Source organism: Myxine glutinosa, chromosome 1 (genome assembly GCF_964187855.1).
Source record: "Myxine glutinosa chromosome 1, kmMyxGlut1.1, whole genome shotgun sequence".
NCBI lineage: Eukaryota > Metazoa > Chordata > Myxini > Myxiniformes > Myxinidae > Myxine > Myxine glutinosa.
Window position 1 is genome coordinate 412,356,871 of NC_136261.1, and position 72,089 is coordinate 412,428,959.

The 72,089-nt window shown below is 45.7% G+C and overlaps 1 protein-coding gene across 1 annotated transcript; it reads left to right on the forward strand.

Moving 5' to 3' along the window:
• The first annotated feature begins 5,688 nt into the window (after positions 1-5,688).
• Positions 5,689-57,143, forward strand: LOC137417787 (uncharacterized). The gene is made up of 4 exons (XM_078770509.1): positions 5,689-5,795; positions 12,669-13,101; positions 54,656-54,796; positions 54,931-57,143. Exons 2-4 carry the CDS (start codon positions 12,681-12,683, stop codon positions 56,565-56,567), a joined length of 2,199 nt encoding a protein of 732 aa, XP_078626635.1. The 5' UTR covers positions 5,689-5,795; positions 12,669-12,680; the 3' UTR covers positions 56,568-57,143.
• The last annotated feature ends 14,946 nt before the right edge of the window (positions 57,144-72,089 follow it).

A 72,089-nucleotide genomic window follows, 5' to 3' on the forward strand; every position in this document is an offset into this window, starting at 1 on the left:
TTTGGCCGATGTTGACCTTTTCGCCGATGTTGACGTCAAAAATAATTGGTGGTGGCTGAATTCATTGTCCTGAAATGCAAATCTTCTTTAAATTTCAAGTGAATCGGATGAAAATTGAGGATTTTTACAAATCTGCCAAAATTGTTGACCTTTGGCCTATCCTGAACTTTTGACCTCAAAATCAATAGGTTTGTTTTTCCTTGTCGCCAACTCTATGATTTGGTGAGGTTTCGTAAATATCGGTGGTTTGTGCAAAGGTTTTGTGCCCAGGGCCCCAAAAAATGTTAATCTGCCTCTGCTTGACCCACTCACATACACACCCGCTCACTCACTGTGACTCACTCACTCAATATGACACACTCACTTACTCAACGACTCATACTTACTCACTCACCAACTCACACTCACTCACTCACAGACTCACTGACTGACTCACTCATTGACTCACTCACTCACGGACTCACTCTCTGACTGTCTCACTTACACCCACTCACTTACTGACTCACTCACTGACACGCACTCACATACACACTCACTGACTCACACCGACTCACTCAACTCAATGACTGACTCACTCAGACAATGCATTCACTGTCTGCCTCACTGACTCACTCATTATTTGTCTCACTTACACCCACTCACTCCCTCAATTCACTGACTCACTCAGTGACAACACACTGACAAACACAAACACACACACACACACACGCACACACCTCGATCGATACGATTACCTGACTATGGACCAGGTGAGCGAGAAACGTGTTTGTTACCTGTTAAAAAGTCAGACAAGTTTTCGGAATCCTTTTTAACATAACAGGAATGTAAATAAAATGTGCGGAGTGACACATTTATTTTATATCAATAAATTATAAAAACAAACCGGGGAATATCAATTAATTATTGTTTTGTAGCGTGGTGCTACGCACGCAACTTGTTTGCCAAAGAAGGTAAGCCACAACGCGTAGGGTCAAAAGAGTCTTTATTGTGAAGCTCAAACTGTAGCACTGACTTGCTCGGGGCTGCGAGCCCCGTGTATATCCCGAGGCCACGCCTACCCCTCGGGCGTGGCCGACACCCTCTTGGTGCGCGGAATGATGTCACTGCACCAGCGAGCCATCGTGTCCGCCACACGCGCCCCCTCCCCAGAATTTCCGCGCACCTGAAGGGTCAGTTTGCGGGGCAAACGGATGACCCGGCCGAAGCGCCCTCTGGCGGCTGGCGGCATCTGGGATGCCGGGATGCCGTCTGGGATGCCACTGGCGGCATCTGGGATGGGTGCAGGACAGGGTGGTGGCGTGCCGGCGGGGCTGGGCGGTGCCGGGGTCCGCCCGCCGGGGGGCGGCCCCGACGCGGGGGCCGAGCCACTGGTGGGGGGTGCTCCACGTCGAGGTGGGCCGGCTTGAGGCGGTCCACGGAAACGCTGTCAGGAGTACCGCCGATGTCCAGGGTGAATTGTTTCGCCCCGGTCTCCAGCACGCGGAAGGGCCCGTCGTAAGGGGGCCGCAGCGGTGTCCGGTGGGCGTCGTGGCGGACGAACACGTACTCCGACGTGCGAAGTTCCGGGGCGACGTGCGTTGGCGGGCACCCGTGGTGCGCCATCGGCACCGGGGCGAACCTCTGGGCGGTCTCCTGCAGTGCAGAGCACTGCTGCGCCGAGGACCATGGTGCCGTGGAGTCGGGGAGGAACTCGCCCGGCACCCGCAGCGGTTGTCCGAAGACCAACTCCGCCACGGATGTGCGCAGGTCGTCCTTGGGTGCCGTCCTGAGGCCCAGCAGGACCCAGCGGAGCCTGTCGACGCAGCCGCCGTCGCGGAGGGTGGCCCGGAGCGCGGCCTTTAAGGAGTGATGGAAGCGCTCGCACAGGCCGTTGGCCTGGGGGCGGTAGGTCGTGGTGCGGTGCAGCTGGACGCCGAGCCCCCGCGCGACCGCCCCCAGAGCTCCGAGGTGAACTGGGGGCCGCGGTCGGATGAGATGTCCGAGGGGGCGCCGAACCGGGCAACCCAGGTGGCGATGAACGCCTGCGCGACGTCCGCTGCCATCGTCGCCGACAAAGGCACGGCCTCCGGCCACCGGGTGGTGCGGTCCACCATGGTGAGGACGTGGGTGAAACCCCGCGAGGGGGGCAGAGGTCCCACCAAGTCCACTTGAACGTGGTCGAACCGACGTTCGGGCACAGTAAACGGGGCCAACGGGGCCTGGGTGTGGCGGTGCACCTTCGCGCGCTGGCACGCGAGGCACGTCCTGGTCCAATCACGGACGGTCCTCCGGAGGCCATGCCAGACGAACTTGTCGGCGACCAGCCTCTGGGAGGCCTTCGTGCCCGGGTGGGACAGGCCGTGGATGGCGTCAAAAACCCGGCTCTGCCAGCCGGACACGGCACGATGGGGCTAGGCTGGCCGAGGGAGACATCACATAAGAGGGCCGTGCCCACGCCGTCGAATGGCACCTCGGTGTCACGGAGGCCCGTGACAGTGGTCCGCAAGGCCTGGATGTCGGGGTCGGCGGTCTGGTCCACCGCCATCCGGGCATAGTCGATCCCGAGGTGGACCGCGTGGGCGATGGACCGGGAAAGGCAATCCGCCACCGGGTTGTCCTTCCCCGCGACGTGCCGGATGTCCGTCATGTACTCGGACACGGCCTAGAGGTGACGCTGCTGCCGGGCCGACCACGGCTCGGCGAACTTGGCCATCGCGAAGACCAGGGGCTTGTGGTCGACGAAGGCCGTGAACAAACGGCCCTCGAGCAGATGGCGGAAATGCCGGACCGCCAGGTGAAGCCCGAGGAGCTCGCGGTCGAAGGAACTGTACCGCCGTTCGTGCGGGCGGAGCTGCCGGCTGAAAAACGCCAGTGGCTGCCAAGCTCCCTTCACCCATTGCTCGTGCACCACACCCACCGCATAGTCCGACGCGTCGGTGGTGAGCGCGATCGGTGCATCGGGCGTCGGGTGCGCGAGCATAGTGGCGTTGGCCAAGGCGAGCTTCGCACCCGCGAACGCCAAGTCCATTGGCTCGGACCAAGCAACGTCACCTTTGCCCGGCTTCCCCCGGAGGGCCTCGTGCAGGGGGCGCAGGAGCTGGGCGATGCGAGGCAGGAACCGGTGATAAAAGTTCACCATGCCCAGGAACTCCTGGAGCCCCTTGATCATGCGGGGGCACGGAAACCCCCTGACCACCTCCACCTTGGCCGGCAAGGGGATGGCCCCGTGCCTGGTGATGCGGTGCCCCTAAAAGTCGATTTCGGCGACGCCGAACCATCACTTGGCGGGGTTGATGATCAGGCCATGCTGGCCCAGGCGTTCGAAGAGCGTGCGGAGATGGCGGAGGTGCTCCTCACGGGACGCGCTTGCGACGAGGATGTCGTCCAGGTAGACGTAAACGAAATCCAAGTCGCGCAAGATGCTGTCCATCAGCCGCTGGAACGCCTGAGCCGCATTCTTCAACCCGAAGGGCATCCGCAGAAACTCGAAGAGGCCGAATCGTGTAATGACGGCCGTCTTCGGTATGTCCTCCGGCCTGATGGGGACATGGTGGTAGCCGCGGATGAGGTCCACCTTGGAAAAGAGGGACATTTTTGCCAACCGGGTGGAAAAGTCCTGGATGTGAGGGACAGGGTAGCGGTCGGGGGTGGTAGCATCGTTGAGGCGGCGGTAGTCCCTGCACGGCCGCCATCCCCCGCCGGGCTTCGGAACGATGTGCAGCAGCGATGCCCAAGCACTCTTGGAGCGCCGCACGATGCCCAGCCGCTCCAGCATAGCGAACTCTGCTTTCGCCACCGCGAGATTCGTCGGCTCGAGGCGGCGTGACCGGGCATAGACCGGTGGCCCGACGGTGGGGATGTGATGCTCCACCCCGTGCTTGACGGCCACCGCCTTGATCGTGGGCCGCGTGAGGGCCGGGAAACTGGCGAGGAGGCGGGTAAAGTCATCCGCTGCTGGAAGCGTACAAACCAAACTCGCCGGGACGGAACCGTTTAGCAAGCCGCTTGGTGAGCCGCTCGGTGAGCCGCTCAGTGAGCTGCTCATCGAGCTGCTCAGCAAACAAGCGAGCGAGCTAAAGGTTTCGGCCTGGACGAGCCTTCTATGCTTCACATCCACCAACAACCCATTTGCACATAGGAAGTCCGCACCGAGCAATGCCATGGGCACGCTGGTGGTTACGAACGACCATTGAAAGCGCTGCCTTCTGAACTGTAGGGAGAGGCAGCGCTTCCCGAATGTGCGTATGGGTGTACCGTTGGCTGCAAGCAACGCGGGCCCCAGCCCGCGGTTCGCTTGTCGGACGCGTGGGCTGGGATGATGCTTACCTGCGCTCCTGTGTCGCAGAGGAAGCGGTGCCCGGACAAGGTGTCCGTAATGAATAAGAGGCTGCCGGAATTGCCGACGCTCAGGGCCGCTACCGAGCGTCGGCTCGGTCATTTCCCGACTTGCCAAACGAGCACGGCGGGCAACACTTCTTAGCCTTGTGGCCGAACCTGGCGTGGAAACGGCACCAGGCTTGCGGCGGGAGCGGCGGAGGCCGCGGCTTTCGCCGCTGCAGTGGTGGTGGGCGGGGCATGGCGGCGGCCACGAGGTGTGCATGCGCATCAGCCTCCGGATCCGTGACGGCCGCACCGAAGCTCGCCCGCGTGTCACAAGCCACGAAAAACTTGTCGGCCTCGACGGCCCGAGCGCGGGGTTCCCCTATTTTGGAACCGGCCAACGCGAGGCGTACCTGTGCCGGTAGCTGGCGTAGAAAAAGCGCCCGGAATAAAAAATCCGGTGCTTTGTCACCCAGCAACGACAGCATGTAGTCCATCCATACCGATGGTCGTGTGTCGCCGAGTTCGGGAAGGTCCAGGAGGCGGTCCGCCCGTTCGAACTCCGTGAGGCCGAACGTGGCGATGAGGAGACGTTTGAGCGCCCTGTACTTGTGCTCCGCCGGTGGGTGCCGCAGGATGGACACGCCTTGGGCGGCCGTGCCGGGCCCGAGGGCGGCGATCACGTGATAGTAACGTGTCTCGTCCGCCATTATTCCTCGAAGCTGGAACTGTGCTTCGGCCTGCACGAACCATACCTCGACCGGCCTGTGCTTCCTGAGGAAGGGAGCTTTACCTGAGGGAACTTTACCGCGAGGGAGCTTTACCGCGACCGCGTTGCTGGACATGGCGCGTTCTGTGGTCAGCGACGGCTGAACCAAAAGGGGTCACCAGTGTAGCGTGGTGCTACGCACGGAACTTGTTTGCCAAAGAAGGTAAGCCACAACGCGTTGGGTCAAAAGAGTCTTTATTGTAAAGCTCAAACTGTAGCACTGACTTGCTCGGGGCTGCGAGCCCCATGTATATCCCGAGGCCACGCCTACCCCTCGGGCGTGGCCGACACCCTCTTGGTGCGCGGAATGATGTCACTTCGCCAGCGAGCCATCGTGTCCGCCACAGTTTCATAATTTGTACCTCAAATTGAATGTTACGTCACATAATGATTTTACATTGGTCATTTCACAGGGATTCACTGGATTATTAGATTCAATGAAAACTGTGTTATAATGCAAATATACAATGCAAGGAAGCAAGGAATCTTGATGCATCTGTACACGTCACGGGGTGTTGTTACGGGTGTTCACTTGTTGCATAACACACACACCGTAACACCTACACATTCACCGCCTTGTGGGTGATTATGGCATACAGTGGTGACGTACTTCCGGCGTCACTTCCGGTCAGGACATGGAACATGACTTGCTTGAACTGACATCGGCTCCGTGTCCTTTTCCACAAGCGGCTGAAACAGTGATCGGGTCGGATCTTCTGAGGAAAAGGTTTGTTCGGAGTTTCTCATTTTATTATTAATACTGAGCAAGATATTCTGTAAAACGATAATTTGAAGTGATTCTTCATAATATTAACAGAGAGATCGGCCGAACAATATGATTATACAGAGCAAGATATGACAAAGAGTTGTGGATGGATTATTGGGAAACTAGGGGGATGAGACGGGTAGGAGCGAAGAAGAAGAAGAAGAAGAAGACGTGACTGATTCGATTTAGGTTCAGGTCCGAATCCAGATCCGGTCTATCAGTGGATACAAAAGGTCACCTGTTTATCCTGGTGGAGGTTTGTGTGATATCGAGTGACTGTCTACTTCGTTACCTGTGAAACGAATCCTGGTGTTGGCTTCATGTTTAATGTGGCTGATTTAAGATGTTAGGGTCACGTCGTTCAAATAACACCAGGTGTGTTGACCAAGCGTGTCGTCCTTTTGAAGTCGGCAAAATGAGTACGTGGCTCCCGGGAACAGGGGGCACTGCATCAGCGGCGCGCGAAACTGGAAGTGGGTTGTTTTTGAGGTGAACATGTCTTTGGTCTTGGTGACAGAAATTATCAATTTTCAACAGATTCACTTGATGTGTGTTTAGATATATTCTTGTAAAAAATGCCAGGAGCATAGAAAAGGCCCCTTCATTTGTTATGTGGCAAACTATAGAAAAGGCTCCTTTACATGGGATGTGCCATGTGGCAAACAAGAGAAAAGGCCCCTTTGTATGGTATGTGGCAAACGATAGAGAAGGCCCCTCGACATGGTATGTGCCACGTGGCAAACTATAGAAAAGGCCCCTTTGTATTGTATGTGCCATGTTGCAAACTATAGGAAAGGCCCCTTTGTATGGCATGTGCCATGTGGCAAACTATAGAAAAGGCCCCTTTACATGGTATGTGTCAAACGACAGAAATGGCCCCTTTATATGGTATGGTGCAAACTATAGAAAAGGCCCCTCTATATGGTATGTGCCATGTGGCAAACTATAGAAAAGGCCCCTTTCTATGGTATGTGACAAACTAGGGAAAAGGCCCCTTTGTGTGGTATGTGCCATGTGGCAAACTATAGAAAAGGCCCCTTTATATGGTATGTGCCACGTAGCAAACTCTAGAAAGAGGCCCCTTTATATGGTATGTGGCAAACAACAGAAAAGGCCAATTTATATGGTATGTGCCATGTGGCAAACGACAGAAAAGGCCCCTTTATATGGTATGTGCCACGTGGCAAACTACAGAAAAGGTCCCTCGATATGGTATGTGCCATGGGGCAAACTATAGAAAAGGCCTCTTTGTATGGTACGTGCCATGTGGCAAAGTATAGAAATCCCCTTTATAGTATATGGTATGTGGCGAACGATAGAAAAGGCCCCTTAATAGGGTATGTGGCAAACTATAGAAAAGGCCCCTTTGTATGGTATGTGGCAAACCACAGAAAGGCCCCTTTATATGGTATGTGCCACGTTATATGTTATGCGCAATGTGGCAAACTATAGAAAGGCCCCTTAATATGGTACGTGCCATGTAGCAAACTATAGAAAAGCCCCTTTATATGGTACGTGCTGTGTGGAAAACTATAGAAAAGGCCCCTTTATATGGTATGTGGCAAACTATAGAAAAGGCCCCTTTATATGGTACGTGCCATGTGGCAAACTACAGAAAAGGCCCCTTTATATGGTATGTGGCAAACTATAGAAAATCCCTTTATATGGTCCGTGCTATGTGGAAAACTATAGAAAAGGCCCCTTTATATGGAATGTGGCAATCTATAGAAAAGGCCCCTTTATATGGTGTGTGCCACGTAGCAAACGACAGAAAAGGCCCCTTTATATGGTATGTGCAAACTATTGAAAAGGCCCCTTTATATGGTATGTGCCATGTGGCAAACTACAGAAAAGGCCCCTTTATATGGTATGTGTGTCCCATGTGGCAAACTATAGAAAATGTCCCTTTATATGGTATGTGTGACATGGCAAACTACAGAAAAGGCCCCTTTATATGGTATGTGCCATGTGGCAAACTATATAAAAGGCCCCTTTATATGGTATGCGCCATGTGGCAAACTTGAGAAAAGGCCTTTTTATATGGTATGCGCCATGTGGCAAACTATAGAAAAGGCCCCTTTTTTGGTATGCTCAATGTGGCAAACTACAGAAAAGGCCCCTTTATATGGTATGCGCAATGTGGCAAACTATAGAAAAGGCTCCTTTATATGGTATGTGCCATGTGGCAAACTAAATAAAATGCTCCTTTTTTGGTGTGTGCCATGTGGCACATGATAGAAAAGAAGGGATATTCTTGGGAAAAATGGCAATTATTCATACAGCTGCATGAAGAAGTAAATTTATTTTATTTGCTCGATGTAGGGCGCCCCTTCATATGAACATTCATAGAACGTTACTTGGTTCCTCCTAAGAACACAAGGGTAATCCAGCATGCACATGAGATTTTTGAATGTCCCTTATTTTGTATTTGGCCGAGAAAAATATATTTCTGTTCTCTGGCAACCAGAAGGCCTAGAGAGCTGCGGGTGGACTCGTTAGTTAGGCCTGGATCCTATCTCATCTATCATGAAGTTGTACGTGTCTGTGATAATGTGTTGGACTGGGAGAAGAGATCGTGGGAGACCATCGGCCTGTTAGTCCACTTGCGCTTGCGCAGTGTTGACGCGATCGATGCATTGGAATGTTTGACGGTATGGCGAGGCGGTCTCGAGAACGAAATGGCAGTCTATAATATGCTTGAAGAACTTAATGATTTTCAGAATAAATACATTTTAAAATAACTTATTAAGCTTGTGTTCATTATTTACAAAAAGGCCGACCTGTCCCATTGGCTATCTTTAATTTCTCTCTGGACAGCGCCACGGCAGATGAGGACCACATGGCCTGAGGACACAAAAAAACAACACCTTTATATGTGCAATCCAAGCTTTTCAAAAAAAGAAAAAAACGCATCGCCACATCAATTTAACAATTGAATTAAATACATGAATATTGTTTAACAAAAATCGCCTTCATCATACTCGTACTTTCAAGAACCATGGTATTGTCATGCAACTCCGATTAACATCAGAGTTGCGGATAGCCTAAACGGTCTTATTGGAGGCAACTACCCAAAAACGGATTCAGCTATGGCCGCGCGGGAGGAAGAAGGGAAATGGATGCTGCGGTGATAGCACTTAACTGCAGCACGCCGGCGTAACTCCGGTCCTGTGAGAGGAAATTAACTCAGGCGGCACAGGTTTGAATGGGGGATGCAAAATAATACAACGGTTTATTCAAATGAAAAAGGCAGGACAGGAAAATGCGCGCCGATAATAAAATAAGGTAGCTACATTGGGATCCCACACACAACAGATTTCAAACACGAGATGAGGGAGATGAATACGAAAATAAAAACGTCCGTTATGTAATTGGGTACGCGGAGCTCGGTCTTAGCTATCTTGTCGTCTTCAATTCCTGGCCTGGAAGAATACTCCGTCTGCCTCGCTCGGCCCGAGCCAACGCCCTCGCCGCTGCACCCGAGGTCCGTGCACCAAGCTCCAAAGCACCACGAGGTCCCACAGCAGGACAGCGAGCTCCACTCGGGCTACACCTCAGCCCAACTCGGGTCGGGGTCTCTGAACTGCGCTGCCAGGAATCCAACTGCTTGGGATCAACTACTGAACTGCGAAGTGCCAGGAATCCAACTGCTCTCGGTCAGATCTTCTCAACTGCACAATGGCCACTGTGCACACGAACTCTTGACTCAGATCTCACTCCTCACTCTGGTGCACACAAACTCTCGATCCAACTCTGAACTGAACTGCCAGCCAAGGTGTCCGGCGCTGATAATATCTCTGGCCGGTGACGTCAGCATTGGCGCACTGCTCTGCCAATCAGAGCCTCCACCGACTCGCCGGCTTGTCCAGGGGCATGCCCACTGCACCACTCTCACTCCCGTCCCCTCTTCCTTGGTCTCAGCATGTGCTATGCGAGGCGGGTAGGCCCCTCGGAGGTGCAAATGGTGGAGGCCATTATCGGCGGCGTTCTAGCCCGATTTCTTCCTGAGTCATGTCAGGGGGGAAGGGCGTCATTAATGTTGTTCTAAAGGTCATAACTTGTGTCTATGTGGTCTGTAGTGCTATAAAGGACAAAGGTTTGGTTAACAGCTGAGACATACAAGGGCTCTACTCATTAACCCCGACACTACCTAACACACGAGTCTCCTGATAGATTCACAGTTATACAACTTGACCGACAAATCGCCTAAACACACATAACTTATTACAGGTAGATTCCCTATCGCGACAGTCGAAGCATGTTACCTACTCAGATCTACTCTGCTCTACATATATCACTACACACATTCGTAACAGTATATATTGATATTTAGCATGAGAAGGCCTGGCATGTAAGAGGGACAGGATTGTGGTGAAGAAGACTCGATGCAGTACGAGGCCGATTGTCGCTGTGTTCTGTGTTTATCAATAGAACGTCCATCTTCTAAACTGTGACTCAACGTCGGCATGTTAAAGTGCACAAGGCCATACTGGTGATGGATGAGACTGCTTCAGTGCTCTACAATGAAGGCCATACTGGCGCTAAATTTCTGGATTTTTTCACGATCTTTTATATCATCATTTTATGAAAATTGAAGTATGTATTTGGACACTTAGTGAGGCCTCATATGGAGTATTGTTTGCGGTTTTGGTCAACACAAGTCTGGAAAGAAATAGGTGCTTTCGAGGGGGTTCAGCACAGGCCTACTCTAGATTGATTCCAGGCCGAGCTAGACTCAACTACAAGGACCGCCTGAAGGACACAGCTTTATAAGGAGGCGGTTATGATGGGATATGATAGATGTTTAAGATAATGAAGGGTACAGACAAAATAAGTGCAGAATAATTCTACAGCAGAGACAGTGACAGGACCAGGGACCAACAACAACAACAATAGGCATTTTAAGGTTATTTCCCTGCTGGAGAGGGGGTTAGCCTTGCGGTCCCCATGACAATCTTCTCCATTTTGCCCTATTTTCAGCATCTCCCCTTGTTAACCCCCTTGCCTGCATTTCTTCTTCCACCACCTTTAGCCAAGTCTTTCTCGGTCTTCCCCGTCCTCGACTTCCTTCTACATTAATTTCCATCACTCTTCTCTTCCAGTCACTTTCATCCTGCCTCAACACATGACCAAACCATCTCAACCTGTTTCTCTTCAGAGCATCCATCACAGGCTCTATTCCCATCATCTTTCGCAATTTGTCATTTGTCTTCCTCTCTCTCAACGATACTTCGCACATCCACCGAACCATTCGCATTTCCACCCTTTGCAGCCTTTGTTGCTGCTCTACATTCATTACCCATGTCTCGCTCCCATAAATCATGACACTTCTCACACATGCAGCATACACCTTTCCCTTCAGCTTCAACGACACTCCCCTCCTCGTCAGCACGCCACTCAGTGCTGACGATCAAGCTTCGATGTTGTATACAAAAAAAAAAATGATGTCAATGACAACATAACCAATGGATAAGTTTAAATTTGGATTTGATTGTGGTGAAGAAGACTCTGCTGATATGGATATGTCGTACGAAGCCGAATGACACTTTGTTCTGTGTTGATCAATAAAGCGAACATCTTCTAAACTGCGGCTCAACATCGGCTTGTTGCATTGTGCAAGGCCATACTGGTGATGGATGAGACTGCTTCAGTAGCGCTACACTTCTGGATTTTTTAAAACGATCTTTAATATCATTATTTTAATAAAATTGAAGTATGTACTTGAGCACTTAGTGAGGCCTCATCCAGAATATTGTTTCCATTTTTGGTCACCACAAGTCGGAAAGACATAGCTACGATCAAGAGGCTTCAGTACAGGCCTACTTGATTGATTCCGGGCCTAGCTAGACTCAACTAATTTAGGGTGCCTGAAGGAGACGGCTTTATACATTAGAAAGGAGGCAGTTATGATGGGATATGATAGATGTTTCAGATAATTAAGGGTATAGACGAACTAAGTGCAGAAAAATTATTCAGCAGAGACAGTGACAGGATCAGGGGCCATAGCCGAGTAAAGAAAAGAAGAGTTAATACGGTAGTAAGGTAAGAGTCTTTCACTGAGAGAGTAGTTAATGCATAAGATGGTTTCCGAGAAAGGCGGTGGCAAGAGAATCAATATATAAGTTTAAATTAGGATTAGATAGGTACCTGGAAGCATTAGAGATAGAAGAGTGTCGGGATATTAGCAAGACGTCTGTGACTTGCGCATGGATTGGGAGATTGGGTGCATCTGAGTGAAGTGAAGTGAAGTGAAGAGTGTCGTGCCTGTTTGGGGGTCTCGACAAGCGGTTATTGTTGATGTTGTGTGTTTGTCATCTAAGAACCGCCATCACCCAAATCTATCCCCCCCCCTCCCACCTCCCCCACCCACCTCTGAAAAAATAACACAAAAGATTGCTTTTTCTCTTTTTGTTATTTAAACAATGAAAATAATTTTGTTTCCTCATTTGTATTTGACTCGCTTGGGATATCCCTGGTCCTGCCACACGTCTCATCCACATTTCTCTCCTCATTCCCCAAATGAAATTGCATCGTTTTAGTGGATGAAATTTGGCTGGTGTTGATGTGGCGCAGCATAATGGGCTGAATGGTCTCCTCTAGTTTACTCTGGGTTTGTTTTTGTCTCTGTTTATAAAAACTCACATTCATTAGATGCTGATTGATAATAAATCTTTCAAAATGGGACACAGCGGGTGAACAAACTGGATGCAAACCCCGCATTTATTGGATAATAATTGATTGGATTGTCAATGGAAATAACTCAAAAACATTCCAGTAAAGAAAATAACATGTATAACTTTTCTGTGATTAACATAAGCATTGTATCCTTGGCAGGTCATCGGTGCAATGGAGAGCTTCTTGGAATGGCTCATGTCCCAAGGCCTGAGAGCAGAAACAGCCCAAGCAGTGATCGATAAGCTTGGAATTGAGAATCAGAAGGTTATTCGAGCTTGTACTGAGTCGGATCCATTGCGAATCGAGCTCCTTTCTCTCTCCAAAGAGAAATTTAAATTTGCAATGTATGCTGACTTCTGTAAATTTATTAATTCTTTTTCGAAGCCGCAAGATGTCCAGATTGCGGGTTCTTCTCTGTTGGGAAGTATTTTCGTCAACTTGGAGAATGTTATTTGGGAACTTTCCAGTTTCTGTGAAAAGATTTTCAGATCCCAAAATGTGCAGTTGGAAAATGTTCCTGGTTTCTCTGGAATCGGGTTCAGTGATGTCTGCAGCCTCCGCTCTCAGGATTATGGGTCAAGAGCCATGTCTGGTATGTGACTTTTTTAATACAACATCACACGTCAACAAATATCTTGATCTTCTACCATTGTTTTTTTTGTATTATTTTAACCTGTGTAATCTCTTTTAGTGCAGTTTTGTAATGTCTAATATTAATGGATTTTTGATGGAGATTACAAGGTAAATTTTAGCTCACCTGGAACATATTTCCGGGGAGCTTATTGGATGGCGCGTCGTCAGTCTGTCCGTAAGCACTTGCAGCTTCTTCTCCAAAACTGCTGATGGGATTGTGACCAAACTTGGGTAAAATTATATTTTGTGTGTTGGAACTCAATTTTATACACGGCATTAAAAATTTGGAGTTCAAGGAGGTGGGAGGGATGGTGGGTGGGGCCTGGTGAGCGGGCCTGATATCCTAAAATGGTTATTTGCTCTCTTATTTGAAACTGCATTGACTATTTTGAAAAACTTGACCAGAACCTTCATCACCCGTGATGTTCACAGTATTTTTTAAAATTGGGGTCTATTTGCCCCTATTTTTTTTGGGGGGGAGGGGGTGGGGGGAAATTGCATTAAATACCTCTGTGTTCCATGTTTAACGGTACATTTAAGTTATCTGCATGTAGGAAGTTATTTTCATGGAAGGGTTTTCCTTGTTTTACCACGCTTTCTGAAAAATATGAAGACGCTTCATCGTAGTCATATTGTAATTGGCTCTGTCCCTCCGTATGTCTGTCTGTCATGCTGTCTTCTCCTGAACGATTGTGTAAAAATTCATCTACTTGGTTGTTATGATCACATGGCAATAAGGTGTATTAGCAGTATCATTTTGACCCCGCCCCCTTGGTGCATTTGCAAAAATGGAATACCAAATGGTAGAATAGCAAAAAATGTAATTCGGGGCATATTTTTAAACATTTTTTTCATGTTACCTTGCATATGCAATCAGCATTGGGGGACACATGAAATATGAAAGGTATACATGAAAGATATTCTGAGGATATTGTGTGAGAATGATCTGACTGTTGTGGTGGAGTCTGGGCAGGAGATGCAGGAGTACTTGGTGAGTGAAAAGAGGCATTTGAGAAACATCGGCTGAAAATAAGCATGGAGAAGACCCAGGTGATGTGGGTTGGGCAGAAGAGAAAAGAAATGAATATCAGTTTGTAGGGGAAGGAGATCAGATAAGGAAATAGGTTTGAGTAAAACAGAGGCAGTGATGCGGGGGAGGATTTTGGTGGGTTCAAAAGTGTGGAGGAGGGTGCAGTGTGTAATGGCGGAGAGATTTTAATGACATGAAAGGGAAGGTTCTGATGTGATGTGTAACACCGGCCTACCTTTAGGGTCTGGAGACAGTGGCACTGACAGAGATACAATGACAGACTGCAGGTTTGCAAGAACAACTGAGTGAAGAGGACTGTGGGAGTGAAGAGGGTGGATAGAAGGAGAATGGAAGAACTGAGGGAGGAGATTGGTGTGCAGATGAGTTTGACCGGGACATTGGTGAAATGTCGGCTGAAATGGGCTTGACATTTGGTGCAGATGGGGGAAGAAAGAACGGCAAAGAAAGTAGATAGGTTGAGCAAATATGCGAGGTGGAAGAGAGGTAAACTGTGTTGAGGTGGGAGGATTGTGTGAAGAAAGATATCAGTAAAGTGGGGGTGGTTGGAGGGTGGAGAGAGTTGGCTGAGGACGGAGGGGATTGGAGGAGTATCACGGTCAAGGCTGGGCAGAAGCTTGGTATCGTTTGACCCCCTTATAAAGGGAAGAGGAGGAGGAGAACAACAACAACAACTCCCCACATTTTGTGAACATGAATAAAAGTTCCAGTACCTTGTTATGTTCTGATATGCAGGTATCATGTTCTTCGGTTGTCCGTCCGTGTGTCTGCTGCAATAACTTGTGAATTGTCAATGGGATTTTTTTTTAACCAAACTTGGGACAGGCATGTAATATCATAACAAAATAAGTAATATGTAGGAACAAAATAATACAGTAATGTGTTGCAACAAAATAATGTAGTGACAAGGTAATATAGTATCAAAATAATTATCGCTAATACAGTAAAAACAAAAAAGGTGTCGGTTGATGGTAAATAACAATTAAAGTATTTTTTTTGTTTCCCCTCGGACAAGATCGGAGACGATCAGAAAAAGGGCCCAAAAAAATGGGGCACAAAAAAAAAGTTTTAAATTGTTTTTACCATCAACCGACGCCTTTTTTGTTTTTACTTTTTGTGCTAAAATAATTTTGTTACTATATTACTGTCGCTCCGACCGACCGATCATCTGTCCATGTACTTTTGTGTTCACGATATTTCAAAAAACCATTGAGCATTTAGGTTTCCTATTGCAGATTTCTATCCCTCATGTCATTATCTCAACCTGATTAGATAACGGCTGTGATTGGCTAAATTTTGGAGAATGTTATTCGGGAACTTTCCAGTTTCTGTGAAAAGATTTTCAGATCCCAAAATGTGCACTGGGACAACGTTTCTGGTTTCTCTGGAATTGGGCTCAGTGATTTCTGCAGTCTCCATTTTCAGGATGATGGATTAACACCCAAGTCTGGTACGTGACGTATTTTTTAAAACAACATAGCATGTCAAGCAGTAACCTTGATGTTCTGTGATTTATTCATTTATTTTTACCTCTGCCACCAAAGGTGGATGGAGGTTATGTTTTCACCACTGTTTGTTTGTCTGTTAGCAGAATATCTCAAAACATTATGGATGGATTTTGACAAAACTTGGTGGGTGGACAGGTTGTGTGTGTGACGAGGACATGTTGGTTAGATTTTGGTGAAGATCCGGATGCGGGTCCTATAATTAGCCATTCTTCCGCATTGCAGGAGACAGTGTTTTGCCTTCTTTTTTTGAACTCACATATGATATCTGGTCACAATCCTTTGTTTTCTATGCTCAATGGGATAATTAGGTTGTACCTGAGCCAGGGATTACTTCATTGTTTTCCATGATTGCTTTTGGATAACGATAGCATGAGTTTTCTGGAACTGAAATATTGAGATTTGTGCAGATGGGTGAGTGGATTACTCCACATTCCTTGTGTATTTGGGTGTCGTCCAAGCAGCATTTTTGTCCATCGGTTGTTTTCTCATATAGTTGTGGACTTTCCCCAAATGGTGCCAATCTCATCTCCACTATTTTGTTTGCCAGCTCTTTTTCCAGTCTTCGTTGTTCCTCATCATCCTTGTACTCCTCTCCTTCACCTCCTTGTTACCCTGCGCTCGCGAAGCGAAAGGCAGGGTTTAGCATTCGGGTACGTACGTGCATGTCTGCATTTTAAAAACTCATTTTCTCGGCAACTGTGGGTCCGATTGACATGAAATTTTCGCCATAGGAGGGCCTCCGGCTGTAGAATATTTTAGTGAATATTATGAGATCACAGGTCACGTGGTATGGGTGCCATCTTGGAAAAACCAAAAACCTTTGCACCTCTATCTCAAAAAGCGCTGCACATAAATAATTGAGACAGGTCTCATTGCAAAGAACTCTCCATGTGGAATAACATATGTGAATGACGACGTCATAATTCGACAAGTAAAAAACTTTATCCGATCAGGATGAAATTTCTTTATCATCTTCTCGGTATAAATTGATGCAGAAATAAAATTATAATGACGTTGTAGGTCACGTGGTTTGGACGCCATATTGTTTTGAGTGGAAAGCCTGAAAAACCACTGAAATCAAATTTTCTCCAAAACAACTGAAAGACCGAGGCCAAACTTTGCAGGCAGGATCACATACCCCAGACGAACAAAAAAGTAAAAAGTCTGCGAGCATGACGCCATTCGTCACATGGTGACATAAGCATAAACATTTAAAACCGAGCTCCTCCCTCATTTTTTGATCCTATCGAGGGGAAGCTTCACAGATATGTTCAGCATGTCAGTCTGCTAAAATGACCTGTTGGAATTTTCGATGAGTCATGTGGTTTGGCAGATATAAATAATTAAATGAAAATATTAAAAATTTTATAACTCTTGAACCGCTTCATTGATCGACGTGAAACTTTAAATTGTAGTGGAGGTAATGCAGTGTAACAAGTGTGCAAAATTTCAAGATGATTGGATGTATGGTCTGGAAGCTAGAAGTTGTTATTGTTTGAAGAAGAATTCATCTAGAGTGGGCATGGAATTCATTATCACACTGCACACGACGAGCAGGCAAAGTACGGAGCGACCTCACGGGGTCATTTTGACCTCATATAAAATTTTGATTTCAGATTTGTCGATTGCTGAGGTATATTAACACATGACCAAAACAGATTTGGCAAAATTCCCACGATTTTTGATGAAAATATAACATTTGTGTCTGCATTGCAGGAAAGTAAAGTGTGTGCCATGTCAGCATTTTAAAAATTGAAACGTGGCTCATTGCAAAGAATTCCATATGGGGAATAGGTGTTGTTAACGATGACATCATTGGTGCCATAATTATGATGTCATAATTTGACAGGGCCAACGCTTAGTCTGATCAGTTTGAAATTTATTGAGCATGATCTATGCGACAATTATTTAGAGAATATAAATTTATGATGTCATCGCTCACGTGGTCGAACAGCCATATTGGATCAAAAAAAAAAATAAACGTTCAAAAATAGAAGAGTTGGCTTGCACCAAGTTGACTGTGCAGGGTAAGTATTCTATGAATACCGTCTAGTTCCCTTCTGTGTCTTATCACGACCTCACGTGATTCTCATTTTCATTCCCATTCATTTATGTTGGTGTTTTCACTCGGTCTACAATTGCAAGTGTGTTTCCCCTCCCCATTAAGGTGGTTCTTTGTCTCCTCCACCTCTGTCTCACCACGACTTCACCTCTGGGTCACCAGAAATGCTCTGCATTCCAAACCATTGCTTCATTGTGCAGTCCATCCCAGCGCCATTGTGGCCACTTTTCCACCTCTCCTCTGCCCATCCATGGTGAGCGCGTGGCTCCCAACCTCATAATTTCTTCAGCTTGTCTTCTGGCCTTCACCGTTATCTCTGATTTTATTTTTATTTTTGGATTTATGTGCCGTTGACACAACTTTGTTGAATTTTTGGGATGGCACAGTCTTGCTGCTCTGGTGATCAATGTGGTCTTTTTCAGCTTGTCCATTAAAGTACCTCCTCTACTGACATTGGGGGACACTGTTGATGTTGACATTGTGAATCCCCCACTGTTGATGTCTTGAATAGACGTTACAGTAGTAAATGGACTCCTTCTCCTCCTTGCGATAAGGTTCCTTTTCTTGTTTTTTTATTTTATTTTTTATTTTTTATTTTTTTGTATACTGAATAGAGGCTCGTGAAAGAGCTAACATTTATTTCACAAACAAATCAACCAGACAAACAAAATATACAAAAAGAGGGAGTGGAAGACAAGATGGGGAGAGAAGGGGAAGCACACAACCACAACATTTGAGAGCAGGGAGAAGTGTGGGAGGGAGAGGGCTTGGGGGCAGGAGGCGTGGGAAGGGGGGGGGGGGGAGAGGTATAAAACACAAGGGGACCGAAATTAGCGGGGGTAGAAAAGATCAAGGTTTTGGATGGGGGAGGATAAGAGATGGTGGTGAACAGCTGTTTTCAAGACCTGGAGGGTGGAGTGGGATTGAAGAGAGTGAGGGAGTTTGCTCCAGAGGCGGGAGAAAAGAGGAATGAAGGAGTGAAGGTGAGCAGAAAGTCTTGATTTTGGCAGTTTAACCATAAGAGGGTTGCAGGCAGATCTTGTGTGACCTGCAGGAATATTTGGGGGACAGAGCCCAGAGAGAGCTGGGGGGGGGGGGGCAAGGCCAGAGAGGAGTCAGTAGAAGACGGAAAGACCACCAACCTGCCTGCGGTGAGTGAGTGAAAGGCCCTTGGAGTTAGCTTCATCGCGGGAGATTCCAATGATTCTGAACGCTTTGGTTTCAACAGCGTGAAGACGAGCTAGGTGTGAGGCAGGAGCACCAGACCAGAGGGGAGAGCAGTATTCCATAGAGCTGCGGATGAAAGCCTTGTATGTGGTGAGGAGCTCAGGTGTGCCAAGGAAGGACCTTCCACACTGAGGCTGCCCAATCGGTGACAGGCTTTGGAGGCCAGATTTGAAATGTGGTTTTCCCAGGAAAGATCATGGCAAATAGTGAGACCCAAAAGCTTGAGTGACAGAACTTCTTGGAGAGGATTATTCAGAAAGTGGATGGGAGGGTTTTCCAATAGGTCTTTTCGGAGAGACATCGTAAGAGTGTGAGGTTTATCAGGATTGAAGGACATGTTCCATTTGTTTGCCCAGTCTGTGATTTTGTCCAGGTCTGCAGAGAGTGAGGAGGCTGCAGACTGCTGATCTGAGGGATGAGGAATGGAGCGACAGAGAGTAGAGTCGTCAGCAAAGAGATAGAGAGGATTTTCAAGAGTCAGAGAGATCATTGATGAAGACCAGAAAAAGCACAGGGCCCAGAACACTACCTTGGGGAACTCCAGCCTGAACAGGAAGAGGAGATGAGAGAAACCCATTCAGGGCCACACGTTGACTACGACCAGAGAGGAAGTCCGCCAGGCATGCGTGGAGATTTCCATGGATACCAAAGGAGGAGAGTTTGGTGAGCAGAGCAGGGTGCCACACCGTATCGAAGGCACGTGAAATGTCAAGGGAGACAGCTCTAATTTCCTGTTTGGCGTTGAGGACCTCCATCCATTGTTGAGAAAGCAGAAGCAGCATGTCCAGAGTAGAGTGACCAGGTCTGAAACCAAATTGATGATCAGAGATCAAGCCATTGGAGAAGAGGAAAGATTTCATATCTGAAGCAATGATGGATTCCATGACTTGCTGATAATTGGGAGAAGGCTGATTGGTCTGTAGTTGCTAGGATCTGTTTTTGCACCTTTTTTGTGCAAAGCGGTGATGTTGGCTGATTTCCAAGCAGATGGCAGATGACCTTGAGCAAAAGAGAGGGTGAAGAGAACAGAAAGAGGGAGTGAAAGAGCGGAAGAACATGATTTTAGGACCCGTGGGCTGATGCCGTCAGGACCAGTTGCAGAATCAGAGTCGAGGGTTGACAGAAACTTTTCCACCTTGTCAGGAGGAAAGGACACAGAGTCCAGGAGCAACTGGGTACGACTGGGTACGGTGGGTACAGAGAGGGATGGGTTTGGGACACAATATTTAGAGGCAAACACAGAGTTGAGGCATTCAGCTTTTTCATGTGCGGAGTCAGCTGTGTAGCCGTTTGAGGTAAGGGAGGGGATGGAGGGGGAACAAACACCAGAAACAGATTTGACCAGATGCCACCACGATTTGGAAGAGGGAGACCCTCCCATCACCCTCCCATCACCCTCCCATCACCCTCCCATCACCCTGCCATCACCCTGCCATCACCCTCCCACCCTCCCTCCCTTCTATCACCCTCCCTTCTATAGGGTTGGTTTTCTAAGGCTTATATCAAAATATCAATTTATATCAAATAAATCTTTTAAGGTGAAAGCGCGATGACGTCACCACGTCACGCGGCACGAATGCGCGCCTGTGTCGTTGGAGGTATTGACTTATATAGGGTTAGTTTTCTAAGGCTGTAGGCCGCACCTCATTTTGTCGAATAAAGTGGTATTCGGGTGGTTCCGGTATTTGGGACCGCAGGGACGGAAAGTGCAGGTACGGGGTGCCAGTCACTCCCCAGCCGGCCCGCTCTGAAGGTTCGGATCGGGACACCGGGATTCATTCCGGTCGCCCGGTCGGCCCGGAGGTGGGGGTGCGGGGCCTGTCACGGAACGTCAAAACAAACGGCCTGCCGGGGCCACCCAAAAGTCGGGCGTGAGGGGCGCGTCCACTAATGGAACGCCTCTCGCTTCCCAGAATGAGGGCCACTTGGTCAGGAGAACCTCGTCCCTTCTGGTTGCCTTGCCGTCCCGCCGTGGGCGCTGGCAGGGTGTACTTCAAACTAGGCTTAAGTGTCAAGTGTTAAGTTCCTCCTTGCCCTCGCAAGGGAAAGGCTAGGGTCAAGCTCTTCCAAATTTCCAAACACTAGAAATCGGACGTCTCAAATTAATTAATCAATTGGTTAATACATCTCAGTCGCCCGCGACCTCTCTAGCGCGGGCGTCGAACCAGTTCATTTCCGGTGCGACCGGGCCGAGTATCGGCCTGGCCATGGCCGAAGCCGTTGATTCCGCCGTAGCACGCTAACGCGTAGGCTCGTGCGTCCCTGGTCTGCCGGGGCTCCGCGGGTGTCCTACCGTGCCCACGTCGCCATGGCTCACTGAATAAGAGAGTCAGACGTGGTGCCCGGGGACGGAGTTCGCTGTCTAAACATGGTAGCGCTAGGCCAGTGGGACCGCCGGGACCCACGTGCTCTCACAAGTTGTTATGCGCGTGGGCGGCAGTATCACACCGGGGCGCCCAAACGCTCCCCGGCTAAAGTTCATCGTGGAAGCGCCCGCATTGTGCGGACAAACCAAGTCAAGGGCCACGTGGCCAGGAGAACCTCGTCCCTTCCGGTCACACTGTGCCTATCGGCCGGCCTCGAAGACCGAAATTGTGACGGTGTCACCCGAACTGTAAGAGATGGTATTATATATATTTTTGGGATAGATTTGGTTGAATAGATTTGGTGAGCAAGACGAAAGCATCCTTTTGTAGGAGAAGAAGAAAAGGGTGTTATAATATATGACAGAAAATAGTTGTTCAGGGGAGAGATTATACATTTCTAACCACGTGATCGCGTGATCGCGAACAACGTGAACGAAGAACGAACGAACAAATAAGAGCAACAAATAAACGAATAAGACCTGAGAAGGAAAAAAAATTTGGGGTTTTTTTTTTTTTTTGAGTAGAGATATTAAACGAGGAGGTATGGGGTGAACGACTGGGATGAAACAGAGAACGAAAATAAATGCAGCGCATTCGACGAATCGCTGAGAGAAAAACAAAACCACAAGGTCGGAGACGGTACGGTCGCCTAAGCCTACGAGTACTAGGCCTCAGAATACTCGATACGCATTAACCGACGTTTGTGTATACATGTAGGAAAAATTTGCACCGAGAATTTTCCAAAAGATACGCTAAAGGTACACACACCGAAAGATAGATACAGTCTCGACAAAAACACAATTGTGAAAGATCACTTAGCTTCGAAAGCGTGAGCGCATGGAACAGCTTCGAAAAGACGTGACCTCGCCATGATCTCGCGAGATCGTCCCCGAAGTGAGCTCGGTGCCGCAACACATGCTAACACCACACGGTGGTCTGTCCCATAATTTGAGTTTTTTTTTGTTTTGAGATTGGTAGCACCTCCAGAGCCTCTTGGCTTGGTGCAAATCTCTGTCCCATTGGGAGTTGGTCTTTCTTCCCACTGGAGGAGGTGCAGGCTTTATTTTTTGAAGTGAGCTCGGTGCCGCAACACATGCTAACACCACACGGTGGTCTGTCCCATAATTTGTTTTTTCCTTTATTTCCAACACTCATTTGGTTTGTCGAAGGCTCTTACCTTCACCCACCCTCCTTTGGCCCATCGGAAGTAGTTTCTCACCAAAGCAATCACAGAGCTGGCGACTCAACGTTACATTTGTCGATCATTCAACATTGGGTTTTTAAGAGTACTGGGGCCTTTTCATTCTTTTGGGTCCTTAGGTCTTTGTGGCATCTTGGATCTTTAAGGGTATAATAACTCAAAATTAGATTATGTGCCAGCCAATTTGATGCCAATCTTGTGTGTGTACATCAGGGTGTATCCATGTCCTGGCTCATTGATGAGGTTTCTGTCTGTGTCTGTTCACTAACTTTTTTTGTCCCATTTGAGCTTTGTCATCAAGTTTTCAACATAACGTTATTTGGAGGATATGGAGAAGACGAATTAATAATTTGGTGAAAAGGTCAAAGGTCAGTGTCACATAAAATCGTCAATTTTCATGAAATTGACATGGAATTTAAAGAATTTGCATGCTGGGTCACTGCATTGGCTCACCAGTCAATAGCTAGAAGCTGATTGTTTTTTGTTTTTTTGTTTTTTTTAGAACAAACTGTGAAGGTGGAAAAAAAATCATTAATTCTCATACGATTGACTTGAAAATTGAGCAGGGTTTGCATATTGGTTTGCTGAAGCCCATTGCTTTTGTGGTCAAAAGTTAAAGGTCGCCTAAAATTGTCAATTTTTTGGTATTTTTTGTTCGATATCTACCATATAAAACACAATGTGTGTTTGTGTATTTGTGTGTCTGTCCCTCTTCATAAGGGTAGGTTTTAAAGGCTTTGAGTCGTGCTTTAGTAGTGGAGGGAGTGGGGTTTTTATGTGGGGTTTTAACGGGCAATCTTTGCACACAACTGTCCATCTGTTAAAAGACCTAAAATACTCTGAGGACCCAGAATGCCCCAAAGACTCAGAAAACACAAAATACCACAAGGATCCAAAAGACCCCAACGACCTAAAGGATCCAAAAGATCCCAATGACCCTGGACCAAGAGGACCCAATAGACTCCGAAGTCCCTGAAGACCCAATGGACCCTAAACACCCAAAATATCCTGAGGACTCAAAAGTCCCCGAAGACTCAAAAGACCCCAATACCCTTAAAGATCCAAGATGCCACAAAGACCCTAAATACCCCAAAGAATGAAAAGGCCCCAATACCCTTAAAAACCCAAAATACCCCAAAGACCCAAAAGACCCTTAGATCCATAAACGAAGACCCATAAAGACCCGAAGACCCATTAAACCTTCAAGACCAAAAAGATTGAAAATACCCAAAGACCACCAAAAACCCAAAAGTGCCTGAAGACCCAAAATTCACCAAAGAACTCAATACCCTAAAATACGAAATCACCATGAAGACCCCAAAGACCGAAAATACCCCAAACACCCTGAAAGACCCCAAAAACACAAAAAATTCAAATTACCCCAAATACCCGAAAATACCTCAAAGACCCAGAGGACTGAAAAGACCACAGGACCCCAAAGACTCAAATGACCCAAAAGACCCCGAGGAACCGGAAGACCCAGAAGACCTAGAGGACCCAAAGGACTGCTGAGGACTCCAAATATCCAAAAGAAGAGTAATTATGTCTCTTACATTGGAATTGTAGATGGTGGCTTACAAACCAAGCCTCAAGGTCGGTGTACAGAGGCATTTTTTAAATAATCACAATGTATATAAAAGGTGCAGGGAGGTGAAATTTGCTGCATGCAATGTGCAACACGCGCAGAGTAAACCGAGTTTTCATTTACGTCTGTAGAATGTCTAATAAATAAAGATAAATGCACATATGACACTAGGCCCAGGCTTCAGACTTTGGCATGCTCACGCGGCTGCACCATCAAACAAACTGTTACAACCGTCATTTTTGACGAGCTTTATACTGCTTTTCATCATGTTTCGCATATGGAAGACGAATAAGAAGAAGTCCGAATGCAAATTGCACGTGGATGGGCTTTACATTTTCAGATGCTTTCCAGTTTTTTAAAAGTGATTCTTCATTTTTGGGAGAAGCCCGGTGTTGGCTTAGCGGTTAAGTTGGCTGGCTTAAAATCTTAGTGTCTTGAGGGGGTGCTGCATTAGCGGCACATCCATGCTCTCAGCCAAGATCTGAGAATTTCTTTAGTGATTCATTCGAATGCGGATCTGAGAATTTCTTAAGTGATTGGTCACCATCAAGAGGAAACAAATGGGGCCAAAATGATGGATCGAGATAATTGAATGATGAATGATGGATAGATAATAAGGATGATAAATAAAATAAATAAAAAGATAAAATAAAAGGATGATAGATAAAAAGGATGATGAATGATGGATAGATAATAATTCTTATCTTCCCCCATCCAAAACCTTGATCTTTTCTACCCCCGCTAATTTCACCCCAAATCCACTTTTTTGAAATACCAACTTCTTTCCTGGAAGTCCTTGGTGTCCTTGTGTTTCATACTTCTCCCACCCCCCTCCCCCTTCCCCTCCCCCCAAGCCCTCTCCCTCCCACACATCTCCCGATGTCCCTGCTCTCAAATGTTGTGTTTGTGTGCTTGCCCTTCTCTCCCAATCTTGTCTACCGCTCCCCTTTTTATATTGTTACGGATTCGGCGTCGGCGCTCCCCTTATCAAGGGGGGTTAATCCCCTTGTCTTTAAAGCTGGCCGTCCCCCGATCCTGGAAGCTATGACGTCACGTCCCGTCGGTATTAGCCAGGGTAATTGGTCAATGGAGTCCCAAATACCTGCTTACGAACCTGACCGTAAAGCGAGGAGATAACTCCCGCTCGGACCGTGGACAAGATGGAAATTGCCGAGCGGTTTAGCAATCCGAAGCCCGATCCATTAACAAAGGAATAAACCCGATCCTGAGCGGTTTCCCAAATCGTGCCACAGGTACTCAATGGAGGAAAGACGAAAGCGATCGAATAAGAGGAAACCAAAGTATAGAAAGAACAAATATGATTTATTAATTATGTACAAAAACCCAAAGAGGAAACGAAAGAGAAAGAATATACAAGAAGAAGAAGAAGCAGACACAGGGCAACCTTAACTATACAGTCTTAACTTAACAACCCCGGACAAACAGACAGACTCACACGGGATGGTCGTGGTAGGAGAGGAAGGTCCAGGCAGATGGTAGGGGAGGAAGGTCCAGGCAGATGGTTCAAGCATTGAGGTCCGGCTCCAGGTGTCGACTCGTACCGGGGCGAAAACCCGGGCAGGCAGCATGCGCGTACCGTTGGCCTGCGATCGGACTTTATATATGGCGGGGGGGGGGCGGGTAGTCCTTCGCAAGTCCGTATGCGCCGTTCTCTGCTCGTGACCTCCTTACTCAGCTTCTCAGGTGCTCAGCGCCACTTAATGATTCCACACACATCTGGTACAAACGAGCTCTCTCCGCGCATCGGTCGCTTCCCCTCGCGCAACTGCTCCACTCCACTCAACTCAACTCAACTCAACTGTGTAAGGGTGCCGTGCTTGCGCTTATATAGTGCGCTTTTAAATCAAGCCGCGTATTCTCGCACCCCACCCACCGGTGAGCTCACCTCAGCCCTGATTGGATGGCAAGGGCTCACCAACTCCGCCCTTGATGGAACACTGACAGGGCCACGCCTCGTTCTGGGTGCTCCGCCCCCTTCTTCTCCAAGCTTGACCGCGTGCGTCATGGCGTTTGGAGCGAGCGCTAAGGCAAAGGCGCGTAACAATTTGTCGGGAGTTAAGCCGCAAAATGAATGAAATTGAAAAGGACCTATCTTATTTAATTAATGCAACACAGAGTCAATATTGGGAACACAGCCTTAACTAAACACAGACTAAGGAAATAACTGAGAAGTTCCTATGGTGTCCTACGTGTTGCTTGTGGACTAACTATGGGTGCGACCTTTAACCTTTTAAACGATGAGATATTATTTACAATAATTATTTACAAGTGAGGGGTTCTCAAAACCGCAAAAATATATTATGTTTGTCTGTTTGATTTTTTTTTTGTGATAAATGTTAGCTCTTTCACGAGCCTCGATTCTCTATCCAAAAAAAAAAGAAAAAAAGGTATTTTAGAAAACGTTGTGGATGGACACAAAACTTGGTGGCTTATTTGGGTAGGTGGATTATTATTTTGCAGATGATCCAGTCATCTTTGCGCAGACTCTGGACATCCTTATGGGGTCGGTCCCTCAAGGTGATGAATGAGGAGTCGGGGCCACTGCGATTATGGGACTCCAGGGTCAACACTAATAGTCCAATAGTCCATGGACCAGAGGGGCCTAACGTGCTCCCTCCTCCCCTCCTACCCCCCACCCCTTGATCCTCCCCAATGTACATAATTATGTTCAGTGATGTCTACTTACATGGGAAAAACATGTTAACATCCCAAAAAATTATTTTGGTCGACATGACAAAATGACCCTTTTCCAAAATATCGACCATTTATTGGGCTTTGCGAATTACGTGCACACTAATTATGATAGTTCCCATGGTTACATAGAAACACTGGTCATACATATAATTATGTACATGCATATAATTATGCATACATTATCAAGCAGTCACCATTTTAAAGCATTTTCTTCCATCCAATTCTTGTTTGGGTCATTTTGAGAGCCTGTTCTTCATTTACTAAAAAAGATCTGCATGTAGATTCTGTAGCAGCATAGTTTACAACTTGATGAGTTATTTAGCTTGCATATACGCTCAAAAGCAAGATGAAAATTATTTAATGTTTTTTTTTCTTTTTCTTTTTTCAAGCATAATTGGACACCGCACCTTTACTCTGCCATTTCCAGGCGCTGCATAACGTCATTGCCGGGCACTGAAGGGGGCTCGGCAATGACGCACGCTGAAAGGGAGTACTCAGTTTTCACTCTGGTTGTTTTCTTGTTTACTTTCTTCTTTGTTTGTCCGGGCGATATCTCAGCCATGCTTTGAGCGAGGAAACTGAAATTTCGGCACAATAGCGAGCAAGTACTTTGTCAAAAACAGTATTTTTTGTTTTTTGATCAAGCAATTAATTGATTAGTTATTTAATTATTAGCAATTAATTAAGTACTTATACATTTCCTTTCTCTTCTGGCCATTATCTCAGGCACCTTTTGAGCTAGGAAGCTGCTATTTGGACATGACAATGACCAAGTGTTTTGGCTGCCAAGGCTATTTTTCATGTATTGATTCATCAATTAATCAATGAATTATTTAATTATTTGAAAAATGACTAATTTTTTATTTTTTTTTAGTTACAGATTCGGATTAAATGGTGGTGGTTTATGTGTTCTATGAGGCAATTGATTAATTATTTCATTCTTTTATTATTATTATTTATTTATTTTAATTATTAATCATTTATTTATTTTCTTTCTCATCTGGCCAATATCTCAGGCACCTTTTTAGCGAGGAAGCTGATATTTGGACATGACATTGACCAACTGATTTGTCTGTAAAGGGTATTTTTGATTTATTGATTAATCAATTAATGGATTAATTATTTATTGATTAATAAATAAATTATTTAATTTTTGTATTAATGACTTATCTATCTATAATTCCACTAATCTCTGTGTGTCTGTGTGTTTGTTTGTCTGTGACCGCTGTTTCTCGACAACTACCGGTCCGATATACTTGAAACTTGCCAGGTATATTGCTGGGGACCCGAGGATGTGCCTTTTCAAGGTTTCATATTAATCCGACAAGTAGTTACCGAGCTATGGCGATTTAGCCGTTCGCCGTTCGCTTTGGCTTTACGAATGGACCAAACCATTTCATGTAAATAGAGGGGGGGGTTCTGTGGTCGTTACTGGCTTTGCGAATGGACCAAACCATTTCATGTAAATAGAGGGGGGGGTTCTGTGGTCGTTACTGCCACGTGGTTTCAAAGTTGTTTTTTGTTGTTGTTGTTTGCACGCATGTTTTTTTGCACGCACGTACGGGCAAGCACGTACGTACGGGCACGTCCTAGTTTAATGAAATTCCTAAAAGTTACATCTTTGGATGAAGCATTAGTTGTTTAGTTATGCTATTAGCCAATTGATTAAAAAAATATTTTATGAAAATCTTTTAGTGATTTTAATTATGCAATTAATCAATCAAATATTGTGCACTTCTTCCTCCAAATACAGTCTCTTTGAGCTACATGGTGGTATTGCCGTGCGCCAGAGGCGCCCCAGCATTGCCGCGCTGGAGGATATTTAATTATTTGGCATGGGAGCGGTGTACTTTGAATGTATCTGCACTTGTTTTCTTTCTTGTTTGTTTGTCCGGGTAATATCTCAGCCATCCTTTGAGCCAGAAAGCTGAAATTTCGGCACAATAGTGAGCAAGTACTTGTCAAAAATTGTGTTTTTTCTTTTTTGATTAATCAATTAATTGATGAGTTATTTAATTATTAGCGATTAATTAAGTACTTATACATTTCCTTTCTCTTCTGGCCATTATCTCAGGCACCTTTTGAGTTAGGAAGCTGATATTTGGACACGCCAATGACCAAGTGATTTGCCTATAAAATATATTTTTGATTTATTGATTAATCAATGAATTAATTAGTTATTTAATTATTAGTGATTAATTAAGTACTTGTACATTTCCTTTATCTTCTGGGCTTTATCTCAGGCACCTCTTGAGCTAGGAAGCTGATATTTGGACATGACAATGACCAAGTGATTTGGCTGTCAAGGCCATTTTTGATTTATTGATTGATCAATTAATCGATTAATCGATGAATTATCTAATTATTTGATTGATGACTTATTATTTTTAATTTTTTTATGTTACAGATTCGGATGAAATGGTGGTGGTCTATGTGTTCTATGAGGCAATTGATTAATTATTTAATTTTTTACGATTATTATTTATTTATTTTCATGATTAATCATTTATTTATTTTCTTTCTCATCTGGCCAATATCTCAGGCACCTTTTCAAAGAGGAACCTGATATTTGGACATGACAATGACCAAGTGATTTGTCTGCAAAGGGTATTTTTGATTTATTGATAAAGTAGGTTGATGGGCCATCATTGATTGATTGATGTGTCAAGGCCATTTTTGATTTATTGATTGATCAATTAATCGATTAATCGATGAATTATCTAATTATTTGATTGATGACTTATTATTTTTAATTTTTTTATGTAACAGATTCGGATGAAATGGTGGTGGTCTATGTGTTCTATGAGGCAATTGATTAATTATTTGATTTTTTACGATTATTATTTATTTATTTTCATGATTAATCACTTATTTATTTTCTTTCTCATCTGGCCAATATCTCAGGCACCTTTTCAAAGAGGAACCTGATATTTAGACATGACAATGACCAAGTGATTTGTCTGTAAAGGGTATTTTTGATTTATTGATAAATCAATTAATCGATTCATTATTTATTGATTAATAAATAAATTATTTAATTTTTTTATTAATGCCTTATTTGTTTAAATTCCTAAAAGTAACATCTTCCGATGAAGCACTAGTGGTTTAGTTATGCTATTAGCCAATTGATTAAGAAAATGTTTTATGACAATCTTTTATTGATTTTAATTATGCAATTAATTAATCAAATATTGTGCACCTCTCCCTCCAAATACAGTCTCTATGAGCTGCACGGCGGTATTTGATTAATGACTATTTTTTAATTTTTTTTTAGTAACAGATTCTGATGAAATGGTGGTGGTTTATGTGTTATATTATCGAATTGATTAATTATTTCATTTTTTAATGATTATTATTTATTTATTTTCATTATTAATCATTCATTTATTTTCTTTCTCATCTGGGCAATATCTCAGGCACCTTTTGAGCTTGGAAGCTAATATTTGGACATGACAGTGACCAAGTGATGTGGCTATAAAGGATATTTTTGATTTTTTGATTTATCATTTAATCGATTAATTATTTATTGAATCATCAATTAATTATTTAATTTTTTTAATGACTTATTTCATTAAATTTCTAAAAGATACATCTTCGGATGAAGCACTGGTGGTTTAATTATGCTATCAGCCAATTGATTAAGAAAATATTTTTTGCAGTCTCTAGGAGCTGCACTGCGGTATTGCCCGGGGCCGGAGGCGCCCCGGCAATGCTGCACTTAGATATTTGTTTTCAGTCTGTTTCTCTTGTTTGTTTCTCACAGTCTGAGTCCTTTCGGTGCTTTTTTGCAAACTCCAAGCGGGCTTTCATGTGTCTTTCACTGAGGAGAGTGTTCCGTCTGGCCACTCTGCCATAAAGCCCAGATCGGTGGAGTGTTGCATTGATGGTTGTCCTTCTGGAAGGTTCTCCCATGTCCACGCAGGATCGCTGGCGCTCAGCCAGATGGACCATCGGGTTCTTGGTCACCTCTCTTGCCAAGGCCTTTCTCCCCCGATTGCTCAATTTGGCCGGGCGGCCAGCTCTTGGAAGAGTCCTCGTTGTTCTAAACTTCTTCCATTTAAGAATTATGGAGGCCACTGTGGGAACCTTCAATGCAGCAGAGATTTTTTTTTTTAGGCTTCCCCAGATCTGTGCCTCAACACAATCCTGTCTCCGAGCTCTGCAGGCAGTTCCTTTGACCTCATGGCTTCGTTTTTGCTCTGATATGCATTGTCAGCTGTGAGACCTTATATAGACAGGTGCGTGCCTTTCCAAATCATGTCCAATCAATCAATTGAATTTACCACAGGTGGACTCCAATCAAGGTGTAGAAACATCTCAAAGATGATCAGGAGAAATGGGAGGCACCTGAGCTAAATTTCAAGTGTCATAGGAAAGGGTATGAATACTTATGTCAATGTGATATTTCAAAGTTTTTTATTTTTAATAAATTTGCAAAACTTTCTAAAATCCTGTTTTCTCATTGTCATTATGGGGTATTGAGTGTAGATTGATGAGGGAAAAAATGAATTTAAACGATTTCAGCATAAGGCTACAAAATAACAAAATGTGAAAAAAGTGAAGGGGTCTGAATACTTTCTTAATGCACTGTATGTGGGTAAGTTGTCATTCGGCAAATTTGATGACAAAATAAAGTTTAAACGTTTCCTGGTGTTTAGTTTCAACATTCCGGGTAGATAAAGCCATTAAAAGAGCAATGAACCCAATAAATTTGTTGCGACACATACACTACCAGTAAAAAGTTTTAGAACACTTCAATTTTTCCAGTTTTTATTGAAATTTAAGCAATTCAAGTCCAGTGAATAACCTGAAATGGTACAAAGGTAACCAGTAAACTTCTCGAGGTTAAAAAAAAGTTTAGGTCAGCAAAAACGGGAAAATAATGTAAATTGCACAGTTATATTGTAAAAAAAAAGGCCTTCTTCAGGGAACAAGTAATGGGCTAACAACTTACAGCTGTTGTGCAGCAATGCAAGTAAATTAAGCCTTGAAAGTTGATACAAACAATATTCCTACAGGTGTCCCAACCTCTGCTGATTACTTGATTACAAACCCCCTGTCTGTATAAAAGCAGTATTGGAACACACTGTTATTACACCCTCTGAAGTATTATTTGGACAATATTGCATGACAGGAAGTTGTATATTGGAAACTTGAGGAAACTCTGACAGGAAGAGGTCTGGCAGACGCAAAGCCACAACAGAATCGGAAGACAAGTTTCTGAGAGTCAACAGCTTGCGGGTTAGGCGGCTCACAGGACAACAGCTTCAAGCACAGCTGACACTGGTCGAAGTAAGCAAGTCTTTTTTTTCTTCTTTTTTTTTGCATACAGAAACGAGCCTCGTGAAAGAGCTAACATTTATCAAACAAACAAATCAAACAAACAAGCAAACAAAGTATATAAAAAGGGGAGCGGTAGACAAGATGGGGAGAGAAGGGGAGGAAGCACACAAACACAACATTTGAGAGCAGGGACATCGGGAGATGTGTGGGAGGGAGAGGGCTTGGGGGGAGGCAGGATAGGTATAAAACGCAAGGACACCAAGGACTTCCAGGAAAGAAGTTCGTATTTCAAAAAAGTGGATTTGGGGTGAAATTAGCGGGGGTAGAAATATCAAGGTTTTGGATTGGGGAAGATAAGAGATGGTGGTTAACAGCTGTTTTAAAGACCTGGAGGGAGGAGTGGGATTGAAGAGAGTGAGGGAGTTTGTTCCAGAGGCAGGTGAAAAGAGGAATGAAGGAGTGAAGGTGAGCAGAGAGTTTTGATTTTGGCAGTTTAACCATAAGAGGGTTGCAGGCAGATCTTGTGCGACCTGCAGGAATATTTGGGGGACAGAGCACAGACAGGGCTGAGGGGGCTCGGCCGGAGAGGAGTCGGTAGAAGACGGAAAGGCCACCAACCTGCCTGCGGTGAGTAAGTGAAAGGCCTTCGGAGATAGCGTCATCGCGGGAGATTCCAATGATTCTGAACGCTTTGGTTTCAACAGCGTGAAGACGAGCTAGGTGTGAGGCAGGAGCACCAGCCCAGAGGGGAGAGCAGTACTCCATTGAGCTGCGGATGAAAGCCTTGTATGTGGTGAGGAGCTCAGGTGTGCCAAGGAAGGACTTCGCACAACGGAGGTTGCCCAGTCGGCGACTGGCTTTGGAGGCCAACTTGGAAATGTGGTTTTCCCAGGAAAGATCATGGCAGATGGTGAGACCCAAAAGCTTGAGTGACAGAACTTCTTGGAAAGGATTATTCAGAAAGTAGATGGGAGGGTTGTCCAGTCAGTCTTTTCAGAGAGACATCGTAAGAGTGTGAGATTTGTCAGGATTGAAAGACATGTTCCACTTGTTTGCCCAGTCTGTGATTTTGTCCAGGTCTGCAGAGAGTGAGGAGGCTGCAGGCTGCCGATCTGAGGGATGAGGAATGGAGCGGCAGAGAGTGGAGTCATCAGCAAAGAGCTAGATAGGATTTTCAAGAGAGTCAGAGAGATCATTGATGAAGACCAGAAAAAGCACAGGGCCCAGAACACTGCCTTGGGGAACTCCAGCCTGAACAAGAAGAGGAGATGAGAGAAACACATTCAGGGCCACACGTTGACTCCGACTAGAGAGGACGTCCGCCAGCCATGCGTGGAGATTTCCATGGATACCAAAGGAGGAGAGTTTGTTGAGCAGAGCGGGGTGCCAGACCGTATCGAAGGCACGTGATATGTCGAGGGAGACAGCTCTAATTTCCTGTTTGGCATTGAGGACCTCCATCCATTTTTGAGACAGCAGAAGCAGCATGTCCAGAGTAGAGTGACCTGGTCTGAAACCAAATTGATGATCAGAGATCAAGCCATTGGAGAAGAGGAAAGATTTCATATCCGAAGCAATGATGGATTCCATGACTTTTCTGATAATTGGGAGAAGGCTGATTGGTCTGTAGTTGCTCGGAGCTGTTTTTGCACCTTTTTGTGTAAAAAGGTGATGTTGGCTGATTTCCAAGCAGATGGCAGTTGACCTTGAGCAAAAGAGAGGGTGAAGAGAACAGAGAGAGGAAGTGAAAGAGCGGAAGAACAAGATTTTAGGACCCGTGGGCTGATGCCGTCAGGTCCAGTTGCAGAATCAGAGTCGAGGGTTGACAGAAACTTTTCCACCTTGTCAGGAGGAAAGGACACGGAGTCCATGAGCAGCTGGGTACAACGGGGTATGGTGGGTACAGAGAGGGATGGGTTTGGGACACAAGATTTATAGGCAAACACAGAGTTGAGGCATTCAGCTTTTTCATGTGTGGAGTCAGCTGTGTAGCCGTTTGAGGTAAGGGAGGGGATGGAGGGGGAACAAACACCAGAAACAGATTTGACCAGATGCCACCACGATTTGGAAGAGGGAGACAGATAAGAGAGTTCGGTCTTGAGAACGGAGAGATATTGTTTCCTGGCTCTCCTGAGGGTGGACACACACTTGTTTTGGGCTTTGTGAAAGGAAATGAGATTTCCTTCCGTTGGATTTGCTTTCCAGGAGACGAAGGCAAGTTGTTTCTGGGCAACAGCCTCACCACAAGATTCCGTGTACCATGGACGGGAGGAAGGGTATGACAACTGAAGACGAGATGGGATAAATCTGTGCATGAGAGAGCGCAATTTACTTTGGAAGAATTCCCAGGATGAGTTGATTTCAGAGGTGGTAGAGATGGGAGACCAGTCCAGATGATTGATGGCTGCTTGAAGACCGTGCCAGTTGGCCTCAGTGAAATGCCAGACTCGTCGACGCTGAGGAGGCTCCCTGAGAATGGTCAGAGAGATGTCCACTTTAACAAGGACATGATCAGATGATCCGATTGGAGCAGAAGAAGAGCAGCAGACATTTTCAGGGAAGTTCATCATAACCAAGTCCAGAAGAGAAGATGCTCCGTTGACTGAGATCCGAGTCGGGAAATTGACAGATTGTGTCAGTCCAAGTGAGTCGCAGAAGTCCTTTGCTGAGGAGCCATGGCTGGTGAGAGAGGTACCCACACCCAGCCAACTGGCATGGTGACAATTATTGAAATCACCACATATGAGGAAGAGAGAGTTGGGATGGGTCGATAGAAGTTGGTCCATATTATCAGACAGCGAGATGTAGATGGAGTCATCACTGTTTGGTGGACGGTCCAACACACATATGAACAAGAGGTGGGAGCGAAGGGGAAGCCGTAGCCAGAGGTATTCCTGGGGGTGAGGTCGAGAGAGTGCAGTGCAGGGCGAGTGAGGAAGAGAGTTTTTGATAAAGATAGCAAGCCCACCGCCAGGACGCGGCTCAGGTTTATCATACCGGAGGACGGAGTAACCCGGGAGAGAAACTAAGGAATCGGAGACATCATGAAGGACGAAAGCTTCTGTTAAGCAGATCACGTCTGGTTTGTCAGAAGCAACCTGTATGGAGAGATCAGTTAAGTTTGAACGAAGGCCCCAGATGTTTGAGGTCCATACCGTTAATGAAGAGGAAGGGGGAGCATCGGATACAGAACAGGGGGGAGGAGGGGCAGGGTAAGATGTGGAAGAGGTGGAAGAGGTAGGGAGAGCTGTTGAAGGTGTGTCAGAGATTTCAGAATAGCTCGGAGAAAGGGAAGGATGGGGCGGACAAAAGGTTTGATGGTGATTGGGTGAGGCACAATGAGGTGTTATTTGAGGAGGGGGAAGAGCAAGGCAGAAGGTTGGGGTAGATGGAGGTGAGAGTTGGAAGGGGGAAGAAGCGGGGAGGCGCTTTGAGGAGAAGGGGTGAGAGGGGGGAAATGGAGAAGAAATGAGGGTGGGGAGATTTGAAGGGGAGGGGCGAGGGGGGAGTTTATGAGGGGAGGGGTTTGGGGGGAGTTTAGGAGGGAAGGGACAAGGGGAGGGATTTGAAAGGGATGGGAGATGGGGGAGATTTAGAGGGGAGGGGGGAGTCTCGGAGGGGAGGGGCAAGGGGGAGTCTTAGAGGGGAGGGGTGTGGGGGGGAGTTTAGGAGGGAAGGGGCAAGGGGGGAGATTTGAAAGGGATGGGTGATGGGGAAGATTTGGAGGGGAGGGGTGATGGGGAAGATTTGGAGGGGAGGGGTGAGATTGGATTTTCGAAAGTGTACGATTAATGGGAAACGAACATTTATTGCAAAATGAGTTTCTTGTGACCTTCGAGTCAAAAATACGTTTAAGGACTCTGGAGGGAGGATGGAATGCAGGGGAGTTTAGGGAATGTAGAAAAGAAGCACTGTAAGAGATGGATTTTTTTTTTGGGATGAATAGATTTGGTGACCAAGTCGAAAGCAACCTTTTAAAGAAGAAGAAGAAAAAGGTGTTATAATATGTGTTATAAGTCTTATTTTCAACTGTGAAGAGAAGACTTCGAGCTGCAGGTTTGACAGGTTGAGTGGCAGTAAGAAAGCCATTGCTAAGATGGCAAAATAAGAAAGAGAGGCTTGCCTGGGCCATGAAGCACCGCCGGTTTTTTTATTATTATTATTATTTTTTTTGTATACTGAATCGAGGCTCGTGAAAGAGCTAACATTTACTTCACAAACAAATCGACCAGACAAACAAAATACACAAAAAGAGGGAGCGGAAGACAAGATGGGGAGAAAAGGGGAAGCACACAAACACAACATCCGAGAGCAGGGAGATGTGTGGAAGGGAGAGGGCCCGGGGGGAGGAGGCATGGGAAGGGGGGGGGGAGGGAGAAGTATAAAGCACAAGGATACCAAGGACTTCCAGGACAGAAGTTGGTATTTCAAAAAGGGGAATTGGGGTGAAATTAGCGGGGGTAGAAAAGATCAAGGTTTTGGATGGGGGAAGATAAGAGATGGTGGTGAACAGCTGTTTTAAAGACTTGGAGGGTGGAGTGGGATTGAAGAGAGTGAGGGAGTTTGTTCCAGAGGCGGGAGAAAAGAGGAATGAAGGAGTGAAGGTGAGCAGAGTGTCTTGATTTTGGCAGTTTAACCAAAAGAGGGTTGCAGGCAGATCTTGTGCGACCTGTAGGAATATTTGCGGGACAGAGCCCAGAGAGAGCTGGGGGGGGGGCAAGGCCAGAGAGGAGTCGGTAGAAGACGGAAAGACCACCAACCTGCCTGCGGTGAGTGAGTGAGAGGCCCTTGGAGTTAGCTTCATCGCGGGAGATTCCAATTGATTCTGAATGCTTTGGTTTCAACAGCGCGAAGGCGAGCTAGGTGTGAGGCAGGAGCACCAGCCCAGAGGGGAGAGCAGTATTCCATTGAGCTGCGGATGAAAGCCTTGTATGTGGTGAGTAGCTCAGGTGTGCCAAGGAAGGACTTCGCACGACGGAGGATGCCCAGTCGGCGACTGGCTTTGGAGGCCAGATTTGAAATGTGGTTTTTCCAGGAAAGATCATGGCAGATAGTGAGACCCAAAAGCTTGAGTGACAGAACTTCTTGGAGAGGATTATTCAGAAAGTGAATGGGAGGGTTGTCCAGTCGTTCTTTTCGGAGAGACATCGTAAGAGTGTGAGATTTGTCAGGATTGAAAGATATGTTCCACTTGTTTGCCCAGTCTGTGATTTTGTCAAGGTCTGCAGAGAGTGAGGAGGCTGCAGATTGCCGATCTGAGGGATGAAGAATGGAGCGACAGAGAGTAGAGTCGTCAGCAAAGAGATAGAGAGGATTTTCAAGAGAGTCAGAGAGATCATTGATGAAGACCAGAAAAAGCACAGGGCCCAGAACACTGCCTTGGGGAACTCCAGCCTGAACAGGAAGAGGAGATGAGAGAAACCCATTCAGGGCCACACGTTGACTACGACTAGAGAGGAAGTCCGCCAGCCATGCATGGAGATTTCCATGTATACCAAAAGAGGAGAGTTTGGTGAGTAGAGCGGGGTGCCAGACTGTATCGAAGGCACGTGATATGTCAAGGGAGACTGCTCTAATTTCCTGTTTGCCATTGAGGACCTCCATCCATTGTTGAGAAAGCAGAAGCAGCATGTCCAGAGTGGAGTGTCCAGGTCTGAAACCAAATTGATGATCAGAGATCAAGCCATTGGAGAAGAGGAAAGATTTCATATCTGAAGCAATGATGGATTCCATGACCTTGCTGATAATTGGGAGAAGGCTGATTGGTCTGTAGTTGCTGGGATCTGTTTTTGCACCTTTTTTGTGCAAAGTGGTGATGTTGGCAGATTTCCAAGCAGATGGAAGATGACCTTGAGCAAAAGAGAGGGTGAAGAGAACAGAGAGAGGGAGTGAAAGAGTGGAAGAACATGATTTTAGGACCCGTGGGCTGATGCCGTCAGGTCCAGTTGCAGAATCAGAGTCGAGGGTTGACAGACACTTTTCCACCTTGTCAGGAGGAAAGGACACAGAGTCGAGGAGCAGCTGGGTACGACTGGGTACGGTGGGTACAGAGAGGGATGGGTTTGAGACACAAGATTTAGAGGCAAACACAGAGTTGAGGCATTCGGCTTTTTCACGTGCGGAGTCAGCCGTGTGGCCATTTAAGGTGAGGGAGGGGATGGAGGGGGAACAAACACCAGAAACAGATTTTACCAGACGCCACCAGGATTTGGAAGAGGGAGACAGATAAGAGAGTTCGGTCCTGGGGACGGAGAGATATTGTTTCCTGGCTCTCCTGAGGGTGGACACACACTTGTTTCGGGCTTTGTGAAAGGAAATGAGATTTCCTTCCGTTGGATTTGCTTTCCAGGAGACGAAAGCAAGTTGTTTCTGGGCAATAGCCTCACCACAAGAATCCGTGTACCATGGACGGGAGGAAGGGTATGACAACTGAAGACGAGAAGGGATAAAACTGTGCATGAGAGAGAGCAATTTACTTTGGAAGAATTCCCAGGATGAGTTGATGTCAGAGGCAGTAGAGATGGGAGACCAGTCCAGATGATTGATGGCTGCTTGAAGACCGTGCCAGTTGGCCTGAGTGAAATGCCAGACTCGTCGACGCTGAGGAGGCTCTCTGAAAATGGTCAGAGAGATGTCCACTTTAACAAGCACATGATCAGAAGAGCCGATTGGAGCAGAAGAAGAGCAGCAGACATTTTCAGGGAAGTTAGTCATAACCAAGTCCAGAAGAGAAGATTCTCCGTTGACTGAGATCCGGGTTGGGAAATTGACAGATTGTGTCAGTCCCAGTGAGTCACAGAAGTCCTTTGCTGAAGAGCCATGGCTGGTGAGAGAGGTACCCACCCCCAGCCAACTGGGATGGTGAGAGTTGAAATCACCACATATGAGGAAGAGAGAGTTGGGATGGGTAGATAGAAGTTGGTCCATATTATCAGACAGCGAGATGTAGATGGAGTCATCACTGTTTGGTGGACGGTACAACACGCATATGAACAAAAGGTGGGAGCGAAGGGGAAGCCGTAGCCAAAGGTATTCCTGGGGGTGAGGTGGAGAGAGGGCAGTGCAGGGCGAGTGAGGAAGAGAGTTTTTTATAAAGATAGCAACCCCACCTCCAGAACGAGGCTCAGGTCTATCATACCGGAGGAGGGAGTAACCTGGGAGAGATACCAAGGAATCAGAAACATCATGAAGGAGGAAGGTTTCTGTTAAGCAGATCACGTCTGGTTTGTCAAAAGCAACCTGTATGGAGAGATCAGTTAAGTTTGAGCGAAGGCCCCGGATGTTTGAGGTCCATACTGTTAAGGAAGAGGAAGGGGGAGCATCGGATACAGAACAGGGGGGGGGGGGGGGGAGCGGTAGGGCAGGATGTGGAAGAGGAGGAAGAGGTAGGGAGAGCTGTTGCAGGTGTGTCAGAGATTACAGAATAGCTTGGAGAAAGGGAAGAATGGGGCGGACAAAAGGTTTGATGGTGTTTGGGTGAGGCGCAGTGAGGTGTTATTTGAGGAGGGGGAAGAGTGAGGGAGAAGGTTGAGGAAGATGAAGGTGAAAGTTAGAAGGGGGAAGAAGCGGGGAGGACGCTTTGAGGAGGAGGGGTGAGGGGAGTCTAGGAGGGGAGGAGTGAGGGAGAGTCTCGGAGGGGAGGGGTGTGGGGGGAGTTTAGGAGGGAAGGGGCAGGGGGGGAGATTTGAAAGGGATGGGTGTTTGGGAAGATTTGGGGGGGAGGGGCAAGGGGGAAGATTTGACAGAGATGGGTGATGGGGAAGATTTGGAGGGGAGGGGTGAGATTGGATTTTGAAAAGTGTACGATTAATGGGAAACGAACATTTATTGCAAAATGAGTTTCTTGAGACATTCGAGTCAAAAATACGTTTGAGGACGCTGAAGGATGGGTGGAGTTCTGGAGAGTTTAGGGAATGAATGAAAGATGCACTGTAAGAGATGGAATTTTTTTTTTGAATGAATATAATTGGTGAGCAAGTCGAAAGCATCCTTTTATAGAAGAAGTAGAAAAAAGTGTTATAGAATATGACATAATAATAAAGTTCTTCAGGGGACAGATGAAACATGTATTAACAACTTGATCACGTGATCTCGAACAACGTGGTCGAAGAACGAAAGAACAAATAACGAAGAACGAAAGAGCAAAAGAACGAAGAACGAAAGAACAAATAAGAACGTACAAGCGGATAAGAACAGGGAAGGAAAAAAAATTTTTTTTTTTTTTTTGAGATTTTAAAACAAGGGAGTATGGGTGAAAAGACCGTGAAAAACAGAGACCGACAGTAGTTGCAGCGCGATCGAAGAACCGCTGAGACAAAAAACAAAAGCCTCAAGCCAAGGTCTGAGGACACGGTAGCCTACTACTACTAGCACTACACTACGCCTCAGAATACACGATACGAAAAAAACCGACGATTCTGTACACAGGTATGAAAAACCAACACCGAGAAACCTATTAAAGTCACCCCAATAGGTACATACACCGAAAGAAAGATAAAGATACGCCAAAAACACAAATGTGAAAGATCACTTAGCTTCGAAAGCGTGAGCGCATGGAACAGCTTCGAAAAGACGTGACCTCGCCATGATCTCGCGAGAGCACAATCCGAGTGGACAGTGGACTACTGAAGACTGGAAGAAGGTCTTATGGACCGGTGAATCAAAATTTGAAATCTTTGGTTCATCACGCAGGGTTTTTGTACACCGTCGAGTCGGCGAAACGATGGTTTCTCAGTGCGTGACACCAACTGTCAAACATGGAGGAGGAAGCGTGATGGTCTGGGGCTCTTTTGCTGGATCCAGAGTCGGCGACTTGCACAGAGTGACTGGCACCCTGAACCAAAAGGGCGACCACAGCATTTTGCAGCGCCATGCAATACCCTCTGGTATACGCCAAGTTGGTCAGCGGTTCATCCGACAGCAAGATAATGACCCTAAACACACCTCCAGGCTATGTCAAAACTACCTTCGAGGAAAAGAACAAGACAGTAGGCTTCAAATCATGGAATGGTCAGCACAGTCTCCAGACTTAAACCTCATCGAGCTGGTTTGGGATGAACTGGACAGAAGGGTGAAAGCAAAGCAACCTACAAGTGCAACACATTTGTGGGAACTTCTGCAACAGTGTTGGGAAGAACTTCCCGAACAATATTTGATTTCCAATATTTGATTTTGACTCTTCCCCTAGCATGTTCAGAAAGAATGCCACGAGTGTGTTCGGCGGTTATATCTGCAAAAGGTGGCCACTTTGCTGAGTCAAAAATTTAAATTAAATTTTGTTAAACAAAATGATTCAATGATTTCTTTTTTATCTCCAATTGTTTATTTGTTCTATGCTTAATTTCAGAGTACTGTACATTGAGACATTAAACTGCGTAAATGTCAATAAAAGCTAGAAAAATTGAGGTGTTCCAAAACTTTTGACCGGTAGTGTACATCCATCTCGGATATTGAAGCATGATTAGATATTTTTTGTGGAACCCAAAAAAGAATCTTGATTACACATTTGGTCTGGTGCACGACATTTTCCTTTGAGTTGAATATTGATATTTTATTTTGTTTTAGAGCTAAGGGGCCAAGTTCTGTATGCAGTTTTAAATTCCATTCTCAGAGGGTGCAAGTAAACTGCACAATTTTTGAAGACGAACATGTGCTGGCATATTTATATTTGTTTTCCTCTACTTCGCCCCTTTTTGGGAAGGGAGGGGGGTGTGGGGGGGGGGGGGTGTAGCGGGGGTTAATTTTCATCTTTTTTTCCCCTGTTTTCAAACTTGTAATTATGTATCTTATTGTTCATGAGCAGTGTGCACTCTACAAGTTAACTATTTCTTTATCATGATGTGTAGAAGGTGCAACTCTTCCCCTAGGATGTTTAGATTCATGCTTTTAAAGAACAATTTGTCCATTACTGCATTATATTCACCATATCTTTGTGTATTATATTCCTCTCATTTAAGTTCTCCATTTTCCAAAATATATATGAATTGTATTGAATTGTTTACTCATAGACTTTTTTAGATGTGATAACCATAAACTGAAAAAAAATCTTCGTCTGCCTTTTCACAAAAACATCACATGGATTGATAAACTTGTCAGAGATCAACAAAGTCTTCATGAAATGTCCAGGAAATAAGTCAAATATCCCAAACATATTGATACTCTCTCAGACAATCTGTCCCCACAAAATATGTTCCAGAAGTTGATAATGAAAGTGATTTTGCTGATCTACATAATATCACATTAAAAAAAGTATTGTTATGTTTGTGGGGGTTAGGCAATGATTACCTGAGAGCAGGGGTTCCCAACCTTTTTGTGTTATGGCCCCCTTTGCTCCCAGAGCACATCCCCAGCACCCCCCCTCCCTTTCGTGAGGGTAGAGCGGCGGAGCGCATGTAAGCAGGCTCGGGGTGTCTGGGGGCATGACCCCCAGAAAAATTTTGATTTCTAGATGCTATGTGGTGCATTCTGAGAGGTGTTTTTTCCTTTAATTGGCTATTTTGCTTGTATGAGAGTTGGTAAATTATTACACAGAAAATGAGGAATTCCAAGAAGCCAACATGAACATTTAGTTCCATAGTTTTTTTTTCTGTTCCTTACTGGCTCCCAACTACATCATTTTTGGAAGAAGCAAACAAAGCAACGTCGCTCGAATGATGCATGTTTGATATGAGATTTTAATATTATCAGTAGCAACACGATGGACAGCATAAAATAGAACTGTCACACAAGAAAACAGTATGAAAAGGTTCCAAGTCAAGAATATGTGAAAACTAAAACCCTCTGTTGTGTCTGTATTTAATGCAGCATGCTATAATCTCACAAAAAGAAACTCAATTCGACAACAACTCAGGTAATCAAAACTAGGGACGTAGCGCATGTGCCGTAAAAGTGAATTAAAAACTCAGTGGGATGGCTGAAATTGCATTTTAGCTACCAATTGGGGTATCCGTGGTTGAGTCACAGTTAGGGCACAGCGGAGGTCATCTTCCACGTGGAGCCGATTACGCTGTTTCCATTTGATATTCAACAGCATGGAAAACCCTGTTTCACAGAGATAGGTAGACGAGAATGGCAGAAGCACCCGGATAGCTATCTGGCTGATATTAGAGTGGCGACCCATTCCCACTCAAAACTCCATCAAGCTCTTCTCTTCGAATGTGTCTTTGGCAAATTAATCGTTTTGGAGATCCAGGAATTCATCTTGCATTGCCTCCGGCATGCTCTCCACACAAAGGTTGATTGAAAAAGGATTCCTCACAATTTTTGCCTCATTGTCGTCTAAATCAGGAAAATACTTATGAGAAATTCTAGCTCCAGTGACTGCAGATGCTCAAGAATGTCATTTTTCAGTATGGGATCAAGCTCTTTTCCCATGCTGTCTTGCAATTCAGACATTCTTTTGAACATAGCAATGTTTCCTGTGTTCTTTCCTGCACCAGTTTTGGATCTTGGCAACAAATCCTCTGAGATGATCGTGGAAAATAATAATATTAGTCGCTCTTCCTTGGAGCTTGAGCTTCAGCTGGTTTTGCTGCTTGAAAATGTCAGCAAGATAAGCAAGTCGTTCCTTCCACAATTCTTCGTCGTAATGCTGCAGGAGGTCATGTTTCCCTTGAAGATTCAAGAAATGTTTGACCTCCGCATGAAGTTCAAAGACGCGGTTCAGAACATTCCCTTTCGAAAGCCAGCGTACAGCAGTATAGTACAGCAACGTTTCATGTTCCACGTTCATGTCTTTGCACAGCTCCTTGAACATTCGGATGTTGAGAGCCCCTGCCTTGATGTAGTTAATAATCTTGATTACGACTTCAAGAACTTTCTTCAATGAGAGAGGGGGAGTCTTACAAGCCAGGGCGGAGCGATGAATCATACAGTGGGTTCCTTTCACTTGCGGTGCCAGCATCTTCACTTTTGCTTGGAATCCGGATTTGGAACCAAGCATGGCAGGAGCACCGTCAGTACAGACACCGCATAAATTCTCCCACTGAATTCCTCCCGCATCGAAGAACAACTTCATTTTTTCCATGACGTTGTTAGCTTTTGTCATTGTTTCCAGGGCACTGCAGAACAATAATTCTTCCTTGATATCATCTCCCTTGACATAGCGAACGAATGCCAGTAGCTGGGAGCAGGAACTAACATCGGTCGATTCATCAAGTTGAAAAGAAAACAAGCCGAAAGGTGCCGCCTTAATCTCATTGATGATCTGTTGTTTCACATCTTCCGACATGTCACGGATACGATGCTGCACTGTGTTATTCGATAAAGACACCTGTTCAACTTTGCGAGCCTCTGCCTTGCCGAGAACCTGTTTGACAATGAGTAGGGTACAAGGCTTGATGAGTATCTCCCCAATCAAGTGGGGTTTTTTCTTCTTTGAAATTTCAAGAGAAACTTCATAAGAAGCCTGGACAGTTGCTACATTTTGTTGTTGAAAAACTCCTCCCTCATCCAACTTCTGTCGCTTTAAATTTCTTTCAAGCCGCTTGAAAAATTTGGGATCCTGCTTTGCATGTTGTGCGTGATTCGTCTCGAGGTGCAACTTCAGCTTGGATGGCCTCATGGATTCAGTACTCAAAACCTTGTGACACAGCACACATTGTGGTTTATCTTGGCCAGACACGGTAGAGGATGTGAATCCAAGCTTTATGTTTTCGTCAAGATACTTTCTTTTTTTACTCCTAGAAGCCATAATGTCAAATCTGCAATAGGAAAAAAACAGAACAATATTTAATTTTTAGTATGGTTCAAATTACCCCATGGCCCCCTGAGAAATACACCATGGCCCCACAAGGGGCCATGTCCCCCAGGTTGGAAACCACGGCCTTAGAGCCAGGTAGAAGTGTATAGATTACCATGCTCCGAATGTCACAATAAAGAAGAAGATCCACCATGTACCACAAGTATAGATCCGGTAGACCGTATGTCATCTATGTGTATATTTGTTCCCATCATGAGGGGTGCAGTTATGCTAATTAGTTAGGGATTATGGGTGATTAATCCCCTACATGTAATTGCCTCTGTTATTTTTCCTCTGTTCTTTATGACGATTCACAAACACACACACACACACACACACACACACACACACACACACACACACACACACACAAAGCTAAGAAATCGCGCATTAATAACACTGAATAAAAGTAACCGGAAGCAAGAGATGGAACAATACAGCGGGTGCTGCCAGCGGCTACATCGCCACATCGCCACATCAAGCAGGCAGGTCTGTGGGGGCTATGCCCCAAAGAGCAGGGATTGGTCCGGAATTGGTTCGTGCAAGGACTGCTAATATAGGACTATTGGATTGGTGGAGCAGGTACAGGCGGCGCAGGATGACGTCAGAGCCTTGAGTACAAAGGAGTGAGAGGACCGACATTTTCTCTTCTCGTCCTGGTTTTTATAGCGAAAGGTCGCTTACTATTCTCTTCTCGTTCTGGATTCCATAGAGAACGGTGGCTCATTTTCTCTCTTGATTTCTGGATCTGGAAGTGAACGGTCGATATTTGTTCTCTTGCGGTGGGACAGTCTCAACGAACGGTCGAAGTCACGAGCTCTTGGCTGTGAGTTTGGTGTCGAATGGTCGTGTTCCGACATTTTCCCTCCTCTTGCATTGGGACGAGGTCTTGAGTTGGGACGTTGATAGTGAACAGTCACAGTTGTCGCCAGGCGTATGCTGAGTTCCTGCAGACGGTCCCTGCTCGTGCATTCTTTCTTCTTGGTCCGGGCGATCGGCTGAGTGGCCGCATTGTCCTTCCATTGGCTCGTTTGTGCTTTGGGGAGTGGCGGACTCGGCACCCTGTGCTGCGGCGGTGTGTGAACGAGAGCGCGCTGAGGCCTACTTCCCACCAGGGCCTGTGCCGCGCTTGGGGCCTGGATGATTCCCGACTGGGTTCAGGAGACGCTCAGAGCTAAGTGCCCACACACACACATTTATTTTCACCAGTTATTTTTCCCCTTGTGCGGTATACGTGTCTGTGTGGAGACATCCCATTTAGGAATTTTAGTTTTGCCATGTATTATTCTGTTACCGGCATTTCTTCATTAAATTCGGTATTTTTGTACATTTTAAATCCTGTGTCAGCTTGAATTAATCATTGCAGGTTCGAAAGCGTCCAGTGGGACACGTGAAGGTGAGCTCTTTGCCCTCCCCTTGTATTCTCCGCTATATTTTTACTGAACGCACCGGATTGTTAAGCTCGATTGGATATCCGTCCGAGGCCGGTCTTTATCAGCTACGGACAGGACAGTATTCTTTATGAAGACATGATCACGGTTGTCTTAAATTCTTTGAAACAAGTGAATAGTCCAATGTAATGTCACGACCAACTTGTTAATTATTTTTGGAATACATGGAGTATTAGTTATCAAGTTGATTTGCATGTTTGCTTATGAATAAATTAATTGTTATATGTGTGTTGTTGATACTGTATGCTATTTATTTCCGACTGCAACATCAATACTTGTTCTAACCAGAACAAAAACAAATAAATCCCTTTTATGTGGGTTAACTACAGAATGTATGATGTTTTTCAGCATGCTGACGTCATGTGATGTCATCAAGGATTTCACAAACAACATCTGTATAAACTGAAATATGTGTCTGTGATACTTTTACATGTGCAACTGGGTTAATTAGCATATTGGTGTATCATGTTAATATTTCAAACAGTTATTTGAAGACTGGATGTTAATAAAAGCAAAATATAACACATTCCTACATTTTTCATTCGATTATTTGTGTTCATTCACAGTGGAGAGAGAGAGAATAGCGGCAGATATGATGTATTTCAATATATGCTGAGATGACTTAATAAACATAAAATCAAAACATGACGGAAGTAAAACTTTGTCAGATTGTTAAACACCATCAAAAGCAATGGCATGCCAAATTCAGTAAGATTTGAGCTTATAATTATTGAGATACAACATAACGAAGGTGCAAGTAATTCGCATACCTCAAGAAATGGTCGATATATTAAATAAGGGACATTTTGACATGTCTCCCAAAATGCCAAAAGAAAACATCGACCAAAATAATTTTTTGGGATGTTAACATTTCTTTCCCCATCTAAGGAGACGAGACATCACTGATCATAATTATGCACATTGGGGAGCATCATGGGGGGGGGGGGGGGGGTGCATGGTAGGCCCCTCTGGCCCATGGACTATATACTGTATATATGATCCAGGCTTTCAATGACATCTTGGATACTACTATCCGGTCTGTACCTGTCTGTTGCGAGGATATTGGGATCACATCGAGATTCACTTACCTTGGCAGTGATATTAATGGTTCCACATGTTGTCACTGAGATGTGCGAGCCCGAGGGCTGACCACATGCCTTGTGATTGCAGTCGGTTGATCAGTATCTCAAGGAGATGGGAATGGGCTGGTCAACTTGCTGTTTGGTGGATGGTGGCTTGGAGGTCCATGGAGTACCGGCAGAAAGTGGGCGTGGCGATGGGCTGCCCTACCTGACCCAACCTGGCTCTGACAGGTTCTGACAGAATCCTCTTTATTTTTGTCCCCCGTCGCACAGCGGAGCGAAAGGGGGACTATGGTTTTCCCCTCCATCCGTGTGTCCGTCCGTCCGTCCGTCCGTCCGTGCGTGTTTGCGTGCAGGCATGCGTGCGTGCGTAAGCGAAGGACCGCATTCGAATTTCGTGTGGGTGCAACCCACGTCAAAATCCAAGATGGCCGCCGCCATGTATGTCTGATGTCATGTATGTCTGAACCTTGTGAGATGAATATCTTGAAAAATAAGCGAAATACCAACTTCTAATCTGGTGTGTGGGTGTATCTAGGCATAAGGAAGAAGGCTATTGAAAATTGGGTCGCCACGCAAAATCCAAGATGGCCGCCGCCATGTATGTCTGAACCTTGTGAGATGAATATCTTGAAAAATAAGTGAAGCACCAACGTCTAATTTGGTGCGTGGGTGCATCTCGGCATAAGGAAGAACGCTGTTGAAAATTGGGTCGCCACGTCAAAATCCAAGATGGCCGCCACCATATATATGTCTGAACATTGAGTGAAATATCTTGAAAAATAAGCAAAGTACCAACTTCTAATGTGGCGTTTGGGTGTATCTAGGCACAAGGAAGAAGGCCATATAAAATTGGGTCGCCACGTCAAAATCCAAGATGGCCACCGCCATGCATGTCTGAACCTTGTGAGCGGAATATCTTGAAAAATAAGCGAAGTACCAACTTCTAATCTGGTGTGTGGGTGTATCTCGGCATAAGGAAGAACGCTGTTGAAAATTGTGTCGCCACGTCAAAATCCAAGATGGCCGCCTCCATGTATGTCTGAACCTTGTGAGCGAAATATCATATCATAGCATGTTTTCTGCGTCTTCCACTTTGTCAACTCACATCACTTCACCGACGGGGGACCTAGGCGTAACGCTTGTATTTTTTGACAAGGCCGTCCATAAAACCCTTGATACAACAATAACAACAACGTCCCATTAACTATTCATTCGCTCTTCCCTATCTTTCTCTAAATACTAAAGCTACATTGCCCACACTGTTCTCATTAAAACTCACCACATTCTGCTCTCATTACCCCTCCCTTTTTCCTTGTTTCTCTTCCCATTGCGGGATTGGCACATGTCCATCGACGTGTGCCGAGGATGAGTCAGAGGTCTACCATATACTTTGCTCAACCTCTTTGTGCTCTTTACTTCCTCTCTATATTTTTTCCTTAATTGTTCTGTTGGAGCCATGTCTTTTGTACAAATAAATAAGTAAGAATGCCTTAGTGGGAAATAAGTGCTCCGGGTAAGATAAGATCTGCTCTTTTGTGCCTTTCTTGATGTTTGGTTATTGTTTGATGTGCTTGTAAATTTGTGCCCCATTATTATTGAATCTTGTGTGCTTCTAAATACGTACCTGTTCTTTGGTATGTGGTTTTCCATCCTGTCTGTTTTTGTTTAATTTCCTTCAATGGCTTGATTTAGTGTGTGCTAGCAGATAGACAGGATGTTTTGCCTCACCGATCGCTCATGCCACTAGCCACCGTGCACTCACGGTTCCGCTCATCGGTATGATAAACAGATAAATGGATTCTCTCACAGCACAGATCCTCATGGTGTCAGTGCATTTAACTTTGCCATGTCACATGACCTGACTCGGTTCATCTCAGCTTTGACTTGAGTTCCTGAACGAGTTACTGAAAACAGGTATCCTTACTTCCTCCACCGAAGGTTGATGGAGGTTTTGTTTTCACCTTTGTCTGTCTGTCTATTTGTTACTTGGCAAAAAACCCTTTTTTGACAAGTATATTGATCACTCCGGTTTGTGTGTTTGTCTGTCTGCTCACTTATACTCGTCTACAGGTCACAGTTTTAAACCGATCTTCATGAAACCACCAAACGGTAGAGTTGGTGATTTGACAGAATCGTCTTTATTTTTGATGTTAAAAGGTCAAAATAGGCCAAAGGTCAACCACTTTTATTTCCTAGAATCCTCAGTTTTCATCCGATTGACTTGAAACTTGAATAGGATTCACATATCAGCTAACTGAATTCAACCATCAACAATGTTTGGCATCAACATCGGCCAAAAGGTCAACAATTCAAATTTCTAAAATCCTCAATTTTCATCTGATTGACTTGAAATTTGAAGAGGTTTTTCATATTTGCTGAATGAATTCAACCTCCACCTATTTTTATGTCAACATAGGTCGTAAGATCAACAAATGACAAAGGTCAACCATATTCTTCAAATTTCTAAAATCCTCAATTTTCATATGATTGACTTGAAATTTGAAGAGGATTTTCATATTTGCTGAATGAATTCAACCGCCAACTATTTTTATGTCAACATACGTCGGAAGATCAACAAATGCCAAAGGTCAACCATATTCTTCAAATTTCTAAAATCCTCAATTTTCATATGATTGACTTGAAATTTGAATAGGATTTTCATATCGGTGAACTGAATTCAACCGCCAACTATTTTTCAGATCAGCATAGGCGATAAGGTCCACGACGTATTCGAATTTCTAAAATCCTCAATTGTCCTCCAATTCACTTGAAATTTGAAGAAGATTTTCCGATCAACGAACTGAATTCAACCACCAACTACATTTGAAGTCAAAAGGATGCGCTGCTGAGTGCCATTCAATTTTATTTTTTTCATTATTTTTTTAATACAAAGTTGAGGCTCATGTCATAGTTAACACACAAAATATATAATAAAGGGAGCGGTAGACGAGAGGGGGAGAGAGAGGAAAGTACATATGCACAACAATAGTAGAGAACAGTGACATTGGTAGATTTGTGGAGGGGTGCGGGAGTGGGGATAAAATGGTATAAAACAAATGGACATGACTGACTTTCAGGAAAGAAGTCAGAATTTGAAAAAGGTGGATTTGGGGTGTATTAACAGAGGTAGACAAGATCAAGGATTTGGATGGAGGAATACAAGGGATGGTGGTGAACAGCTGCTTTTAAAGACCTCGAGGTAGGAGTGGGATTGAAAAGAGTTCCTCAAGGAATATTTGGGGGACAGAGCACAGACAGGGTAGGGGGAGCTAGGCCTGAGAGGAACCATTAGAAGACAGAAACACCACCAACCTGCCTGCAGTGCAAAAGTGAAAATCCCTCAGAATCGGCTTCATCGTGGGAGATACCAATGATACTAAAAGCTTTGTTGTCTACAGCATGAAGTATGAGGCAGGACCATCAGCCCAGAGGAGAGAGCAGTACTCCATTAAGCTGCAGATGAAAGCCTTGTATGTGGTGAGAAGCTCAGTAGTGCCAAGAAAGGGTATCGCACGACAGAAGATGCACAGTCGGCGGCTGCCTTTGGAGGCCAGCTTGGAAATGTGGTTTTCCCAGTAAAGATCATGGCAGACAGTCAGACCCAAAAGCTTGAGTGACAGCGGGTTTTCCAAACCGTCTTTACGAAGAGAAATAGTGAGGGTGTGAGATTTGTCAGGATAGAATGACATACCCAGCTGCTCCTGGACTCTGTGTCCTTTCCTCCTGACAAGGTGGAAAAGTTTCTGTCAACCCTTGACTCTGATTCTGCAACTGGACCAGACGGCATCAGCCCACGGGTCCTAAAATCCTGTTCTTCTGCTCTTTCACTCCCTCTCTCTGTTCTCTTCACCCTCTCTTTTGCTCAAGGTCATCTGCCATCTGCTTGGAAATCTGCAAACATCACCGCTTTGCACAAAAAAGGTGCAAAAACAGATCCCAGCATCTACAGACCAATCAGCCTTCTCCCAATTATCAGCAAAGTCATGGAATCCATCATTGCTTCAGATATGAAATCTTTCCTCTTCTCCAATGGCTTGATCTCTGATCATCAATTTGGTTTCAGACTTGGTCACTCTACTCTGGACATGCTGCTTCTGCTTTCTCAACAATGGATGGAGGTCCTCAATTCCAAACAGGAAATTAGAGCTGTCTCCCTCGACATATCACGTGCCTTCGATACGGTCTGGCACCCCGCTCTGCTCACCAAACTCTCCTCTTTTCGTATCCATGGAAATCTCCACGCATGCCTGGCAGACTTCCTCTCTAGTCATAGTCAACATGTGGCCCTGAATGGGTTTCTCTCATCTCCTCTTCCCGTTCAGGCTGGAGTTCCCCAAGGCAGTGTTCTGGGTCCTGTGCTTTTTCTGGTCTTCATCAATGATCTCTCTGACTCTCTTGAAAATCCTCTCTATCTCTTTGCTGATGACTCTACTCTCTGTCGCTCCATTCGTCATCCCTCAGATCGGCAGTCTGCAGCCTCCTCACTCTCTGCATACCTGGACAAAATCACAGACTGGGCAAACAAGTGGAACATGTCTTTCAATCCTGAGAAATCTCACACTCTTAAGATGTCTCTCCGAAAAGAACGACTGGACAACCCTCCCATCCACTTTCTGAATAATCCTCTCCAAGAAGTTCTGTCACTCAAGCTTTTGGGTCTCACTATCTGCCATGATCCTTCCTGGGAAAACCACATTTCAAATCTGGCCTCCAAAGCCAGTCGCCGACTGGGCATCCTCCGTCGTGTGAAGTCTTTCCTTGGCACACCTGAGCTCCTCACCATATACAAGGCTTTCATCCGCAGCTAAATGGAATACTGCTCTCCCCTCTGGGCTGGTGCTCCTGCCTCACACCTAGCTCGTCTTCACGCTGTTGAAACCAAAGCATTCAGAATCATTGGAATCTCCCGCGATGAAGCTAACTCCAAGGGCCTCTCACTCACTCACCGCAGGCAGGTTGGTGGTCTTTCCGTCTTCTACCGACTCCTCTCTGGCCTTGCCCCCCAGCTCTCTCTGGGCTCTGTCCCACAAATATTCCTGCAGGTCGCACAAGATCTGCCTGCAACCCTCTTATGGTTAAACTGCCAAAATCAAGACTCTCTGCTCACCTTCACTCCTTCATTCTTCTTTTCTCCCGCCTCTGGAACAAACTCCCTCACTCTCTTCAATCCCACTCCACCCTCCAGGTCTTTAAAACAGCTGTCCACCACCATCTCTTATCTTCCCCCATCCAAAACCTTGATCTTTTCTACCCCCGCTAATTTCACCCCAATTCCACTTTTTTGAAATACCAACTTCTGTCCTGGAAGTCCCAACTCATAGATACCATAAAGGTCCTTGTGTTTTATACTTCTACCACCCCTCCCCCCACCCTTCCCACGCCTCCTCCCCCCAAGCCCTCTCCCTCCCACCATGCCCTCTCCCTCCCACACATCTCCCTGCTCTCAAATGTTGTGTTTGTGTGCTTCCCCTTCTCACCCCATCTTGTCTTCCACTCCCTCTTTTTATATATTTTGTTTGTCTGGTTGATTTGTTTGTGAAGTAAATGTTAGCTCTTTCACGAGCCTCGATTCAGTATACAAAAAAAAAAAAAAAAAAATGTGGTTTTCCACATTCGGCGGCTGCCTTTGGAGGCCAGCTTGGAAATGTGGTTTTCCCAGTAAAGATCATGGCAGACAGTCAGACCCAAAAGCTTGAGTGACAGCGGGTTTTCCAAACCGTCTTTACGAAGAGAAATAGTGAGGGTGTGAGATTTGTCAGGATAGAATGACATGTTCAACTTGTTTGACCAGTTTGTGATTTTATCCAGTCTGCAGAGAGTGAAAAGTCTGCTGCTTGCCAAACTCAGGGTTGTAATATGGAGCGGGAGAGGGTGGAGTCATCAGCAAAAAGATAGAGAGGATTTTCCAGCGAGTTGGAGAGATCATTAATGAAGACAAGAAAATGCACAGGGCCGAGAACACTGCCTCGAGGCATTCAAGCCTGGACAGGAAGGGGAGATGAAAGAATTCCATTCAGAGCGAGACGTTGACTTTGACTGGAGAGCAAGTCCACGCCATGTGTGAAGATTTTCATAGATACCATAAGAGGAGAGTTTCGTAAGCAGGGCGGCGTGCCTGACCGTATCGAAGGCACGACATATGTCAAGGGAAGACGGCTCTTAATTCCTGTTTAGCATTGAGGACCTCCATCCATTGTTGAGACAGCAGAAGCAGCATCTCCATAGTAGAGTGGTCTGGTCTGAATCCAAAATGATGATCAGAGATCAAGCCATTGGAAAAGAGGAAGGATTTCATATCAGAAGCGAATATGGATTGGGAGTAGGCTGATTGGTCTGTAGTTGCAGGAATCTGGTTTTGCACATTTTTTGTGTAAAGCGGTAATGTTGTCTGATTTCCCAGTATATGGCAGATGACCTTGAGTAAAAGAGAGGGTGAAGAGTCCAGAGAGAGGGTGTGACGGCATGGTAGAGCAGTATTTTGGAACCTGTGGGGTGATGCTGCCTGGTCCAGTTGCGGAATCAGAGTCGAGGTTTGACAGAAACTTCTCTACCTTGTCGGTAAAGAAGGACACAGAGTCCAGGAGCAGCTGGGTACGACTGATTTAGGTGGGTACAGAGAGAGATGGTTTTATGACACAAGATTTTAAGGCAAACACAGAGTTGAGACATTCAGCTTTTTCACGTGCAGTGTCATGTGTGTAGTAATTTCAGGAAATGGAGGGAATTGGAGGGGAACTACACGATAAACATATTTGTCCAGATGCCACCAGGACTTGGAGGAGGGAGACAAGTTTGAGAGTTCAGTCTTGAGAGTGGAGCAATATTATTTCCTGGCTCTGCTGAGGGTCGATACACACTTGTTCCGAGCTGTGTGAAAGGATATTTTGAGAAATTTTTACCGCCAGAAAATTCCAGAAATTTATTTTGATTCATTTTACAATCTTTATTTTATTTAAATTGAATTAAACACAAACACTGTTGAACACAAATCGCCTTATTTTTACTTCCACGATCCTCCAGTTTAGCAGTACTTCGACATGTTAAATAGGGTGGTGTATCAGGGTCATGTAGAAGACTGTTTCATTAGTGCTTAACATCCGGAATTTTTGTTTTTAACAATGTTTAACTTCATTATTATATTTAAATTGAAGTGCACAATCCATGGCGTAACATGATCGATGAACTCTAAAGATAGTTCTCAATCTCATTTACCTGCAAAAGACTGATGCTGATTTGTACACAGGTGATGTCCATCCTGTAAATATGGAAGGCAGACAACACAACAACGATTCATCTGTCACAGAAGATTCAAAATGTGCTTCAGCAAAGGAAGGTTCAGATGATATTCACATGACAAACGGAAATGCTTCCTCTTTTGCAAGTGGTGAGTGGAAACGTAAAAATTTCACAAAAATTAACAAATCCTTTGTGTTGAGAAAATCTAAAATTTTATGAAAAGTGTTAAATATTTTGATTTTGATTTTGACAAAAAATAAAATGTGTTCTTTGTTTCTGTAGAACAATCCAGAAGTAAAATGGGACAAATGAGGTCCAGTCACAGCTTGACAGTAAAGAAGAAGCCTTTTATGAAGAAACAATCACGAAATCAAGACCCACTTCCTGTAAAATACAAGTCTGGGCCTCGCAACACCAATATTAATATTAAATTAAACAAACACAAAAAGGTGCAAGAAAGGCGAATACGTTATAAGTGTAATGTATGCAGAATGGATTTTGCTTCAAAGAGTATCATCAAAATACACATGAGGATCCACACTGGAAAACACCCTCACAATTGCTCTGTCTGTGATAAAGGTTTCTTAACAAAAATCAATTTGAATAAACATATGAAGATCCATACAGGAGAGCGTCCTCACAAATGCTCAATATGTGATAAAGGTTTCTCTCAAAGCAGCAATTTGAAATCACATTTGAGGATCCATACAGGAGAGCGACCTCACAAATGCTCGATATGTGATAAAGGTTTCTCTCTGAAAGGCAATTTGAAATCACATATGAGGATCCATACAGGAGAGCGCCCTCACAAATGCCCGATATGTGACAAAGGTTTCTCTCATAGCAACAGTTTGAAATTACACGTGAGGATCCATACAGGAGAGCGACCCCACAAATGCTCAATATGTGATAAAAGTTTCTCTCACAAAGGCAGTTTTAAATTACACATGAGGATCCATACAGGAGAGCAACCTCACAAATGCCCGATATGTGATAAAGGTTTCTCTCACAAAGGCAGTTTAAAATTACATATGAGGCTCCATTCAGGAGAGCAACCTCACAAATGCCTGATATGTGATGAAGGTTTCTCTCACAAGGTCTATTTGAAATTACATGTGAGGTTCCACACAGGAGATCAACCTCACAAATGCTCGATATGTAATAAAGGTTTCTCTCAAAAAGGCAGTTTGAAATCACATATGAGGATCCATACAGGAGAGCGACCCCACAAATGCTCGATATGCGACAAAGGTTTCACTCGCAAAGACAATTTGAAATTACATGTGAGGATCCACACAGGAGATCAACCTCACAAATGCTCGATATGTGATAAAGGATTCTCTCAAAAAGGCAGTTTGAAATCACATATGATGATCCATACAGGAGAGAATCCTCTCAAATGCTCGATATGCGATAAAGATTTCTTTCAAAAAGGCAATTTGAAAGCACATATGAGGATCCATACAGGAGAGCGACCTTACAAATGCTCGATATGTGATAAAGGTTTCTCTCAAAGTGGCGAATTGAAATCACATATGAGGATCCATACAGGAGAACGTCCATATAAATGCTCGATATGCGACAAAGGTTTCTCTCATAACGTCAGCTTGAAATCACATATGACGATCCATACAGGAGAGCATCCTCTCAAATGCTTGATATGTGATAAAGGTTTCTTTCAAAAAGGCAATTTGAAATCACATATGAGGATCCATACAGGAGAACGTCCATATAAATGCTCGATATGCAACAAAGGTTTCTCTCATAACGTCAGCTTGAAATCGCATATGACGATCCATACAGGAGAGCATCCTCTCAAATGCTTGATATGTGATAAAGGTTTCTTTCAAAAAGGCAATTTGAAATTACATATGAAGATCCATACAGGAGAGCTGAAATCTGAAATACCGGGATATTAAAAATTAGGTGAATAGGATTTCGGAATTGAAGAAACCTGAATATGTACCAGTGATAGTTGTAGCAACAGAGAATCTGGATGATCAAGAAAAGCCTAACAGTACTAATAAAGTATTCCAGGGAATATGACAACAAATAAACTTCAGGGGAGGCTGTCAGAGGTTCAGTGGGGATTCTAAAACGAGCCCTTGGAACAAAGCTATGAGAATGAAGTTTCACAAACCAGTTCATGAATAATGATCCTTTACTGAAAAAGGATCTGGGAGAACTTCCTTTTTTTTCTTTTTGGTTCTTTTTTGATTGTGAAAAATGTTTAGGAATTTTGTTTTCTCATTGATTTAGTTGTTTTTTTTGTCCCTTTATGGTTATGCTCAGATGGGATCTTGCCATGGCAGTTTGAACATCAATTTTTACTCAATCTTAGCTGAAGTACATGTTTCATTGCCACGTGTGATATTAGCCAGAACACCCTTGTTGTAAAATCGTTTATCAGAAGAAGACTCCTGCCTATGTTTTTCATGAATCTTGAATTTGTGAAGAGTTTCACAATAAAGAGAGGTCCTCAAAGCACAAATGCACCGTCTGTGTTATTGTGAATATGTAATGGCACATTATGGTCAATTATCAGTCAAAGAAGAGTTTGGAGTGCGTATATCCCTCGAAGTAATCCTGATCTGACCAGTTGAAAACCGTGCACAACATTTACCATCATGGCAAGACTGCACTTCATGCCATCACTGATTGCTGCCAAGCACCTCGGTTATACAGGTCCTAACGTGGAAGAAAGGCCACACAGATTGTTTCCACCACATTTTTCTATACATCAATGGTAATGCATTGTTAATGGAGGGAATACCTTTGAACACAGACTTCTAAAGAAAGGAAGAGGGGAACGAACCTCTCCCCCACCACCCCCACCACCCCCTCCAACGAACCCCAAAGTTGAGATTCAAGTCGAAGTCGATGTGGCCACTGGCCAGACCAAGAGGTAAGAATTATTTAAAAACAAAATTAAAAACCAGATCCCTGCAACGACAGACCAATCAGACTGCTCCCAATCATCAGCAAGGTCATGGAATCCATCACATCACTCCCTGACTTCCCCCAATAATCAGCAAGGTCATGGAATCCATCATCACATCACTCCCTGACTGACCCCAATCATCAGCAAGGTTATCGAATCCATCATCACATCACTCCCTGACTGAATGTCTCACTCAGTCACATACACACACACACATTCACTGACTGACACAATCACTCAATCACTCACTGAATCACTCACTGACTCACTCAATGACTCACTCAATGACTGACTCGCTGACTGACCCACACAACTCAGACTGACTCACACAACTCACTGACTGACACACACAATTCATTGACTGACACACACAACTCACTGAATGACACACACAACTCACTGACTGACACACAACTCACTGACTGACACACACCTCACTGACTGACACACACAACTCACCGACTGACTCACACAACTCTCTGACTGTCTTGCACACACACATACATACACACTCTCTGTCACTCGCTCACTTACCTATGGACACTGCTCGATCGATACATTTACCGACCGGACTAAAGTCTAGGTGAGCGAAAAACGAGCTTTGTGATGTATTGCTATGTGGCAGCTGCGCATGCATGAATAAACAGTTTGGACAATGGCGATGTTCGTGTAGTTCGTGTTTCTCCTCGCCTCGTGACGACATCCGTTAGGTTCTAGGACAGTGGTTCTTAACCTTTCTAAAGGCACCGAACCCTAACGAAACCCACCGAACACTCGCGGAACCCCTAAAATTTGACCCAAAAATTAAGAAGAATTACATCTTAATGCGTTTTCGGTTCCTCTTTTTAGGAGGCGATCTGGGAAATGCGTGGTTTTGTTTTGGCAAGGGCCACCCTCAAATCCTTTTCGCATGCAAGCCTGCTCCTTATCTTTGTTTTAATGTCCACCAGTTTCGAAAACGCATGCTCGCAGAGATACGTTGTAAAGAACGGCGTGAGGAGCTCAAGGGCAATTTTAGCGATGTGAGGATACTCTTCCATTTGGCGGCACCAAAACATTGTGAGCGTTGTTGTGCCGAAGAGTTGTTGTTCAGTTTGGCTCTGCTGAAGTTCGATGAGGTCGTCGAGGTATTGGTCATTGACAACTGCCATTGCCACGTCAAAAGTAAACGGCTGCCACACCCATGCTGGGTATTGCTCTTGGTCGGGGAAGTAACCGTCAAATGACTTTCCCAGCTCATCCAAGTGCATGGCAATCGCTTGCTTCAGCTCCCCCGGTACAGCAGTGCCTCCAACTTCAGACTCATCTTCCATCCCGCCCACGCACTCGTCCAGTACCGAAAAGTTCGCGAAGTTGTTGTTCTCTGTTTGCCGCCTCCACAATGGTAACCTCTTTCGGAAAGTGCTCAGCTTTTCTTCAGATTCGATGACATTCACTCCACCGCCCTGCATCTGGCAATTGAGATGATTGAGTGTGTTGAAGATGTCAGCCAAGTTCGCCAAGGTGAGGATGAACTCTGACTCTTGGAAGTACATTGCATGGCAATGCTGGTGTTCTCGCAAAAACAGGGCTAATTCTACACGCAAGGCAAAAACACGGCTGACTACCTTCCCTCGTGATAACCATCGAACGTTGGAGTGGTAGAGAAGGACTTCGAATTCAGAGCCGATTTCATTGCACAGCTCTTTGAAGATGCGATGATTCAGAGCATGGCTTCGCACGTAATTCAGTTTCAACGACGATTTTCAGAACATTGGCCAGTTTTCCAGGCAGGGTCTTTGATGCCAGTGCGTGTCTGTGCAGGACGCATTGTGTGACGATGATGTGTGGTGCATCGGCCTTCACCAGTTCTCCAAAACCGGATTTGCATCCCAGAATGGCTGCAGCTCCGTCAGAGCAAACTGCAGACACCATGTCCCACGAGAGGCCGTTGCTTCTGAAGAAGTTGTCCACGAGCTTCTTCATGTCAGCTGCTTTCATCGTTGTTGTGAGAGGCTTGCAGAACAGAAAGTCTTCCTTGATGTCGTCTCCTTTGACATAACATAGTCTGAGGTCCTGGGTGCTCTGTTTCAGGTTTTCATTAAGGATATCTCTGTACTTTGCTCCGTTCATTGTTCATTCATTGAACATTGTTCATTGTACACCGTGAGATATCTATATTTGATCGACGTAATTACATAACAAACGTCGAACAGTTGCACCCCTCCATCCCTTGGGCCAATGGGCGATCTCCATGTTACTAAGTGCTTGATTATTAAACCTTATTATACAAGATAAGAGACCTACGCAGCAGGCAGCTCGATAATTACTCCCGCTAGGGAGTAATGCATTCGATCGTGTCCATCCGTGTGTGTTTCTGAACAAGATATCTGGAAAATTTCTGGACAGATTTGGATGAAAATTGGTGGGATGATTGCCCTTGGGATAAGGAAGAATTGATTAGTTTTTGGTGAAGCTCAGGATATTATTCCGGATCCAGGAATTTTTTGAAGGATTTGTTAATATTGGAAGATAGGGCTCAGCAGCGGCCACCCACGGCACGAGTATGCGCTCTACTGAGTGGCGGTCTAGCTACTAACAGACAAGACGGATTTCTGAGAAATGTGAATGTTGGGTGCACTTTTGGGTAAAGGTTGGAAACCTCACTTCTTAACATAAGCGTTTGTTGCATTCGACTAACGCGCTTCCCAAGCCGAATTTAGAGTTTTTGACCTTCTAATTAGCATAAACAAAATAGCCGCCAAATTGCCATTTTTGGACACATTCTTGGGTAAAGCATTTATATATCATGTATATACATGCAGCTCTATGTGGTAATCTAATCTAAACAACCTACCGAGAAGTTTGTCCACAGCACTGCTACCATTTCACGCATTAACTGGGTGTCACACCACCTCCTATTTTGCAAATCACACCAAGCAAACATCATGTAAAGTCTTCAAAGTGCACCATAAACTGCTGAATAACTTGGGCATTGTTGAACTCACAGAGGAGACAATCAAATCTGCAGAAACGTTCGTCTGCAGAATATATAATGTGAACAGAACAACCTCTGTTGATTCAGCAAGACATATGTTGTTCTCCCAGACAGGTAAACCAGAAGCAATGTCACCGACAAGTGATGCTCTTAATTTCCATTTGATGTGAGTATACTATCAAGCCATGGTATGGAGAAATGCTCATTTTGCCATTCGGCTTCACGCTGTTGAAACCAAAGCTTTCAGAATCATTGGAATCTCCTGCGATGAAGCTAACTCCGAGGGCCTTTCACTCACTCACCACAGGCAGGTTGGTCGCCCTTCTGTCCTCTACCGACTCCTCTCCGGCCTTGGTCCCCCAGCTCTCTCTGTGCTCTGTCCCCCAAATATTCCTACAGGTCACACAAGATCTGCCAGCAACCCTCTTATAGTTAAACTGCCAAAATCTAGGCTCTCTGCTCGCCTTCACTCTTTCATTCCCCTTTTCTCCCAACTCTGGAACTAACTCCCCCACTCCCTTCAATCCCACTCCTCCCTCCAGGTCTTTAAAACAGCTGTTCACCACAATCTCTTATCTTCCTCCATCCAAAACCTTGATCTTTTCTACGCCCGCTAATTTTCACCCCAGATACACTTTTTTGAAATTCCAACTTGTCGATATATTTTATACCTCTCCCACCGCCACCCCAAGCCCTCTCCCTCCCACAGTTCTCTCGATCTCCTTGCTCTCAAATGTTGTGTTTGTGTCCTTCCCCCTCTCTCCCCATATTGTTTACCGCTCCCATTATTTTGTGTTTTGTGTGTCGGTTTGTCTTTTTGTGTGATTAATGTTCGCTCTTTCACGAGCCTCGATCTTGTATACAAAAACAAAAACAAAAACAAAAAACCTGACCTTCCTGCACCTGTGGAAATGGGATGGAAATGTGGTGATTCAGGATGAGAGCCGATTCTGATGTCACCGAGTCCAATCCCATAAAGTTGCCTCGAGATGATTTGTTGTGCATGCCAGAAGCAATGCAAGACTCGACACTGCAAATGTCGCTATTCAGAGTTGAGGTGCACATCAATGTGTGCCTGTCAGCAACAGAGTGATGATCAGATCCCTTGTATGAATTTGATGTAGTTTGGCAAAGTTTTGTGAAGAGTTCAATAAAATGAATGCGATAAAAAGTTATAAACAATAATATTCAGAAGAGGTAAATAAGAACGCTCTTGGAGCTTTTGATGATAAGAGGTTTATTTCAGAAAATGGAATTGATAGTCTCCCTCATGGTTATAAGTGTTAAGATAAATATAAGTGATAAATATAAGTGTTAAGCTATATTAAGATAAACATAAGTGAAAAGTACAAGTGATAAGATAAAAAGGGGGGTGAGGGAGTGGGTAAGGAATTTTAACGGGTTGCCGCCGCCTTTTTTACTAATATATAAATGATAGAAACAAGCAATAACCAAACCAAAGATTGGAGAAATCAACAACCTTGGCATTTAAATAGAAAACATCATGAATGTGATAAATATCAAATAAGTCTCATTGAAAAAAATAAGAGGGGTAAGAGTCGATAAAACAAATAAGCGAATAAATTTAAATACGGGTAAGTTGGAGGCTCGAGGAGGCAATATCCTTGAATCGACTGAGAACTTTGACGGTTGTCAAGAAATAAAGACTGAAGGTATGTGGACTGGAGTCCTTCATGGGAAAATAATTTTCTATAATCTCAAAATGATATGTGGTTCGGGAGGGGGACAGATTAGGTCATTATGATAAGTTTATCATTTCATATTGGCTCAACAGCGATACCTAAACCGAGAGCTAAATTCTAATGTAATATTTATCAATATTTTAGATGGTGATTTCTCTGATAAAAGGACGGATCTTATCAGAGAGATAAAACATGATCAGATATTCGTTGGGTCTCTGTATGAGTATAATAAAAAATGGGGGAGTTAATAAGTTAAAAAGAGGTAGAAATGGGTGTAATTTTTCAAGAGGGGGTAGGAGTCAATTCGTTTCCTGAATTTTTCCCATTGACTTCAATGTCAAATTTTATGTGAGCCAGAACCCCCATTCTCCTACGACTGGGCTGTTGAAGGTTTTATATCTGATATGTCAACGGAAAAAATGCAGACCCTGGTTATAATCAAACAAAGACAATGTATAACGATGATACAAAAGCAGAGAATAGTTTTACCGTAGCAGTTCCCCTGAAGGGTATATTTGGATTTTGAGATTATGATAAAGTTTTGAGTATGGACTTAAAATTCGATTTCAACTAAAAAGGAATGATAATGTAAATAGATTGCTATTTGGGGATGCTAATGCTTTTGGTGATAATTTCTTTATGAATGAAATGGGTTGGTATATTAGTGAATATACTCCGAATCTTAAAACGAAACAGATGAGAGAGAGAGAAAGAAAGATAGAAGACTTAACTCAAAGAAACCGCTGAATGTATCATACCTTAAAAGAAGATGTCAACATGTTAAACTGGAACACATGACCTCCACTTGGAATTTAGGTGTTCTGGAAGGAAAGCCACGATACCTATGGCTCATTTTAAAGAAACCAGATGGAGATGAAGGTACTGATAAAAATAATGCGCTGAGTGATAATGCCAAGGTGAAACAACTTCGGGTTTCTCTTGATGGCCCATTTTACCTGCAAGATAGATTGGAAATTGATTGGGAAAAAAATGATTATGCGGAAGCCTACAAAGTCTTACCAAAAGGTGTGTGAAAGCAACGGTAATCAAGAGCCCATTTTGGATATGGTTGCGTTTCAAAAACTTTATACACTCTATGCAATTTACCTGAGTTCTCAAAAGGAAACAATAAAGTGTAATAGAGTGGAAACATCTTTCTACATTGAAAGAGGGGAGAGTGAAGAGGTTGATACATATTGTTTGCTTTTGGAAGAAACTGAATTGCAGATTAATACAGATAATGGTGTTATGACTAATATCACATTGATTTTTTTTCTCATAATAAATAAATGAGTAAAGTATCAACTGATGTTTATGTTAGTCAAATCAATCATGATAAATGAACATCTTGTATTCAAAATCAAAAGCCTTGTATAATTAACGTTAAAACGATTCAGAGAAAAGGAGATATAAGACTTGATGTTTTTCTCACAAGTGAGCAGGTGAAAACCTTGAATGATGCTGGTTCACTGACATTTAAAATTTCAGAGGAGGATTTCTTCCATTTCTCATTCCTTTATTTTCTGGTTTAAGCGTGGCGGGGGCTTTGACCGGTGGTATTTCAGCAGTGGTAAAAACTGCTAACGATAGGAAGGCACAACTAAAAGCTCAAAAAGAATTGGAAAGACATCATAAGGAGTTGGAGAAACAAATTAGTGGAAGTGATGTAATTGTAGATTTTGCTGAAAAGCTTGAAAGCCTACCTGATGAAGCGAGATAGTTAGTTGGAGATATGCTTTCTTTTATCGCCCAGGCAGGTGTAAAACTAACTAAAAGGGGTAATGGATTACATCTTTCTTCTAAATAAATGGATAAATGGTTCAAGCAATTTGGAAAGAATACAACATCAAATGTAGAATTTGCAAAATATTGCAAAAAACTAAAAATTGATCATGTGATTATTTGTATGAGAGATGAATTAACAAAGCTGTCTAAAAATACAAAGAATATTATTATGAATTTAGAAGATGGGAATGGGTCTCATTTGGGTTTGTATTCTTAATAGTCGGAATTTATTTTATTTCGGTAGTTATGGCCTTCCAACGCCTCTTGAAGTAATTAACTTCTTACAGAATGGTCTTTATCAAACATTTCAAGTCCAAGACATTAATTCCAAATGTTGGGGTCAATTATGTTTATACATATTATTTCAACTCAACAATAATGTAAATTTTTATGATATTATTATAAATCTCATTTTAAAAATGACTTATGTTGGAAAAGATGGTTCGATCATTGGATTATCCTGATAGTTGGATATTGATTTATCAAATTATTATACAAAGGCACAGGCTGAACGACAAAAATATAATATAACAAAACATATTAATATGAAGAATAATTATAAATTAATCAATTAATTAATCCAAGCCCCACATATGACAATGACTTAGTTAGATTCAGTGATTTAACAAAATATACTACAGCACTCTTAAACAAACAAGTAGAATTTACAGCCACAACACCTGGATCTCCAGACCATACACCTTTTCTTATTAAATTTAACCATCTACTTACAATTAAACTTCATAAAGAAGGACATATAGTTGGGGAGGATATATGAAAAATAAACGTATGATATGTTTGATTTAGGGTATAATTGGTTCTTTTCAATGAAGTTGGAAGGCATAGATTATTTTAATTGGTCTCGTAAAGAAGACTATTACCCACAAATAGAGACTTGATGAAAATATATTAAATAAAAATCAACTTCTCAAAGTTATGAAATATAAAACTCTTTTAGAAATTGTCAACAAATCCTATTGGTATCTGATTATGAGAAAAATAATTATACATCTCAGAATATCTCAAAATCCAGATGAGTATATGTATAATATTGTTATGTCGATGTGGTAGAGCAATATGTAGAGCAGTTAGATCTGAGTAGGTAACATGCTTTGAGGTGTCGTGGTAAGGAAAACTACCTTGTAATAAGTTCCTGTATCGGCGTTTTGTCGGTTAAGATGTATAATTGTGAATCTACCAGGAGGTTCAAGTGATAAGTAGTGTAGGGATTAAGGAGTAGCGCCCCTGTGTACCCTCCCCTGGTTAGCCAAACCTTTGTCCCTTTTGGCACCGCACACCACATAGACATTCCGATGGATCCTTAGTGCAACACTAAATAACGCCCTCCCCCCTGACATGACTTAGGAAGAAATCAGGCCAGGACACCGCCGAATGGCCGCCGCCATTTACACCTCCGAGAGGCTGATCCACCTCGAATAGCACGCGCTTTGACATAAGGAGCAGGGAGTGGGAGTGGCGCAGTGGGCGTGCACCTGGATGAGCTGGCGAGTCGGTGGAGGAGACTGATTGGTTGGCAGTGCGCCAATGCTGACGTCAATGGCCAGCAGATACTATCGAGGCCGAACGCCATTTTTTGGGCAGTTGATGAACGAGCGCCGAACGCCATTTAGTCGGTCGAGTTGGAGTTGAGTGCGCAGAGTTGTCGAGTTGAGTTGTGAGTTGGATCCCGAGTGAGTTACGGACAAGTTGAGCAGTTGCGCTCTAGTGAGATTCCTGGCCCTGGCAGTTTCGTGAGATCCCTGGTTGCGTTGGCTCGCAGATTCCAGTGAGATTCTGAGCAGATTCCTGGCAGATTCCTGGAATACTCACGGCCTGAGCTGGCCGTCCCGGTGAGATCCGAGTTGGCTTGTCGACCGTGTACGAGGGTCGACCTCGTGGTGATCGGTGCTTGGTGCGTGGTGCTCGGTGCTCGGTGCTTTGGAACTTGGAGCGAGGCGTGCCGCGGGCGAAAGGAGCCACATGTTGGACGGCGGCCAAAGTCACCGACAAAGACCAGATAAGACCGAGTTGCACGTTCACCAGTACATGACGTGTTCTTTTCCTTAATTCAGAATCCCTCGTTTGTATTTGAAAGCTGGTGTGTGGGATCCCGATTTAGGATATTTCATTACCTGCACGTGTTTTCCTGTCCCTGTTTTCTTTTCATAAACCCTTATATTATTTGCTGTACATACTTGAACGCAGTTTTCCTGGTGATTGATTTAACAGATAAGGCTGCGGCGGGGGGGGCGGGGGGGGGTCTCGCGGCTCCCCTCGATCTCGCGCGCTTGGGGTAGCTTTTGGTTTTGGAAATCCGCCATTCAGTTTTCGCCTCGGGGGGCTAAGGCCTTCGCGGTCGGCATCCGTGACCGCCTCATATTAATTTCGGCGGTTGCGCGACAATATTCTATGGGGAGATGCTTTTAGGGTAGCAAGGGATGAGGATGGAGTTGAAGAAGAGAGTGGTAGGGAGGAGAGGGAGGAAAGGGAGAAAACGTAGAGGGAGGAAAGGGAGAAAAATATGGAAACCCGTGAGATTAATAAAAGACTTGTGGTACCGGGAGTAAAAGGCGACCCAGGAGTTAAAGGCGACCAAGGAGTACTGGGAGTTGTAGGTGACCAAGGAGTACCGTGAGTTAAAGGTGAAAAGGGAGCAATAATTCAAAAGGTTTTGTTTGTAAGAGGTGATAAAGGTGCCCAGGGTAGGCCAGGATTTATTGGTAGACGAGGAGCTACTGGACCTAGAAGTACCCAAGTAATTGTGGGAGAAAAAGGTGAACAGGGAGAAAAAGGAGATATCAAGGTTTATGTTGGATAGACAAAACCAAAACTGACAGTGAGATAATACCCGTTATAATGATTAATATAGGAGAGCATATTCATATCCAAGGTAATGAGAAAGCTGAGGATATACAATAAAATCTACCAATAGAAATACAATAATGCTTAAAAGTGGTAAAATATCTCAAATATATACTGCATTAAAAAAAAAAAAAATTCTGGCATGAGAATGATGAAATCCAAATTAATCAAGAACAATCAGACAATAGATAAAACATCATTGAAAGAATATGAATGAATGATCGTTTTGAGGCCATTTTCCCCACTAGAGCGGGGGTTAGCCTTGCGAGCCCCATGACAATCATGGTTCCCTGTTTTGAGGCAATGTTTTTATGGCCGGATGCCCTTCCTGACGCCAACCCTTGGACGCCTCTTACGATGCGCAGGGATACGGTGTACCTATTCTAAACTGGGGTACACACCAGGATCATTCATCCCAGCAAGCTGGTACTCAATTTGCCAACCTCAGAAGGATGACAGGCTGAGTCAACCCCCCTGGTGTATAATTCAGCGATCGATCGGGATTCGAACCCAGGATCCTTGGATACCAAGCCGGCACCCTAACCACTAAGCCAACACCAGGCTACACAGCAACAAAAAACATCATTGAATGGATCTCTTAATATTATTAAATTGGGATGTATAATGCCAACGGCTCAGAGTATTAAAGCAATAACGTCACCACAAACAAGCAATGTGGAAACATTGTAAGTAATAACGTAAGTAATTTTACCAGACTTTTCATTGCAATTATAAAAATTGAAATTGAGAAAAACAAAAAATTGAAAAAATTGAAAATGAATTAAATTTGTTGTAAAAATAAATAAATATATAATTCACAAATTATATATTTCTCAAAATAATTGAAAATTGAAAATGGAATAAGAATGTTTTGCAAAACTTAAAATATATATTGTGGCGGGCACATGGAACAAGAATTCTGTGCACCGGCAGGTGGTGCGAACGTCCAGGTGGGGAACTGAAAAGCATGCCCCGCCTATCGACCGATCGGCTATGCCCGGGGACGAGGCGTGACCTCGGGATATATATGCGGGCTCTAAGCTCGAGCCCGCTCAGTGCTGCAGTTTGAGCTTTAACAATAAAGACTCTTTTGGTTTTATCAAACACGTGTGGCCTACTTCTTTGGCAAGCAAGTTGTGTGCGCAGCACCACACATCACCGGTGACCCCGATTGGTTCAGCCGTTGCTGACCACTGAAAGTGCCATGGCCAACAATGCAGTTACGGTAAAACTCGCAGAGTTTTGGGAAGCACAGGCCGAGGTGTGGTTCGTGCAGGCCGAAGCACAATTTCAGCTTCGAGGCATAACGGCGGACGAGACCCGTTAGTAGCACGTGGTCGCCGCCCTCGGGCCCGGCACGGCCACCCGAGTCGTGTCCATCCTGCGGCTCCTGCCGGCCGACCACAAGTACAGGGCGCTCAAACGTCTCCTCATCGCTACGTTCGGCCTCACGGAGATCGAACGGGCCGACCACCTCCTGGACCTTCCCGAACTCGGCGATACACGACCATCCATGCGGATGGATCATATGCTGTCGTTGCTTGGTGACCAAGCCCCGGATTTTTTATTCCGGGCACTTTTTCTACGCCAGCTACCTGCACAGGTATGCCTCGCGCTGGCCGGTTCCAACATAAGGGAACCCCGCGCCCTGGCCGTAGAGGCCGACAAGTTCTTCGCGGCTTGCGACACGTGGGTGAGTTACGGTGCGGCCGTCGTGGATCCCGAGGCTGATGCTGCTGCACACCTCGTGGCCGCTGCCGCGCCCCGCCCACCACCACCGCCGCCGAGAAAACCACAGCCGCCGCTGCCGCAAGCCTGGTGCTCTTTCCACGCCAGGTTCGGCCACAAGGCAAAGAAGTGTTGCCCGCCGTGCTCATTTGGCAAGTCGGGAAACGCCCAGGCCGGCGCTCGGTAGCGGCCCTGAGCGTCGGCCATTCCGGCAGCCTTCTATTCATCATGGACACCTTGTCCGGGCGCCGTTTCCTCTGCGATACAGGAGCGCAGGTGAGCCTATATGTCTGACAAGCGAACCGCGGGCCGGGGACCCGCGTTGCTTGCCGCCAAAGGTACACCCATCCGTACGTTCGGGAAGCGCTGCCTCTCCCTGCGGTTCGGAGGGCAGCGCTTTCGGTGGTCGTTCGTAACCACCAGTGTGCCCATGGCATTGCTCGGTGCGGACTTCCTATGTGCGCATGGGTTGTTGGTCGACGTAAAGCGCAGATGGCTCGTCCAGGCCGAGACCTTGAGCTCGCTCACTTGTTCACTGAGCAGCTCGTTGAGCGGCTCACTGAGCGGCTCACCGAGCGGCTTGCCAAGTGGCTTGCAAGACGTTTCCATCCCGGCAAGTTTAGTTTGCACGCTTCTGGCAGCGGACGACTTTACCCGCCTCCTCACCAGTTTCCCGGCCCTCATGCGGCCCACCTTCTCAGTGGTGGCTGTTAAACACGGGGTGGAGCATCACATCCCCACGGTCGGGCCGCCGGTCTATGCCCGGGCACGCCGACTGGAGCCGATGAAGCTCGCGGTGGCGAAAGCGGAGTTCGCCACGCTGGAGCGGCTGGGCATCGTGCGGCGCTCCAATAGTGCTTGGGCTTCCCCGCTGCACATCGTGCCGAAGCCCGGCGGGGGATGGCGGCCGTGCGGGGACTACCGCAAGCTCAACAATGCCACCACCCCCGACTGCTACCCAGTCCCACACATTCAGGACTTTTCCGCCCGGTTGGCCAACACGACCGTGTTTTCAAAGGTGGACCTCATCCGGGGCTACCATCAGGACCCCGTCCAACCGGACGACGTCCCAAAAACGGCCGTCATCACCCCTTTCGGCCTCTTTGAATTCCTACGGATGCCCTTCAGGTTGAAGAACGCGGCTCAGGCGTTCCAGCGGCTTATGGATAGCGTCTTGCGCGACTTACCTTTCCTGTTCGTCTACCTGGACGACATCCTAGTCACGAGCATGTCCCGGGAGGAGCACCTGCTCCACCTCCGCATGCTTTTCGAACGCCTGGGCCAGCATGGCCTTATCATCAACCCTGCCAAGTGCTGTTTCGGTGTCGCCACCATCGACTTCTTGGGGCACCGCATCACCGAGCACAGGGCCGTCCCTCTACCGGCCAAGGTGGACGTGGTCAGGGATTTCCCGCGGCCCCGCACGATCAAGGGGCTCCAGGAGTTCCTGGGCATGGTAAACTTTTACCACCGCTTCGTGCCCCACGTCGCCCAGCTCCTCCGCCCCTTGCACGAGGCCCTTCGGGGCAAGCCGGGCAAAGGTGACATCACATGGTCGGAGCCGATGGCTGCGGCATTTGCGGGCGCAAAGCTGGCCCTGGCCGACGCCACCATGCTGGCGCACCTGGCGCCCGATGCACCGATCGCCCTCACCACCGACGCGTCGGACTACGCGGTGGGTGCGGTGCACGAGCAATGGGTGCGTGGTGCTTGGCAACTGCTGGCGTTTTTCAGCGGGCAGCTTCGCCCGCACGAACGCCGTTATAGCACCTTCGACCGCGAGTTGCTCGGGCTCCACCTGGCGGTCCGAAACTTCCGCCATCTGCTGGAGGGCCACCCGTTCACGGCCTTCGTTGACCACAAGCTCTTTGTGTTCACGATGGCCAAGGTCACTGAGCCATGGTCGGCACGGCAGCAGCTCCACCTCTCTGCCGTGCCCGAGTACACGACGGACATCCATCACATGGCGGGTAAGGACAACCCAGTGGCGGATTGCCTTTCCCGGTCCGTCGTGCACGCGGTCCACCTCGGGGTCGACTATGCCCGGTTGGCGGAGGCCCAGACCACAGACCCCGGCGTCCAGGCTTTGCGGACCACCGTCACGGGCCTCCACGTCACCGAGGTGCCGTTCGACGCCGCAGGCACGGCCCTCCTCTGCGACGTCTCCCTCGGCCGGCCTCGCCCCATCGTGCCTGCTGGCTGGCAGCGCCAAGTGTTTGACGCCATCCACGGCCTGTCCAAACCTGGCGCGAGGGCATCCCAGAAACTCGTCGGGGCGAAGTTCGTCTGGCATGGCCTCAGGAAGGACGTCCGTGACTGGGCCAGGACGTGCCTCGCTTGCCAGCGCGCAAAGGTCCACCGCCACACCCAGGCACCGTTGGCCCCGTTTACGGTGCCCGAGCGGTGGTTCGACCACTTGCACGTCGACTTGGTGGGACCCCTGCCCCCCTCGCGAGGGTTCACCCACCTCCTCACCATGGTCGACCGCACCACACGGTGGCCGGAGGCCGTCCCATTGGCGGCGACGTCTGCGGCTGAGGTGGCGCAGGCCTTTATCACCATGTGGGTTGCCCGGTTCGGTGCTCCCTCGGACATCTCGGCCGACCGCGGCCCCCAGTTCACCTCGGAGCTCTGGGCCGCGGTGGGGCAAGGACTCGGGGTGAAGCTACACCACACCACAGCCTACCACCCCCAGGCCAATGGCCTGTGCGAGCGCTTTCATCGCTCCATGAAGGCCGCACTCCGGGCCAGCATCCGCGATGGTGGCTGGATCGACAGGCTCCCCTGGGTCCTGCTGGGCCTCAGGACGGCGCCCAAGGACGACCTGCGCGCGTCCTCGGCGGAGTTGGTCTTCGGGCAACCACTGCGGGTACCGGGTGCATTTATCCCCGACTCCACGGCTCCTTGGTCCGCGGTGCAGCAGCGCTCCGCCCTTCAGGAGACTGCCAAGAGGTTCGCCTCGGTGCCAACGGCACACCACGGTTGCCCGCCTGCCCACATCGCCCCGGAGCTTCGCACGGCAGAGTACGTGTTCATCCGGCACGACGCCCACCGGGCACCGCTACGGCCCCCGTACAACGGGCCCTTCCGCGTGCTGGAGACTGGTGACAAGTTTTTAACGGTCGACATCGGCGGTGCCCCAGATCGCATTTCCGTGGACCGCCTCAAGCCGGCCCACCTCGATCCGGACCACCCCCCGCCGGCAGCACTGCCTCCGCGTCGAGGCTGCCCCCCGGCGGTCGGACCCCCGTCACCCCCGCCAGCATCTCTGCCTCCGCGTCGAGGCCGCCCCCCGGCGGTCAGTCCCCCGGCACCCCTCAGCCCCGCCGGCCCGCTGCCCCCCAGCCCTGCACCCATCGCCAGGGGGCGTTTCGGCTGGGTCATCCGGCTTCCCCGCAAACTCACCCTTCAGGTGCGCGGGAATTCTGGGGGGGGGGGGGCGCGT

What these genes read in the sequence shown, in the direction of transcription:
- LOC137417787 (XM_078770509.1), top strand. Translation starts at nt 12,681, where the DNA reads ATGGAGAGCTTCTTGGAATGGCTCATGTCCCAAGGCCTGAGAGCAGAA. An exon ending in TGGGTCAAGAGCCATGTCTG is followed by an intron (nt 13,102 to 54,655) that starts GTATGTGACTTT and finishes ATTTGTACACAG; the next exon opens with GTGATGTCCATCCTGTAAAT. An exon ending in TGCTTCCTCTTTTGCAAGTG is followed by an intron (nt 54,797 to 54,930) that starts GTGAGTGGAAAC and finishes TTGTTTCTGTAG; the next exon opens with AACAATCCAGAAGTAAAATG.